Genomic DNA, 72,089 nt, shown 5'->3' with positions numbered 1-72,089 from the left:
TTCATCGCTTTCTGTGTGGAGGCTGGGACCCTTCGTGGTGCATGGACCACTCTCTGTGTGGAGTCGGGGACGCTTCGCGGTGCGTGGACCACTCTCTGTGTGGCAGCAGGCTGCTCTCTGTGGGCTTGTACCGCTCTCTGGCTCTTGGTGTCAGGCCGCAGCATAATCCTGCACTCACGAGTCGGGGTGTCATATATGCTGGGCTGAAGATCCTCAAAATGAAGAACACATCCACGTCTGTGTCGGATTCTTCACTGTAGAACACATCGCATTGCGGTTTGGATTTGGTACTGGGGTCGCCGTCTCCAATGATGAAATCATCGTCTGAGTCGTAGTCTTCTAGGACCATTTCATCACGTTTTGTGTCGGAGCTGGCATTGGGCTCGCGATGTCCAAAAAAGAATTCAAGGTCTGAGTCACAGTGTTCAAGGACTGTATCATCTCTTTGGACGATGCCAACTGCTTGTTGCAGGGTTCTGCAGAGTTACTGTCAGCGACTGGTCGAATTTCAGGCATTGTGTTGTTGTTCCAGGTGAAAGAATCTGGTTTTGAGGCTTTAAATTTTTTTTGTGTTTTGGGACATTTCCCCTTTAAGTGGGCGTGGTCCGGGGCCTCTGACATCGTGCATAGGAAGTGATTGCGCATGTGCAGATCGCTGTTCCGTTACTTGGGGCCTGTTTCATAATGGTACATGCGCGGCTTCTTGCGTATGCGCAAACGGACCGTCCCGTTCTGTGCGCTCTTCGCGCAACTGCGCATGTGTGGCTTTTCTAAGATGGCTGCAAATCAAAACTGCCGTTCGTTGCTGCAGGCCTACCTCGTGGTGAGTGTTGGCGCCTCTTTTACCGTTTTTTCCTGTATTTTCCTTGCAGAATTCTTGGAATTTGTCCAGGACTGCCTGGAAGTCGCTCTTGTTTTGCCCCTTTGAGTATTTGAAGGTCTGGAAGATTTCAGCTGCTTCTGGACCCGCGATGGTAAGTAGAAGCTTTATTTTCTCTGCATTCGCCACGCCATCTAAATCGGACGCTACCAGGTAGTCTCGAATCTCTGCCTGAACCAACGCCAGTTTTCACTGAGATTGCCTTGGTACCTGAGCTGCTGTGGAACCGGAATCCTGAACACCATCTTGCCTGGCTGCTGTTGCTGGTTGTCACTGTTTTGTTGAGTTGCAACTATATGGATTTAACAGTCACTCCTGGGTACCATGTTTTGTTATGCTCTTGACATAGCATAAGCTGCTTCCTTGATGTGCACTCTGACAAAGGAAGGTTCAGACTTGGAGATAGCTTTAGCACGTTTATTAAACTGTTAACAATTCTCCGACTTGGATTTGACTCTACTGTTAATCCTTTTGTAGCTCCTCAGACTGACGATCCAGTCTGCTACAGTCCATGTGGTGGGCGTGATGTGTTTCAAATCAACCCTGTGTACTCACTGAGAGTCTCCATTGGAAAGAGACTGAGCATGTGTGCTGTGTCCTTTTATATGGGTTGGTGCAATGCCCCCCTGTGGTAGTGTCATCTCTGTGTGTGTCAACCATGTCCATATGTTTTGGTCATGCCCGGCACTGGAGGGGTTCTGGAGAGGAGTGGCGGGAGCAATATCTCAGGTGGTGAAAGTCCGGGTCAAGCCAAGCTGGGGGCTAGCAATATTTGGAGTAGTGGACGAGCCGGGAGTGCAGGAGGCGAAAGAGGACGGCATTCTGGCCTTTGCGTCCCTAGTAGCCCGGCGAAGGATCTTGCTAATGTGGAAGGAGGCGAAGCCCCCCCAGCCTGGAGGCCTGGATAAATGATATGGCTGGGTTCATAAAGTTGGAGAGGATTAAGTTCGCCTTGAGAGGGTCTGCGCAGGGGTTCTCCAGGCGGTGGCAACCGTTCCTAGACTATCTCGCGGAGCGTTAGAGGAAGGTCGGTCAGCAGCAGCAGCAACCTTGGGGGGGGGGGGGGGGGGTGGAGGGGACGTCCTGGGAGGGGGGGGGAAAGGGGGGACTGCCTGGGAGGGTGGATGAGCAAGAGATAACATGAAGGGTTGGGGAAACTGGCACGTACGGGTGAGGGCCAGTGTACAAAGCTGTGTAAATATATCATTTTGCCATGTATATATCTTGCTCTGCGCGATTTCTCGTCTTTTTTTGTTACGGGGGGGGGGGGGGGGTTATTGCTTGTAAGGGAGAAAAATTGTGTTAAAAAACTTTAATAAATATATATTTTTTAAAAATCTCTGTGTGTGTCGCGACTGCCCATTGGTCGTGTCCGATCTTACTGGCCTATTGGTTGAACGTCTGTGTGACATGTCTCTGGTGCTCCCTCTAGTGTCTACCTAGGTGTAGTGTATGTACATTAACCCTTTGTGTACTTACAGTGATGTATATCACCACAGCATTTATAATTTTAACATTTAAAAATTTTAAACAACAGAGAGATCCAACACACGCAGAAACCCCACAATAACATACCCAACTCCCCCCGACTCTAAACCCTAACTACCATACATTACTACCCTAACTAACCCTACTACCCAACTACCCTGCATTAGATTCCCTCCCCTTATTTGTCACTTCCATGCCCCCCCCCTCCCCTTGCTGACGGTCAATTCTCCTTGAAGAAGTCGATGAATGGCTGCCACCTCCGAGCGAACCCCGTCATGAACCCCTAAAGGCAAACTTAACCTTCTCTAGCCTAAGACCCAAACCCCCGTCTTTGGAGGCCCCGAGTCCCTCCATCCCAGCAAAATCCGTCTCCGGGCCACCAGAGAGGCAAAGGCCAAAAGATCGGCCTCTCTCCCCCCCCCGGGCTCCCCTGGACACTCCAAATATTGTCACCTCTGGACTCGGAGTCACCCTCCCCTCCAGGACCTCTGACATGACATCTGAAAATCCCAGCCACGATCCCCACAGCCTCGGACACGCCCAAAACATATGCACATGGTTCGCGGGACCTCCCCCACACCGCCCACACCTGTCTCCTCCACCACCTCAAAAACCCTACTCATCCGGGCCACAGTCATATGAGCCCCGTGGACTACCTTGAACTGGATCAGGCTGAGCCTGGCACATGACGAGGATGCATTGACTCTCCTCAGGGCCTTTGCCCAAAGCCCGACTTCCAACTCTCCTCCCAACTCGTCCTCCCACTTCCTCTTCACCTCCCCAATTGGAATCCTTTCCCACTCCATCAGTTCCTTATATATTTCCAAGACCCTCCCCAACCCCTGTTTTTGACATCACCTTTTCCTGTAGCCCCGCCTTAGTGGGAGGTGAAGGAAGCCTGGGGCCTGCCTCCGGACAAAATCCCACACTTGCAAGTACCGGAACCCATTCTCCCTGGCAACTCAAACTCCTCCTCTCGCTCCTCCAACTCGGGAATCTCTCCTCAATGAAGAGATCCCCAAATCTCTCAATCCCGGCCTCCTGCCACCTCCTGAAGCCCCCGTCCAGCCCCCGGGAGCGAATCGGAGATTATCACAAATCGGTTACCACACCGACGCCCCCGCCAGTCCCATGTGCTGCCTCCATTGCCCCCACACTCTCAGGGTTGCCACTACCACTGGGTGCGTGGAGTACCGAGCCGGCGAGAACGGCAACGGTGCCGTTAACAAAGCCTTTAGACTCGTGCCCTTGCTAGATGCTGCCTCCACTCACTCCCACATCGACCCCTCCCCCACTACCCATTTCCTAACCATCGAAACATTAGCCGCCCAGTAATAATTAATAAAGTTCAGAAGAAGGGCAGCACGATGGCACAGTGGTTAGCACAGCGGCCTCACGGCGCTGAGGTCCCAGGTTCGATCCCGGCTCTGGGTCACTGTCCGTGTGGAGTTTGCACATTCTCCCCGCGTCTGCGTGGGTTTCGCCCCCACAACCCAAAAGATGTGCAGGTTAGGTGGATTGGCCACGCTAAATTGCCCCTTAATTGGAAAAAATTAATTGGGTACTCTAAATTTTAAAAACATTTTTTTTTAAATCAATAAAGTAAATTTCAGAAGGGACAAGCCCCCCTCCCCGCACCCCCACTCAAGAAGGACCTTCTTCACCCTCAGGGCTTTCCCGGCCCATATAAAATCTGAGATCGCCACATTCATCTTCCTAAAAAATGCATTCGGAATGTAGATTGGAAGACACTGAAACACAAACAGCAATCTCGGGAGGACCGTCATTTTCACAGTCTGTACCCTCCCCACCAATGACAGCGGGCACATGTCCCACCTACGCAAGTCCCCTCTCATTTGTTCAATCAACCTGCCCAAAGTTAGTTTCTGATGCTGACACCAGTCCCTTGCCACCTGAATCCTCAGGTACCTAAAACTCCCTCCCACCACTTTGAACGGCATCTCCTTCAGCCGCCTCTCCTGCCCCCTAGCCTGGATCGCAAAAACCTCCCTCTTGCCCATGTTCAGTTTCTAACCTGAGAACCGACCAAATTCCTCCAGTATCCCCATAATTCCTGCAATTCCCCTGTGGTAGTCACCACTGATGTATATATTAGGTGCTTTGTGGTAAGGCCCTGTCCTACAGGTACGGGGGTAGTTCCCTGCCTGCTGGCTCCACCCAGTAGGCGGAGTATAAATATGTGTGCTCCCCATACAGCAGCCATTTCGCCAGCTGCTGGAGGAGGCCACACATCTTAGAGTAATAAAGCCTCGATTGCATCCAACTCTCGTATTTGTGTAATTGATCATGCATCAATTTATTACACTAAAGTTTTCAGAAGATGGACCTCCGCATCAAGCCGGATCGCCTGCAGCTGGATCCTCAATCAGGCAACGCCTAAAAGGACTTTGAACATTGGCTAGCCTGTTTCGAAGCTTACATCGGGTCTGCGCCAGACCCAATTCCGGAAGCTCAGAAGATTCAGATCCTCTACACGGGGCTGAGCTCCAACGTCTTTCCACTTATCCAGGACGCGCCGACCTACGAAGATGCCATGGCACTACTGAAGGAAAACTACGCTCAGCGGGCTAACACGCTCTATGCCAGGCACCTCCTCTCCACTCGTATTCAACTTCCTGGTGCGTCAGTGGAAGATTTCTGGTGTGCTCTAATTCCCCTAGTCAGAGACTGTGACTGTCAGACCGTCACAGCCACGGAACACTCGAACTTGCTCATGAGAGACGCTATTGTTAGGGGGATAGGGTCGGATTACATCCACCAGCTCCTCTCAGAAGGGGCCACGCTCGACCTCGCGGCAACCAAAAAGCTAGCGCTCTCGCTAACGGTCGCTTCGTGCAACATCCAGGTCTACGACAACGCTGCCCGGTCCGGAGCGTCCCTTGCAAGGCCTGCAGCAAAAAGTGACACTTCGCTGCGGTGTGCCAGGCCCGCGCAGTCGCCGCTATTGTTCCGACCCCCACCACGTGCGGCCCATGGGCGCCGCCATCTTGTTCGACCCCCACCGAGGAGATAGGAGAGGTGCTAAATGAATATTTTTCGTCAGTACTCACAGAGGAAAAAGACAATGTTGTCGAGGAGAATACTGAGATACAGGCTACTAGACTAGAAGGGCTTGAGGTTCGTAAGGAGGAGGTGTTAGCAATTCTGGAAAGTGTGAAAATAGATAAGTCCACTGGGCCAGATGGGATTTATTCTAGGATTCTCTGGGAAGCTAGGGAGGAGATTGCTGAGCCTTTGGCTTTGATCTTTATGTCTTCATTGTCTACAGGAATAGTGCCAGAAGACTGGAGGATAGCAAATGTTGTCCCCTTGTTCAAGAAGGGGAGTAGAGACATCCCCGGTAACTATAGACCAGTGAGCCTTACTTCTGTTGTGGGCAAAGTCTTTGAAAGATTGATAAGAGATAGGATGTATAATCATCTGGAAATAAATAATTTGATTAGAGATAGTCAACACGGTTTTGTGAAGGGTAGGTCGTGCCTCACAAACCTTATTGAGTTCTTTGAGAAGGTGACCAAACAGGTGGACGAGGGTAAAGCAGTTGATGTGGTGTATATGGATTTCAGTAAAGCGTTTGATAAGGTTCCCCACGGTAGGCTATTGCAGAAAATACAGAGGCATGGGATTCAGGGTGATTTAGCAGTTTGGATCAGAAATTGGCTAGCTGGAAGAAGACAAAGGGTGGTGGTTGATGGGAAGTGTTCAGACTGGAGTCCAGTTACTAGTGGTGTACCACAAGGATCTGTTTTGGGGCCACTGCTGTTTGTCATTTTTATAAATGACCTGGAGGATGGCGTAGAAGGATGGGTGAGTAAATTTGCCGATGACACTAAATTCGGTGGAGTTGTGGACAGTGCGGAAGGATGTAACACGTTACAGAGGGACATAGATGAGCTGCAGCGCTGGGCTGAGAGGTGGCAAATGGAGTTTAATGCAGAAAAATGTGAGGTAATTCATTTTGGAAGGAATAACAGGAAGACAGAGTACTGGGAAAATGGTAAGATTCTTGGCAGTGTGGATGAGGAGAGAGATCTTGGTGTCCATGTAGATAGATCCCTGAAAGTTGCCACCCAGGTTGAGAGGGTTGTTAAGAAGGTGTATGGTGTGTTAGCTTTTATTGATAGAGGGATTGAATTTCGGAGCCATAAGGTCATGTTGCAGCTGTACAAAACTCTGGTGCGGCCGCATTTGGAGTATTGTGTGCAAATCTGGTCGCCGCATTATAGGAAGGATGTGGAAACATTGGAAATGGTGCAGAGGAGATTTACCAGAATGTTGCCTGGGATGGAGGGAAGATCTTATGAGGAAAGGCTGAGGGACTTGAGGCTGTTTTCGTTAGAGAGAAGAAGGTTAAGAGGTGACTTAATTGAGGCATACAAGATGATCAGAGGATTGGATAGGGTGGACAGTGAGAGCCTTTTTCCTCGGATGGTGATGTCGAGCACGAGGGGACATAGCTTTAAATTGAGGGGTGATAGATATAGGACAGATGTCAGAGGTAGGTTCTTTACTCAGAGAGTAGTAAGGGCGTGCAATGCCCTGCCTGCAACAGTAGTGGACTCGCCAACATTAAGGGCATTTAAATGGTCATTGGATGATAAGGGAATAGTGTAGATGGGCTTTAGAGTGGTTTCAAAGGTCGGCGCAACATCGAGGGCCAAACTGCGCTGTAATGTTCTATGTTCTATGTTCCCCATTTGCAAACTTAGCCCCAGATTGCAAACCCGTCGCCATCAGGAGCAGATGGTACAGCGCCCAGGACAGGACCTTCATCAGGTCCGAAGTCCAGCGGCTGCTTCGGGAAGGCATCATCGAGGCCATCAACAGCCCCTGGAGAGCCCAAGTGGTAGTTGTGAAAACTGGGGAGAAACACAGAATGGTCGTGGACTACAGCCAGACCATCAATAGGTACACGCAGCTCGACGTGTACCCCCTCCCACGCATATCTGATATGGTCAATCAGATTGCACAGTACCGGGTCTTCTCAAATGTCGACCTAAAATCCGCCTACCACCAGCTCCCCATCCGTAAGGCGGACCGCCCATACACTGCCTTCGAGGCAGATGGCCGCCTTTACCACTTTCTTAGGGTTGCCTTTGGAGTCACCAACGGGGTCTCGGTTTCCCAACGGGAAATGGACTGAATGGTTGACCAGTACGGGCTGCGGGCCACTTTCCCGTACCTGGTCAATGTCACCATCTGCGGCCACGATCAGCAGGGCCAGCTGCTGTAGGAGGCCACACATCTTAGTGTAATAAAGCCTTGATTGCATCCAACTCTCGTCTTTGTGTAATTGATCGTGCATCATCCCCCCCAATGGGACTGTTATATAAAGGAGCAAATCGTTCGCATAGAGCGAGACCCTGTGTTCCACCCCTCGCTCACTATCTCCTGCCAAATGTTCAGTGCTGCCAGCGCCATTGCCAAAGGCTCCATGGCCAGGGCAAACAGTAGTGGGGAGAGTGGACACCCCTGTCTCGTCCCCCGACACAGACTAAAATATACTGATCGAACCCGGTTTGTCCTTACATTCGCCACCGCTGCCTGTTGTACAACCGGACCTAATCCACAAATCCCTGCCCAAACCCAAACCTTCCCAGGTAAATCCCACAAATACTTCCACTCCACCTGATCAAAGACCTTTTCTGGATCCATGGCCACCACCACCAACGACCTCGCGACCTTTCCGCCAGCATCATCATTACATAACCCGTCTGGTCCTCCCCTATTAACCCCGGAATACAATCCTTGAAACGTGTGGCCAAGAGCATTGCCAACAGCATCCACATTTAGCAGGGAGATTGGCCTATATGACCCACAGCTCTCCAGATCCGTACCCCGCTTCAAAATAAGGGAGATCGATGCCCGCGATGGCGTTGGTGGGAGCACTCCCAGCTCCTTTGACTCATTAAACGCCTTTACCAGGAGCGGCCCCAACAACCTGGAAAACATTTTATCGGACTCAACCGGGTATCCGTCTGGTCCTGGGGCTTTGCCCGATTGCATCGCCCCAACCCGTCTACAACCTCCCCCAGCCCAATTGGGGCTCCCAAATCCGCCACCAACTCCTCATCTATCCTCGGCCTCCCCAGACATCGCTTCATACCCTCCTCCCCGGCTGGGGGTTCCGATTTATACAATTTACTGTCAAACTCCCGAAACACATCGTTCGCCCCCCGCCGGATTCAGAACCACCTTCCCCCCCGTGTCTCTCACTTTCCCAATCTCTCTCGCCACCTCCTGTCTCCTCAGCTGGTGCGCCAGCAGCCTGCTGGCTTTTTCCCCATATTCATAGACCGCCCCCTTTACCCTCCTCAGCTCTCCCACCGCCTTACCTGTGGACAGGAGCCCAAATCCCAGCTGCAGTCTCTGACGCTCCTTCAAAAACCCGTCATCCGGAGACTCCGCGTACCTCCTGTCCACCTGTAAAGTTTCGCCTCCCAATCTGTCCAACGCAGTTCGCTCAACCTTCTCCTTGTGGGCCCGAATTGAGATGAATTCCCCCCCTGAAGAAACGCCTTCAGTGCCTCCCACACCACCCCCGCCGAAACCTCACCCGTATCATTGATCCTTATGTATTAATGAATGGCCCCTCTCACCCGCTCACACGCCTCCTCCTCCGCTAGCAGCCCCACATCCAACCTCCACTGCGGGCACTGGGCCTTTCCTTTGCTGACTTGCAGGTCTACCCAGTGTGGGGCACAGTCTGACACCACAATTGCTGAATATTCAGCATCCACCACCTCAGCCAGCAGCGTCTTATCCATAACAAAATAGTCTATCCGGGAATACACCTTCTGCACTTGGGAGTAGAACGAAAACTTCTTACTCGGTCTCCCAAATCTCCACGGATCGACTCCCCCCATGCGCTCCATGAACCCCCGGAGCTCCTTTGCCGTAGCTGATACCTTCCCAGACCTGGAACTCGACCGGTCCAGCCTTGGATCCAGGACCATATTGAAATTGCTCCCATAATCCCTGAGCACCTAACACACCTGTCCTCACCCCCAAAAAACCGACTCATCCTTGTCCCGGTCATGTGTGCCCTGTGCAGCACCTTAAACTGTATGAGGCTGAGCCTCGCGCACGATGAGGAAGAGTTCACCCTCCCCAGGGCATCTGCCCACGTCCCTTCCTCAATCTCCTCTCCCAGCTCCTCCTCCCACTTACCTTTTACCTCCACCACCGAGGCCTCCTCCTCCTCCTGCATCACCTGGTAAGTTTCCGAGATCTTCCCCACTCCCACCCACCTCCCCGAGAGCACCCTGTCCTGTACTGTGTGTGGCAGTAGCCGTGGGAATTCCACCACCTGCCGCCTGGCAAACGCCCTTACCTGTAAGTACCTGAAGGTGTTCCCCGGGGGGGAGCCCGTACTTCTCCTCCAGCTCACCCAGGCTCGCGAACATCCCGTCCACAAACAGGTCCCCCAACTTTCGTATCCCTGCCCTGTGCCACCCCGCAAACCCTCCACCTGTTCTTCCTGGGGCGAACCGGTAATGGGGTCCCCGCCGAGGCCCCCACTTCCCCCCTATGCCGCCTCCACTGCCCCCAAATTTTGAGGGCAGCCACCACCACCGGGCTCGTGGTATACCTCCTTGGAGGGAGCGGCAGCGGCATCGTTGCCAGCGCCCCCAGACTCGTATCCACACAAGACGCCGTCTCCAGCCTCTTCCATGCAGCCCCCACCCCCTCCATCACCCACTTGCGCACCATCGTCGCATTGGCGGCCCAGTAGTATCCACAGAGGTTGGGCAGCGCCAGTCCCCCACCACCTCTACTCTGCTCCAGGAACACCCTTCTCACCCTCGGATGCCCTCGCGCCCACACAAACCCCATTATACTCCTGTTAACCCGCCTGAAAAAAGCCTTCGGGATAAACACGGGGAGGCACTGGAACAGGAACAAAAACGTTGGGAGCACCGTCATTTTGATTGACTGCACCAAAGAACAAAGAACAAAGAAATGTACAGCACAGGAACAGGCCCTTCGGCCCTCCAAGCCCGTGCCGACCATGCTGCCTGACTAAACTACAATCTTCTACACTTGCTGGGTCCGTATCCCTCTATTCCCATCCTATTCATGTATTTGTCAAGATGCCCCTTAAATGTCACTATCGTCCCTGCTTCCACCACCTCCTCCGGTAGCGGGTTCCAGGCACCCACTACCCTCTGCGTAAAAAACTTGCCTCGTACATCTACTCTAAACCTTGCCCCTCTCACCTTAAACCTATGCCCCCTAGTAATTGACCCCTCTACCCTGGGGAAAAGCCTCTGACTATCCACTCTGTCTGTGCCCCTCATAATTTTGTATACCTCTATCAGTTCTCCCCTCAACCTCCTTCGTTCCAGTGAGAACAAACCGAGTTTATTCAACCGCTCCTCATAGCTAATGCCCTCCATACCAGGCAACATTCTGGTAAATCTCTTCTGCACCCTCTCTAAAGCCTCCACATCCTTCTGGTAGTGTGGCGACCAGAATTGAACAGTATACTCCAAGTGTGGCCTAACTAAGGTTCTATACAGCTGCAACATGACTTGCCAATTCTTATACTCAATGCCCCGGCCAATGAAGGCAAGCATGCCGTATGCCTTCTTGATTACCTTCTCCACCTGTGTTGCCCCTTTCAATGACCTGTGGACCTGTACTCCTAGATCTCTTTGACTTTCAATACTCTTGAGGGTTCTACCATTCACTGTATATTCCCTACCTGCATTAGACCTTCCAAAATGCATTACCTCACATTTGTCTGGATTAAACTCCATCTGCCATCTCTCCGCCCAAGTCTCCAAACAATCTAAATCCTGCTGTATCCTCTGACAGTCCTCATCGCTATCCGCAATTCCACCAACCTTTGTGTCGTCTGCAAACTTACTAATCAGTTACATTTTCTTCCAAATCATTTATATATACTACAAAGAGCAAAGGTCCCAGCACTGATCCCTGTGGAACACCACTGGTCACAGCCCTCCAATTAGAAAAGCATCCTTCCATTGCTACTCTCTGCCTTCTATGATCTAGCCAGTTCTGTATCCACCTTGCCAGCTCCCCCCTGATCCCGTGTGACTTCACCTTTTGTACTAGTCTACCATGAGGGACCTTGTCAAAGGCCTTACTGAAGTCCATATAGACACCATCCACTGCCCTACCTGCATCAATCATCTTAGTGACCTCCTCGAAAAACTCTATCAAGTTAGTGAGACACGACCTCCCCTTCAAAAAACCATGCTGCCTCTCACTAATACGTCCATTTGCTTCCAAATGGGAGTAGATCCTGTCTCGAAGAATTCTCTCCAGTAATTTCCCTACCACTGAAGTAAGGCTCACCGGCCTGTAGTTCCCGGGATTATCCTTGCTACCCTTCTTAAACAGAGGAACAACATTGGCTATTCTCCAGTCCTCCGGGACATCCCCTGAAGACAGTGAGGATCCAAAGATTTCTATCAAGGCCTCAGCAATTTCCACTCCAGCCTCCTTCAGTATTCTGGAGTAGATCCCATCAGGCCCTGGGGACTTATCTACCTTAATATTTTTTAAGACACCCAACACCTCGTCTTTTTGGATCTCAATGTGACCCAGGCTAGCTACACACCCTTCTCCAGACTCAACATCTACCAATTTCTTCTCTTTGGTGAATACTGATGCAAAGTATTCATTTAGTACCTCGCCGATTTCCTCTGGCTCCACACATAGATTCCCTTGCCTATCCTTCAGTGGGCCAACCCTTTCCCTGGCTACCCTCTTGCTTTTTATGTACGTGTAAAAAGCCTTGGGGTTTTCCTTAACCCTATTTGCCAATGACTTTTCGTGACCCCTTCTAGCCCTCCTGACTCCTTGCTTAAGTTCCTTCCTACTTTCCTTATATTCCACGCAGGCTTCATCTGTTCCCAGCCTTTTAGCCCTGACAAATGCCTCCTTTTTCTTTTTGACGAGGCCTACAATATCTCTCGTTATCCAAGGTTCCCGAAAATTGCCGTATTTATCCTTCTTCCTCACAGGAACATGCCGGTCCTGAATTCCTTTCAACTGCCACTTGAAAGCCTCCCGCATGTCAGATGTTGATTTGCCCTCAAACATCCGCCCCCAATCTATGTTCTTCAGTTCCCGCCTAATATTGTTATAATTAGCCTTCCCCCAATTTAGCACATTCATCCTAGGACCACTCTTATCCTTGTCCACCAGTACTTTAAAACTTACTGAATTGTGGTCACTGTTACCGAAATGCTCCCCTACTGAAACATCTACCACCTGGCCGGGCTCATTCCCCAATACCAGGTCCAGTACCGCCCCTTCCCTAGTTGGACTGTCTACATATTGTTTTAAGAAGCCTTCCTGGATGCTCCTTACAAACTCCACCCCGTCTAAGCTCCTGGCACTAAGTGAGTCCCAGTCAATATTGGGGAAGTTGAACTCTCCCATCACCACAACCCTGTTGTTTTTACTCTTTTCCAAAATCTGTCTACCTATCTGCTCCTCTATCTCCCGCTGGCTGTTGGGAGGCCTGTAGTAAACCCCCAACATTGTGACTGCACCCTTCTTATTCCTGATCTCTACCCATCTAGCCTCACTGCCCTCTGAGGTGTCCTCCCGCAGTACAGCTGCGATATTCTCCCGAACCAGTAGCGCAACTCCGCCTCCCCTTTTACATCCCCCTCTATCCCACCTGAAACATCTAAATCCTGGAACGTTTAGCTGCCAATCCTGCCCTTCCCTCAACCAGGTCTCTGTAATGGCAACAACATCATAGTTCCAAGTACTAATCCAAGCTCTAAGTTTATCTGCCTTACCCGTAATACTTCTTGCATTAAAACATATGCACTTCAGGCCACCAGACCCGCTGTGTTCAGCAACTTCTCCCTGTCTGCTCTGCCTCAGAGCCACACTGTCCCTATTCCCTAGTTCTCCCTCAATGCTCTCACCTTCTGACCTATTGCTCCCGTGCCCACCCCCCTGCCATACTAGTTTAAACCCTCCCGTGTGACACTAGCAAACCTCGCGGCCAGGATATTTATGCCTCTCCGGTTTAGATGCAACCCGTCCTTCTTATACAGGTCACACCTGCCCCGGAAGAGCTCCCAGTGGTCCAGATAACGGAAACCCTCCCTCCTACACCAGCTGATTAGCCACGTGTTTAGCTGCTCTATCTTCCTATTTCTAGCCTCACTGGCACGTGGCACAGGGAGTAATCCCGAGATTACAACCCTCGAGGTCCTGTCTTTTAACTTTCTGCCTAGCTCCCTGAACTCCTGCTGCAGGACCTCATGCCCCTTCCTGCCTATGTCATTAGTACCAATATGAAGAATGACCTCTGCCTGTTTGCCCTCCCCCTTCAGGATGCCCTCTACCCGTTCGGAGACATCCTGGACCTTGGCACCAGGGAGGCAACATACCATCCTGGAGTCTCTTTCACGTCCACAGAAGCGCCTATCTGTGCCCCTGACTATAGAGTCCCCTATTACTATTACTCTTCTGCGCTTTGACCCTCCCTTCTGAACATCAGAGCCAGCCGTGGTGCCACTGCTCTGGCTGCTGCTGTTTTCCCCTGATAGGCTATCTCCCCCGACAGTATCCAAAGGGGTATACCTGTTCGAGAGGGGGACAACCACAGGGGATTCCTGCACTGACTGCCTGCCCTTTCTGGTGGTCACCCATTTCTCTGCCTGCACCTTGGGTGTGACCACATTTACATAACTGCGATCTATGACGCTTTCCGCCACCTGCATGCTCCTAAGTGCATCCAATTGCTGCTCCAACCGAACCATGCGGTCTGTGAGGAGCTCCAGTTGGGTGCACTTTCTGCAGATGAAGCCATCCGGGACGCTGGAAGCCTCCCGGACCTGCCACATCTCACAGTCAGAGCACTGCACCCCTCTAACTGACATTGCGTCAATTAATTAAAATTAAAATTTAAAATTTAAAAAAATATATATATATATTTTAAAATGTTTTTCAAAGTTACTGTTAACTATCTGTTTCCTAGCACTAGATTTCTAATAGAAATGCGAAAGCTAAATATAGTACTCTCCGATCTCTGGCTTAGATATCCCTCTAAATTATAATTAAGTAATTATGTTTAATTAGTTACCAATGCTTAATTTTTTAAATTTAGTGTAGATCCCCAACCAGCCACTCAGGCCACAGCTTTTCTGTGATGTCACTTCAGTTTCCCCCCGACACACACAATTTGAAAAAGGTATAAAAGTAAAAATGAGTAAAAATCACTTACTTACCTTCTTACCCTCTGAGTGTCTTAGATGTTCTCAGGTTCTCTCCCTGACAGGGACTGCTCCTCCTCCTCCGAACGGCTCCCGAAACTAGGCCGCGATCTTTTAAAATCTCCGCTCCGACTCGCAGCTCCCGCGCTTTTTAAATCTCCCGCGCTGTTTTCAGAGTCCCGGCTCACTCAGCTCACGCGCTGTTTTCACTGTCCCGGCTCACTCAGCTCCCGCGCTGTTTTCAGAGTCCCGGCTCACTCACCTCCCGCGCTGTTTTCACCCTACCCGCCAAGGACAGCGGCAACGCGTCCCACCTCTTAAACTCCTCCTCCAGTTGCTCCACCAGCCTTGTAAAATTCAGCCTATGCAGGCCCCCCCCCCAACTCCTGGCCACCTGGACTCCCAGATACCTGAAGCTCCTCTCCACCTTTTTTAGTGGGAGCTCGCCAATCCCCCTCTCCTGGTCCCCTGGATGAACTACGAACAGCTCACTCTTCCCCATGTTGAGCTTGTACCCCAAAAAGAAATGGACTTATTAATGATGGACAGCGTGGTTTTGTGAAGGGGAGATCGTGCTTCACTAATTTGATCAAGTTTTTCGAGGAAGTGACAAAGATGATAGATGAGGGAAAGACATAGATGTTGTATACATGGACTTCAGTAAAGCCTTTGACAAGGTACCTCATGGTAGACTGTTAGAAAAGGTGAAGTCACATGGGATCAGAGGAGAGCTGGCAAGTTGGATACAGAACTGGCTAGGTCATAGAAGACAGAGGGTAGCAGTAGAAGGGTGCTTTTCTGAATGGTAGGTTGTGACTAGTGGCGTACCACAGGGATCAGTTCTGGGACTTTTGTTGTTTGTAGTGCATATTGGATTGGAATTTGTCCTCAGCGCCACAGTCCCAGTGCTAACCACTGTGCCACATGCTGCCCTTGTGGGAGGGGTCTTTGATTATGCTGATCACTTTCCCCAGGCAGCGGGAGGTGTAGATGGAGTCAATGGATGGGAGGCAGATTTGTGTGATAGACTGGGCGGTGTTCACGACTCTCTGACGTTTCTTGCGGTCTTGGGCTGAGCAGTTGCCATACCAGGCTGTGATGCAGCCAGATAGGATGCTTTCTATGGTGCATCGATCTTCCTCAAAAGGCAGTGGAAGCAGTGTCTTTGAATGTTTTCAAGATGTGGAGATGCCGGCGTTGGACTGGGGTGAGCACAGTAAGAAGTCTCACAACATCAGGTTAAAGTCCAACAGGTTTGTTTCGAATCACTAGCTTTCGGAGCGCAGCTCCTTCCTCAGGTGAATGTTTTCAAGGCAGAGCTAGATAGATTCTTGATAAACAAGGGGATGAAAGGTTATCGGGGCAGGCGGGATGCTAAGGTCAAATCAGCCCTGATTTTACTGAATAGTGGAGCGGGTTCAATGGGCCAAATGTCCGACTTCTGTTCCTCATTCGTATGTGCATCACCAACTGGTACAGCTGCTCCCAACCTCTAAACTGTAGATTATTTAAATCTCTGCTGCCTGAACCCTCAGTCGCACAAAGTTCTGTTCCTCCATCAACCCCGTGCTTGCTGACCAAAATTAATTGGGCCTCAGATTTAAAATTTGCATCCTCATGTTCGAATCCCTCCAAGTCGATGCCTCCTCCCGATCTCTGTAACCTCCCCCAGTCCCGCAAAACTCCGAGATCTCTGCATTCGGCTAATTCTGGCCTCTCGTGTATGGAATGCACTGGAATTCCCTCCCTGAACCTATCTTACAGGACTGGGTTTTAGTCACCCGGCTTACTATATGCTGTTTGACTTAGTATTGATTTTCCGATTTCAGTTGCAGAGAATAGTCATGTTGGATGTGAAACGTTGGCCGGAATCTCCCGCTGCTGGCGGGAGCGGAACGTTTGGCGAGGCAGCCAAAAGTCCATCGACCTTCGGCGGGACTGGACAATCCCAGCCACTGACTCTGCTTCTCTCTCCACAGATGCAGCCCGGCCTGTTGAGCTTTCCCAACACTTTGTCATCCTTTATTGTCCATTTTTATTCATGTTAATTGTTTTGAATTTTTACCTGAGGGCTCCTCTGTACACTCTTGAGGTTTGACGGTGCGTAAATGTAACTTATTGTGTTTTTGTTTCTTTTACAATAAATTATATCTCGATGTTATTGTAACATGAAGGAAATTGCATCTTAAATGCTTTTTTTTCACCTGAACCAAGCACATGATGAGGGTGAATCACCAGTGAGGATAGAGTGGCCTCTCCTGGCTGGTCTGAACCTGCAGCTTGGCTGGGATTGTTTGGCAGAACTAGGTGGGCGGCCCCGAGATTCTACCCGGGGACATTTCGGCGGCGGACCGACTTCCGCGCCTTGGCTTCCCGAGCAACGCGGAGCCCTTGGTAACGGCGGAAGGTGAAAGGTGAAGGGGCCCGTTGGGGCCTGGGCTGCCGAGCCGAGCCCGAGATGGCCCGGACTTTCCTGGGCTCCGGACGCCGCTTCCTTCTCACCGCCTCCCGCTGCCTGACTTACCGCCAAGGCCAGAGTCCGGAGGCCAGGATCCGGGAATATTTCTACTACATCGATCATCAGGGACAGGTAAACACTGGGGATAGGGGTAAATATCCATATAAACACCGGGTATGGGGATAAATATCCATATAAACACCGGGTATGGGGGTAAATATCCATATAAACACCGGGTATGGGGGTAAATATCCATATAGACACCGGAGATAGGGGTAAATATCTATATAAACACCGGGTATGGGGGTAAATATCCATATAAACACCGGGTATGGGGGTAAATATCCATATAAACACCGGGTATAGGGGTAAATATCCATATAAACACCGGGTATGGGGGTAAATATCCATATAAACACCGGAGATAGGGGTAAATATCTATATAAACACCGGGTATGGGGGTAAATATCCATATAAACACCGGGTATAGGGGTAAATATCCATATAAACACCGGGTATGGGGGTAAATATCCATATAAACACCGGAGATAGGGGTAAATATCTATATAAACACCGGGTATGGGGGTAAATATCCATATAAACACCGGGTATGGGGGTAAATATCCATATAAACACCGGGTATAGGGGTAAATATCCATATAGACACCGGAGATAGGGGTAAATATCCATATAAACACCGGGGATGGGGGTAAATATCCATATAGACACCGGGGATAGGGGTAAATATCCATATAGACACCGGGGATAGGGGTAAATATCCATATAGACGCCGGAGATAGGGGTAAATATCCATATAAACACCGGGGATAGGGTTAAATATCCATATAAACACCGGGTATAGGGGTAAATATCAATATAGACACCGGGGATAGTGGTAAATATCCATATAAACACTGGGGATAGGGGTAAATATCCATATAAACACCGGGGATAGGGGTAAATATCCATATAAACACCGGGGATAGGGGTAACTATCCATATAAAAACCGGGGATAGGGGTAAATATCCATATAGACACCGGAGACGGGGGTAAATATCCATATAAACACCGGGTATGGGGGTAAATATCCATATAGACACCGGGGATAGGGGTAAATATCCATATAAACACCGGGGATAGGGGTAAATATCCATATAAACACCGGGATTTGGGGTAAATATCCATATAAACACCGGGTATGGGGGAAAATATCCATATAGACACCGGAGATAGGGGTAAATATCCATATAAACACCGGGGATAGGGGTAAATATCCATATAAACACCGGGTATAGGGGTAAATATCCATATAGACACCGGAGATAGTGGTAAATATCCATATAGACACGGGAGATAGAGGTAAATATCCATATAAACACCGGGGATAGGGTTAAATATCCATATAAACACCGGGTATAGTAGTAAATATCCATATAAACACTGGGGATAGGGGTAAATATCCATATAAACACCGGGGATAGGGGTAAATATCCATATAAACACCGGGGATAGGGGTAAATATCCATATAAACACCGGGTATGGGGGAAAATATCCATATAGACACCGGAGATAGGGGTAAATATCCATATAAACACCTGGGATAGGGGTAAATATCCATATAAACACCGGGTATAGGGGTAAATATCCATATAGACACCGGAGATAGTGGTAAATATCCATATAAACACTGGGGATAGGGGTAAATATCCATATAAACACCGGGGATAGGGGTAAATATCCATATAAACACCGGGGATAGGGGTAAATAGCCATATAAACACCGGGGATAGGGGTAAATATCCATATAAACACCGGAGATAGGGGTAAATATCCATATAAACACCGGGGATAGGGGTAAATATCCATATAAACACTGGGGATAGGGGTAAATGTCCATATAAACACCGGGGATAGGGGTAAATATCCATATAAACACCGGGGATAGGGGTAAATAGCCATATAAACACCGGGGATAGGGGTAAATATCCATATAAACACCGGAGATAGGGGTAAATATCCATATAAACACCGGGGATAGGGGTAAATATCCATATAAACACCGGGGATAGGGGTAAATATCCATATAAACACCGGGGATAGGGGTAAATATCCATATAAACACCGGGGATAGGGGTAAATATCCATATAAACACCGGGGATAGGGGTAAATATCCATATAAACACCGGAGATAGGGGTAAATATCCATATAAACACCGGGGATAGGGGTAAATATCCATATAAACACCGGGGATAGGGGTAAATAGCCATATAAACACCGGGGATAGGGGTAAATATCCATATAAACACCGGAGATAGGGGTAAATATCCATATAAACACCGGGGATAGGGGTAAATATCCATATAAACACTGGGAATAGGGGTAAATATCCATATAGACACCGAGGATAGGGGTAAATATTCATACAAACACTGGGGATAGGGGTAAATATCCATATAAACACCGGGGATAGGGGTAAATATCCATATAAACACCGGGGATAGGGTGGTTAGTTAACAAAATGAAGGACCCGGAGAGAGCGGGTAGATACCGAGATGAAGACCCGGAGAGAGCGGGTAGATACCGAGATGAAGACCTGGAGAGAGCAGGTAGATACCGAGATGAAGACCCGGAGAGAGTGGGTAGATACCGAGATGAAGACCCAGAGAGAGCGGGTAGATACCGAGATGAAGACCCGGAGAGAGCGGGTAGATACCGAGATGAAGACCCAGAGAGAGCGGGTAGATACCGAGATGAAGACCCGGAGAGAGTGGGTAGATACCGAGATGAAGACCCAGAGAGAGCGGGTAGATACCGAGATGAAGACCCAGAGAGAGCGGGTAGATACCGAGATGAAGACCCGGAGAGAGTGGGTAGATACCGAGATGAAGACCCAGAGAGAGCGGGTAGATACCGAGATGAAGACCCAGAGAGAGCGGGTAGATACCGAGATGAAGACCCGGAGAGAGCGGGTAGATACCGAGATGAAGACCCGGAGAGAGTGGGTAGATACCGAGATGAAGACCCAGAGAGAGCGGGTAGATACCGAGATGAAGACCCGGAGAGAGCGGGTAGATACCGAGATGAAGACCCGGAGAGAGCGGGTAGATACCGAGATGAAGACCCGGAGAGAGTGGGTAGATACCGAGATGAAGACCCGGAGAGAGCGGGTAGATACCGAGATGAAGACCCGGAGAGAGCGGGTAGATACCGAGATGAAGACCCGGAGAGAGTCAGAGAGAGTGGGTAGATACCGAGATGAAGACCTGGAGAGAGCGGGTAGATACCGAGATGAAGACCCGGAGAGAGCGGGTAGATACCGAGATGAAGACCCAGAGAGAGCAGGTAGATACCGAGATGAAGACCCGGAGAGAGCAGGTAGATACCGAGATGAAGACCCAGAGAGAGTGGGTAGATACCGAGATGAAGACCTGGAGAGAGCGGGTAGATACCGAGATGAAGACCCGGAGAGAGCGGGTAGATACCGAGATGAAGACCCGGAGAGAGCAGGTAGATACCGAGATGAAGACCCAGAGAGAGCGGGTAGATACCGAGATGAAGACCCGGAGAGAGCGGGTAGATACCGAGATGAAGACCCAGAGAGAGCGGGTAGATACCGAGATGAAGACCCGGAGAGAGCAGGTAGATACCGAGATGAAGACCCGGAGAGAGTGGGTAGATACCGAGATGAAGACCCAGAGAGAGCGGGTAGATACCGAGATGAAGACCCAGAGAGAGCGGGTAGATACCGAGATGAAGACCTGGAGAGAGCGGGTAGATACCGAGATGAAGACCCGGAGAGAGTGGGTAGATACCGAGATGAAGACCCAGAGAGAGCGGGTAGATACCGAGATGAAGACCCGGAGAGAGCGGGTAGATACCGAGATGAAGACCTGGAGAGAGTGGGTAGATACCGAGATGAAGACCCGGAGAGAGCGGGTAGATACCGAGATGAAGACCCGGAGAGAGCAGGTAGATACCGAGATGAAGACCTGGAGAGAGCGGGTAGATACCGAGATGAAGACCCGGAGAGAGCGGGTAGATACCGAGATGAAGACCCGGAGAGAGCGGTAGATACCGAGATGAAGACCCAGAGAGAGCGGGTAGATACCGAGATGAAGACCTGGAGAGAGCGGGTAGATACCGAGATGAAGACCCGGAGAGAGCGGGTAGATACCGAGATGAAGACCCGGAGAGAGCGGTAGATACCGAGATGAAGACCCAGAGAGAGCGGGTAGATACCGAGATGAAGACCCGGAGAGAGCGGGTAGATACCGAGATGAAGACCTGGAGAGAGCGGTAGATACCGAGATGAAGACCTGGAGAGAGCGGTAGATACCGAGATGAAGACCTGGAGAGAGCGGGTAGATACCGAGATGAAGACCTGGAGAGAGCGGGTAGATACCGAGATGAAGACCCGGAGAGAGCGGTAGATACCGAGATGAAGACCCAGAGAGAGCGGGTAGATACCGAGATGAAGACCTGGAGAGAGCGGGTAGATACCGAGATGAAGACCCAGAGAGAGCGGGTAGATACCGAGATGAAGACCTGGAGAGAGCGGGTAGATACCGAGATGAAGACCCGGAGAGAGCGGGTAGATACCGAGATGAAGACCCGGAGAGAGCGGGTAGATACTGAGATGAAGACCCAGAGAGAGTGGGTAGATACCGAGATGAAGACCCGGAGAGAGCAGGTAGATACCGAGATGAAGACCCGGAGAGAGCGGGTATATACCGAGATGAAGACCCGGAGAGAGCGGGTATATACCGAGATGAAGACCCAGAGAGAGCGGGTAGATACCGAGATGAAGACCCGGAGAGAGCGGGTAGATACCGAGATGAAGACCCGGAGAGAGCGGGTAGATACCGAGATGAAGACCCGGAGAGAGCGGGTAGATACCGAGATGAAGACCCGGAGAGAGCAGGTAGATACCGAGATGAAGACCCGGAGAGAGTGGGTAGATACCGAGATGAAGACCCGGAGAGAGTGGGTAGATACCGAGATGAAGACCCGGAGAGAGCGGGTAGATACCGAGATGAAGACCCGGAGAGAGTGGGTAGATACCGAGATGAAGACCCGGAGAGAGCGGGTAGATACCGAGATGAAGACCCGGAGAGAGCGGGTAGATACCGAGATGAAGACCCGGAGAGAGCGGGTAGATACCGAGATGAAGACCCGGAGAGAGCGGTAGATACCGAGATGAAGACCCGGAGAGAGCGGTAGATACCGAGATGAAGACCCAGAGAGAGCGGGTAGATACCGAGATGAAGACCCGGAGAGAGCGGGTATATACCGAGATGAAGACCCAGAGAGAGCGGGTAGATACCGAGATGAAGACCCGGAGAGAGCGGGTAGATACCGAGATGAAGACCCGGAGAGAGCGGGTAGATACCGAGATGAAGACCCGGAGAGAGCGGGTAAATACCGAGATGAAGACCCGGAGAGAGCGGGTAGATACCGAGATGAAGACCCGGAGAGAGCGGGTAGATACCGAGATGAAGACCCGGAGAGAGCGGGTAGATAACGCGATGAAGACCCGGAGAGAGCAGGTAGATACCGAGATGAAGACCCGGAGAGAGCGGTAGATACCGAGATGAAGACCTGGAGAGAGCGGGTAGATACCGAGATGAAGACCCGGAGAGAGCAGGTAGATACCGAGATGAAGACCCGGAGAGAGCGGTAGATACCGAGATGAAGACCTGGAGAGAGCGGTAGATACCGAGATGAAGACCTGGAGAGAGCAGGTAGATACCGAGATGAAGACCCGGAGAGAGCGGTAGATACCGAGATGAAGACCTGGAGAGAGCGGTAGATACCGAGATGAAGACCTGGAGAGAGCAGGTAGATACCGAGATGAAGACCCGGAGAGAGTGGGTAGATACCGAGATGAAGACCCGGAGAGAGCAGGTAGATACCGAGATGAAGACCCGGAGAGAGCGGGTAGATACCGAGATGAAGACCTGGAGAGAGCAGGTAGATACCGAGATGAAGACCCGGAGAGAGTGGGTAAATACCGAGATGAAGACCCGGAGAGAGCGGGTGGAGAACGTGAAGACCCGGAGTGGAAGGGTAGATAACGGGATGATGACCCAGAGAGAGGGGGGTAGATACCGAGTTGAAGACCCGGAGAGAGCGGGTAGATACCGAGATGAAGACCCGGAGAGAGCGGGTGGAGAACGTGAAGACCCGGAGTGGAAGGGTAGATAACGGGATGATGACCCAGAGAGAGGGGGGTAGATACCGAGATGAAGACCCTGAATATGAGGGTAGATAACGAGGTGAAGACCCTGAGAGAGCGGGTGGATAAAGACCCGGAGAGAGCCTATAGATTACGAGATGAAGATCCGGAGAGAGTGGGTAGATACCGAGATGAAGACCCGGAGAGAGCGGGTAGATACCGAGATGAAGACCCGGAGAGAGCAGGTAGATACCGAGATGAAGACCCGGAGAGAGCGGGTAGATACCGAGATGAAGACCCGGAGAGAGCAGGTAGATACCGAGATGAAGACCCGGAGAGAGCGGGTAGATACCGAGATGAAGGACCCGGAGAGAGCGGGTAGATACCGAGATGAAGACCCGGAGAGAGCAGGTAGATACCGAGATGAAGACCCGGAGAGAGCGGGTAGATACCGAGATGAAGACCCGGAGAGAGCGGGTAGATACTGAGATGAAGACCCAGAGAGAGCGGGTAGATACCGAGATGAAGACCCGGAGAGAGCAGGTAGATACCGAGATGAAGACCCAGAGAGAGCGGGTAGATACCGAGATGAAGACCCGGAGAGAGCGGGTAGATACCGAGATGAAGACCCAGAGAGAGCGGGTAGATACCGAAATGAAGACCCGGAGAGAGTGGGTAGATACCGAGATGAAGACCCGGAGAGAGTGGGTAGATACCGAGATGAAGACCCAGAGAGAGCGGGTAGATACCGAGATGAAGACCCGGAGAGAGCAGGTAGATACCGAGATGAAGACCCGGAGAGAGCGGTAGATACCGAGATGAAGACCCGGAGAGAGCGGTAGATACCGAGATGAAGACCTGGAGAGAGCGGGTACATACCGAGATGAAGACCCAGAGAGAGCGGGTAGATACCGAGATGAAGACCCGGAGAGAGCGGGTAGATACCGAGATGAAGACCCGGAGAGAGCGGGTAGATACCGAGATGAAGACCCGGAGAGAGCGGGTAGATACCGAGATGAAGACCCGGAGAGAGCGGGTAGATAACGCGATGAAGACCCGGAGAGAGCAGGTAGATACCGAGATGAAGACCCGGAGAGAGCGGTAGATACCGAGATGAAGACCTGGAGAGAGCGGGTAGATACCGAGATGAAGACCCGGAGAGAGCAGGTAGATACCGAGATGAAGACCCGGAGAGAGCGGTAGATACCGAGATGAAGACCTGGAGAGAGCGGTAGATACCGAGATGAAGACCTGGAGAGAGCAGGTAGATACCGAGATGAAGACCCGGAGAGAGCGGTAGATACCGAGATGAAGACCTGGAGAGAGCGGTAGATACCGAGATGAAGACCTGGAGAGAGCAGGTAGATACCGAGATGAAGACCCGGAGAGAGTGGGTAGATACCGAGATGAAGACCCGGAGAGAGCAGGTAGATACCGAGATGAAGACCCGGAGAGAGCGGGTAGATACCGAGATGAAGACCTGGAGAGAGCAGGTAGATACCGAGATGAAGACCCGGAGAGAGTGGGTAAATACCGAGATGAAGACCCGGAGAGAGCGGGTGGAGAACGTGAAGACCCGGAGTGGAAGGGTAGATAACGGGATGATGACCCAGAGAGAGGGGGGTAGATACCGAGTTGAAGACCCGGAGAGAGCGGGTAGATACCGAGATGAAGACCCGGAGAGAGCGGGTGGAGAACGTGAAGACCCGGAGTGGAAGGGTAGATAACGGGATGATGACCCAGAGAGAGGGGGGTAGATACCGAGATGAAGACCCTGAATATGAGGGTAGATAACGAGGTGAAGACCCTGAGAGAGCGGGTGGATAAAGACCCGGAGAGAGCCTATAGATTACGAGATGAAGATCCGGAGAGAGTGGGTAGATACCGAGATGAAGACCCGGAGAGAGCGGGTAGATACCGAGATGAAGACCCGGAGAGAGCAGGTAGATACCGAGATGAAGACCCGGAGAGAGCGGGTAGATACCGAGATGAAGACCCGGAGAGAGCAGGTAGATACCGAGATGAAGACCCGGAGAGAGCGGGTAGATACCGAGATGAAGGACCCGGAGAGAGCGGGTAGATACCGAGATGAAGACCCGGAGAGAGCAGGTAGATACCGAGATGAAGACCCGGAGAGAGCGGGTAGATACCGAGATGAAGACCCGGAGAGAGCGGGTAGATACTGAGATGAAGACCCAGAGAGAGCGGGTAGATACCGAGATGAAGACCCGGAGAGAGCAGGTAGATACCGAGATGAAGACCCAGAGAGAGCGGGTAGATACCGAGATGAAGACCCGGAGAGAGCGGGTAGATACCGAGATGAAGACCCAGAGAGAGCGGGTAGATACCGAAATGAAGACCCGGAGAGAGTGGGTAGATACCGAGATGAAGACCCGGAGAGAGTGGGTAGATACCGAGATGAAGACCCAGAGAGAGCGGGTAGATACCGAGATGAAGACCCGGAGAGAGCAGGTAGATACCGAGATGAAGACCCGGAGAGAGCGGTAGATACCGAGATGAAGACCCGGAGAGAGCGGTAGATACCGAGATGAAGACCTGGAGAGAGCGGGTACATACCGAGATGAAGACCCAGAGAGAGCGGGTAGATACCGAGATGAAGACCCGGAGAGAGCGGGTAGATACCGAGATGAAGACCCGGAGAGAGCGGGTAGATACCGAGATGAAGACCCAGAGAGAGCGGGTAGATACCGAGATGAAGACCCGGAGAGAGCGGGTAGATACCGAGATGAAGACCCAGAGAGAGCGGGTAGATACCGAGATGAAGACCCAGAGAGAGCGGGTAGATACCGAGATGAAGACCCAGAGAGAGCGGGTAGATACCGAGATGAAGACCCGGAGAGAGCGGGTAGATACCGAGATGAAGACCCGGAGAGAGCGGGTAGATACCGAGATGAAGACCCGGAGAGAGCGGGTAGATACCGAGATGAAGACCCGGAGAGAGCGGGTAGATACCGAGATGAAGACCCGGAGAGAGCGGGTAGATACCGAGATGAAGACCCGGAGAGAGCGGGTAGATACCGAGATGAAGACCCAGAGAGAGCAGGTAGATACCGAGATGAAGACCCGGAGAGAGCAGGTAGATACCGAGATGAAGACCCGGAGAGAGCGGGTAGATACCGAGATGAAGACCCGGAGAGAGCGGGTAGATACCGAGATGAAGACCCGGAGAGAGCGGGTAGATACTGAGATGAAGACCCAGAGAGAGCGGGTAGATACCGAGATGAAGACCCAGAGAGAGCGGGTAGATACCGAGATGAAGACCCGGAGAGAGCGGGTAGATACCGAGATGAAGACCCGGAGAGAGCAGGTAGATACCGAGATGAAGACCCGGAGAGAGCGGGTAGATACCGAGATGAAGACCCGGAGAGAGCGGGTAGATAACGAGATGAAGACCCGGAGAGAGCGGGTAGATACCGAGATGAAGATCCGGATAGAGCGGGTAGATACCGAGATGAAGACCCGGAGAGAGCGGGTAGATACCGAGATGAAGACCCAGAGAGAGCGGGTAGATACCGAGATGAAGACCCAGAGAGAGTGGGTAGATACTGAGATTAAGACCCGGAGAGAGTGGGTAAATACCGAGATGAAGATCCGGATAGAGCGGGTAGATAACGAGATGAAGACCCGGAGAGAGCGGGTAGATACCGAGATGAAGATCCGGATAGAGCGGGTAGATACCGAGATGAAGACCCAGAGAGAGCGGGTAGATACCGAGATGAAGATCCGGATAGAGCGGGTAGATAACGAGATGAAGACCCGGAGAGAGTGGGTAGATACCGAGATGAAAATCCGGATAGAGCGGGTAGATACCGAGATGAAGATCCGGAGAGAGCGGGTAGATACCGAGATGAAGACCCAGAGAGAGCGGTAGATACCGAGATGAAGACCCGGAGAGAGCGGGTAAATACCGAGATGAAGACCTGGAGAGAGCGGGTAGATAACGCGATGAAGACCCGGATAGAGCGGGTAGATAACGAGATGAAGACCCGGAGAGAGCGGGTAGATACCGAGATGAAGACCCGGAGAGAGCGGGTAGATACCGAGATGAAGATCCGGATAGAGTGGGTAGATACCGAGATGAAGATCCGGATAGAGCGGGTAGATAACGAGATGAAGACCCGGAGAGAGCGGGTAGATACCGAGATGAAGATCCGGATAGAGCGGGTAGATAACGAGATGAAGACCCGGAGAGAGCGGGTAGATACCGAGATGAAGACCCGGAGAGAGCGGGTAGATACCGAGATGAAGATCCGGATAGAGTGGGTAGATACCGAGATGAAGATCCGGATAGAGCGGGTAGATAATGAGATGAGGACCCTGAGTATGAGGGTAGATAACAAGATGAAGACCCGATGAGTGAGGGTAGATAACGCGATGAAGACCCAGAGAGTGAGGGTAGATAACGAGATGAAGACCCTGAGTATGAGGGTAGATAACAAGATGAAGACCCGATGAGTGAGAGTAGGTAACGAGATGAAGACCCGGAGAGTGAGGGTAGATAACGAGAGGAAGATCCTGAGTATGAGGGTAGATAACAAGATGAAGACCCGATGAGTGAGGGTAGATCACGAGATGAAGACCGAGTATGAGGGTAGATAACGAGATGAAGACCCGGAGAGAGCGGGTAGATACCGAGATGAAGACCCGGAGAGAGTGGGTAGATACCGAGATGAAGACCCGGAGAGAGTGGGTAGATACCGAGATGAAGACCCGGAGAAAGCGGGTAGATAATGAGATGAGGACCCTGAGTATGAGGGTAGATAACAAGATGAAGACCCGATGAGTGAGGGTAGATAACGCGATGAAGACCCAGAGAGTGAGGGTAGATAACGAGATGAAGACCCTGAGTATGAGGGTAGATAACAAGATGAAGACCCGATGAGTGAGAGTAGGTAACGAGATGAAGACCCGGAGAGTGAGGGTAGATAACGAGAGGAAGATCCTGAGTATGAGGGTAGATAACAAGATGAAGACCCGATGAGTGAGGGTAGATCACGAGATGAAGACCGAGTATGAGGGTAGATAACGAGATGAAGACCCGGAGAGTGAGGGTAGATAACGAGATGACGACCCGAGAGTGAGGGTAGATCACGAGATGAAGACCCGGAGAGTGAGGGTAGATAACGAGATGACGACCCGAGAGTGAGGGTAGATCACGAGATGAAGATCCGGAGAGTGAGGGGAGATAATAAGATGAAGACCCTGAGTATGAGGGTAGATAATGAGATGAAGACCCTGAGTATGAGGGTAGATAATGAGATGAAGACCCTGAGTATGAGAGGGTAGACCCTGAGTATGACACTGGAATGCCTGGATGAACATCAATATAAATGTCAAATTGTGTTGTAAATACTTGGAACTTGGCAAATATTAACATGAAAAGGTCAAAGACCAAGTAAATATTATTGGTAGAAATATCTCAGAAACCAACTAAATATTGACACAAAATATCCTAAGGCCAGGTAAATGTCAGTATAAATCCCAGGAGCTGAGAAATGTGAATAGAAATTCTTACATTAAGTATTAAAATAAACCCTGGGGCATTGTAAACAAAATAGAACCATTTAGATTTACCTTATCATAGAATCTACAGTGCAGAAGGAGGCCATTCAGCCCATAGAGTCTGCACCGACCCTTGGAAAGAGCACCCCACTTAAGCCCACACCTCCAGTCACCCCCACCTACCCTTTGTTTTGGCCATTAAGGACAATTTAGCAAGGCCAATCCACCTAACCTGCACATCTTTGGACTGTGGGAGGAAACCGGAGCACCCGGAGGAAACCCGCACAGACATGGGGAGGATGTGCAGACTCCACACAGACAACGACCCAAGACGGGAATCGAACCTGGGACCCTGGAGCTGCGAAGCAACAGTGCTAAGCACTGTGCTACCGTGAAGTATTTTGTATAAGTTTCCTCTCAGTTATCTGCCTTCATTAAGAAGTCTTACAACACCAGGCTAAAGTCCAACAGGTTTATTTTGAAGCGCAGCTCCTTCCTCAGGTGATCAAAGATCACCCTTCAGGTTAAAGGAGACCCAGTCTTCGTTATTGTGCCTCCACTGAACTATAATTAAAAGAGTATAAAGAGACTGCGGGGGCCTGGCTGAGTGGGTAGGAAGCAGTCATTTGTGGTGCTGCATTCTGTCAATTAACCTATTATCAACAAAAGTCTTAATGTCTAGTTTCATACTTCACCAACTGGCTTGGGATTTATTGCGGGAAGATTTAAATTTCGAAGTAGAGATGTTACTCTCCAGTTGTACAGGGCATTGGTGAGACCACATCTGGAGTACTGATCTCCTCATTTAAGGAAGGATGTTCCTATGTTGGAAGCAGTTCATTGAAGGTTTAGTAAACTAATACCTGGAATGAGTGGGTTGTCTTATGAAGAAAGGTTGGCCAGGCTAAGCTTGTCTCCACTGGAGTTTAGAAGAAAAGAGGCAACTTGATTGAAACATGTATGATCCTGAGGGGTGTTGACAAGGTGGATGTGGAGCGGATGCTTCCTCTTGTGGGAAAATATAGAACTTGGGGGTCACTGTTTAAAAATTTGCAGTCGAAGATGACGGTCCTTCCGAGACTGCTTTCCTTTTTTCAATGTCTCCCGATTTTTGTCCCAAAGGCTTTTTTCAGAAGTATGAATGCGGCGATATCGAGGTTTATGTGGGCGGGTAAAACACCGAGAGTAAGGAGGGCACTCCTGCAACGGACCAGCGGAGAAGGGTGCTTGGCTCTCCCGAACTTTATTAACTATTACTGGGCTGCCAACATATCGATGGTCAGGAAGTGGGTAGTGGGGGAGGGGGAGGTCTGGGAGCAGATGGAGGCATCATCCTGCAAAGGTACGAGTTTGGAGGCTTTACAAACGGCACCTCTGCCGTTCTCACCGGCTCAGTGCTCTACATGTCCGGTGGTGGTGGCAGCCCTAAGGGTGTGGGGGCAACGGAGGCAGCATATGAGACTGCAGGGGGCGTCAGTGTGGTCACCAATCTGTGACAATCACCAGTTTGTCCCGGGGGGGCTGGATGGAGGCTTTCAGGTATGGCAGTGGGCAGGGATTGAGAGTTTTGTGGATCACGGTAGCATTGTGGATAGCACAATTGCTTCACAGCTCCAGGGTCCCAGGTTTGATTCCAGCTTGGGCCACTGTCTGTGCGGAGTCTGCACATCCTCCCCGTGTGTGCGTGGGTTTTCTCCGGGTGCTCCGGTTTCCTCCCACAGTCCAAAGATATGCAGGTTAGGTGGATTGGCCATGATAAATTGCCCTTAGTGTCCAAAATTGCCCTTAGTGTTGGGTGGGGTTACTGGGTTATGGGGATAGGGTGGAGGTGTTGACCTTGGGTACGGTGCTCTTTCCAAGAGCCGGTGCAGACTCGATGGGCCGAATGGCCTCATTCTGCACTGTAAATTCTGTGATAATCTATTCATCCAGGAGGGCTTTCCGACCTTGGAGATATTAGAGGAGGAGTTTGATTTGCCGGGTGGGAACGGGTTTCGGTACCTTCAAGTGAGGGACTTTGTACGGAGGCAGGTCCCAATCTTTCCTCGCCTCCCCCTGAGGGGACTACAGAATAAAGTGCTGTCAAAAACAGGGGTTGGAGGTGGGAAGGTTTCGGAGATATACAGGGCATTGTTAGAGTGGGAAGGGGCCCCTATCAGAGAGTTGAAGAGGAAGTGGGACGAGGAGCTAGGAGGGGAGCTAGAAACTGAACTGTGGGAAAAAGCCTTGAAAAGGGTAAATGCATCCTCTTCCTGCGCTAGACTCAGCTTGATTCAGTTCAAGGTAGTCCACAGGGCCCACATAATGGTAGCCCGGATGAGTAGGTTCTTCGAGGAGGTGGAGGACAGATGTGGACAGTGTGGCGTAGCCTGGCCAACCATGTTCATATGTTTTGGGCAGTCCGAAACTGAGAGAATTCTGGCAGGGATTTGCGGATGTCATGTCAGAAGTCCTGGAAGGTAGGGTAACTCCGAGTCCAGAATTGGCAATATTTGGGCTGTCGGAGGATCCAGGGGCAAAGGGTGGGAGGGAGGCCGATGTCCTGGCCTTCTCCCTGGTGGCCCGGAGACGGATCTTGCTGAGATGGAGGGACTCGGAGCCTCCGAAGTCAGGAGTGTGGGTCAGCGATATGGTAGGGTTTCTCAGTCTGGAGAAAATCAAGTTCGCTCTGAGAGGATCAATACAGGGATTCGCCCTGAGTTGGCAGCCATTCATCGATTTCTTTAACAAAAATTGAACGTCAGCAGTAAGGGGGGGGAAAGTGGGGGGAGGTAAACAGGAGGCAGGGTAATGTTAAATCAGGACAGGGAGCTTAGTATACGGGTAACTGGGGACAGGGCAGGAGAAGTGGGGGACGTGGTTTATTGTTCTTTTAGGGGGTATTTTGCGCGTCGACCCGCGCGGTTGTTTTAGAAATGTCAACATGTTAAATTGTGAAAATTACAAATGCTTCAATAAAATATTTTCTGAAAAAAATTAGGAGTCGCCCATTTCAGACAGATATGAGGCAAAGTTCTTTGCGGTTTGAGAGTCTCTGGAACTCTCTTAAAAGGCAGTGGAAGCACAGTCTTTGAATATTTTCATGGCAGATAGATTTTTGATGAATAAGGGGGTAAAAGGTGAATAAGGGGGTGAAAGGATATCAGGGCAGCTGGGAGGTTACCATCAGATCAGCAACAATCTTATTGAATTGCGGAACTGGTTTGAAGGGCCGAGTGGCCTATTCCAGCTCCAAGCTAGTATCTTTGTTCGTATGTATAAGCTGCTGCAGCCCTGATCCTGGGGGGGAGGGGTGCTCCCAATGGTACATGCCCACTTCTGACCCTACCAGTGTCTGCGTGGCTGACCCCTCCTGTGGACCCTGCTTCAAACCCATTCAAGGAGACTTGAGCAGGTTGAACTGTCCGTCTACAGGCAATTTCCTCCCCTCTCCCAAATAACACTGGCATTGGGAACTGTTGCTCTCTTTATTTGGTTCTAAATATGGCTGTCAATATGGTCGCCTTCCTTAATTCTAATTACGTTTGCTTTAGAGTCGCCAGGTATCTTTTGATACCGCCACAAGGTTCAAACCCGAATACTGATCAAAGATCCGGTACACCAGTTAGTTAGTTCAAAGTCAATACTATTTTTTTACACACACGGCAATATCTACTCATGTACGAAATACTACAGACTAAACTATCTCTACTGCTAAAACCTATACTTAGCTTCGGGCGCCCACTCAGTCAGAGGAACAATGGCCGTTGTTCGGATCTGAGGCTGCTGGGATCGAAGGGGGGACAGGAGAACAGCTAATGTCGTCCGTCTGGTAGCGAGCGTTGACCTTGGACTTACTTGCTTCTGGTGCAGCTGGTGGACGGGTCTCTCCGCTTTGAGAGCCGAGTCCAAGAGAACGATTCTCTCTTGGGGCCGCCTTCTTATACCCGAAGGGGGCTTCGCGCGCTTTTGGGTGGGCCTTGAACTTGGCCCCAATCAATTGGGCCGTATCTTGATCACTCGTATTGATCTTGACCAATAAAGGGGTGGGTGCCCTGATGGCTGGGCGTGTCCTAGGTGGCCGTTGGCCTGCTTTGTTTGTGCTTTCGGTTTGGGGAACTGGCGCCGGGAGGCCTGGAGCCAGGTCGGTTACTTGAGTATCTCCCTTTGTTCCCGCAGATGGGCCATCACTATGCTCATGGACCTACAGTTTCAGTCTCGTCTGGGAGCTGCAGTTCCAATACATGTACAGGCTCTGTGCCTGCCTGCTTTCTTAGCATTGTCCATAGTTCCCCGCAATCTTTGCAAACATCCATTTTGTATTCTGGAAGTGGCCATCCCAGATGGCTACAGAACTTGCATTCTTTGGAATAAAGCTTCGGAAATAAGGAGATTAAGAAATATTGGAGGTGGGGGTAAAACACCTCCCATATTTATTTTAGCAAAAGTTAAATGATTTGGTCCGAATTTTGCTTGAGGCATGAGAGACAAAGTAATAGAAAGATAGGCCTGTCGAGTTAAATGAAGTAGCATTGGCAGAAGCTTAATGGAGCAGAAACACAGGCACCGAAATTTGGGCTGCGCTGTAAATCCTGTGTATTTCTATAGCTAGCAGCATAATCTGACTGCCTTTCAAAAGTACTTAATTAGCTGTAAAGCACCAATGGTTGTGGTGTGCAATATAAATGCAAGTTTTTTTTCTTTCCTGTACTACCATTATGAGATCGAGTATGTAATTACTATTTAATTTCTATTTCCCATCTGACCTTGAATCTCTTTATCACCCAACACATTTTTCTTTGGCGACTGGTGATTCATCTATCACTGGGAACTTGGCAGAGTCAATGCCTCTTTCCAGCTTCCCTCTTTGGTGAGGGAGCTAATTAATCTAAAAGTTCTTCTTCACACTCACGTACAATAGAGCCTTTATGTTTCAGCATGCTCTGACATGAAAGCTACATGATCGTGTTAACCGACAGGACTTGAGAATTAGCAGGATTGCACTCCCTCGCAGCCAGTTATTAATGGACTTTCTGTACTGTTAAGGCACGGCTAATAGTAAACGGCGAGCTGTTCGAATCCCAGAAGGAGAACTTGAGACAGCTATCTCACGTTTGGGTTTTTTTACAATTTGTATAGTATATGGAGAGGTTTGAAATGATGTTCCCGACCATTTATAGCAAAGTACGTGTTTATTAAGAAATAGGAAAAAATAGAATTGCACTTAAAGACAACAGTCACTTCACACAGGACCAATACTTTAAGACAGTTCCACATTATCTTAATGGAACCACTTTCAGAGCTAACCTTCCCCATATCTGTTCAGCCACACCGTATAAATCTTCGAATCTATAAAATTCCTGTAATCTTTTACCACAAAGTGTCTTTAATTTCTTTAGGGGTACCCTTTGAGGTAATTTCTTTAGGGGTACCCTTTGAGGTTAACAGCAGCTGGCTCTTCAAAACTGGCTTCGTTCACACTGGGAGGTGACTAGTAATTCCTGTTGTCTGCTGAGATGTAAAACCCCATAGGTTTCAGTATCTCCTTAAATGCGTTCTTTCTCTTTGACTTCTCCCAGAATTGATTAACTTTATTTCTTTGCTTTAACTTTTAGAAGATAAAAGAAAATTAAGCTCCCTGCATTTATATTTTACCGATGACACCTTTCCTTTACACCCTGCATATCTTCAGAAAGAAGGCTTTCGACAAGGCCTCACAAAGCAGATTAATATGTAAAGTTAAAGTGCATGGGATTACGGGTAGTGTCTTGAGGTGGATAAAAAGGTGGTTAGCAGACAGGATGTTGGAATAAATGAGTTTTTCTGATTGGCAGGCAGTGACTAGTGGGGTACCGCAGGGATCTGTGCTAGGACCCCAATAGTTCACATTATATATTAATGATTTGGACCAGGGAACTAAATGTATTATCTCCAAATTTGCAAATGATACAAAGTTGGGTGGGAGGGTGAGCTGTGAGGAGGATGCAGGTTCGCTTCAGCAGGATTTGGACAGGCTGAGTGAGTGGGCATATGAATGGCAGATGCAGTATAATGTGGATAAATGTGACGTTATCTGCTTCAGTAGCACAAATAGGAAGGCAGATTATTATTTGAATGGGTGTAAATTGAGAGAGGTGGATACTCAGCGAGACTTGGTGTCTTTGTGCATCAGTCGCTGAAAGTAAGCGCGCAGGTACAGCAGGCAGTAAAAAAGGCAAATGGTATGTTGACCTTCATAGCGAGAGGATTTGAGTATAGGATCAGAAATGTTTTACTGCAATTGTGTAGGGCATTGGCGAGGCCACACCTGGAGTATTGTGGGCAGTTTTGGTGTCCTTATCTGAGGAAGGATGTTCTTGCTATGGAGGGACTGCAGCAAACGTTTACCAGGCTGATTCCTGGGATGGCGCGACTGTCATATGAGGAGAGACTAAGTCGGTTCGGATTATATTCATTGGAGTTTAGAAGAGTGAGAGGGGATCTCATAGAAACTTACAAAATTCTAACAGGATGAGGGTAGATTCAGAAAGAATGTTCCCGATGGTTGGGGAGTCCAGAACTAGCGGTCACAGTTTGAGGATAAGGGATAAACCTTTTAGGACTGAGGTGAGGAGAAATTTCTTCGCCCAGAGAATGGTGAATCTGTGGAATTCACTCCCACAGAAAGTAGTTGAGGCGAAAACGTTGTTATTTCAAGAAGGAATTAGATTTAACTCTTGGGGCTAAAGCGATATGGGGGGAAGGCAGGATCAGGGTATTGAACTTGATGATCAGCCATGATCATAATGAATGGTGGAGCAGGCTTGAAGGGCTGAATGGCCTCCTCCTGCCTCTATTTTCTATGTTTAGAGTCAAGTGTCTTGTATCCTGTGTTGTGACATTGACTGTACTTCAAAAAGTAATTCATTGGTTGTGAAATGACACGGGACATCTTGCTTTTGTGAAAGGGGGGATATAAATGCAAGTCTTTCTTTTGTTTCAACCAGAGTGTCAGATTACATAACAAACCGAGAAAGCTGGAAAAACCCAGCCGGCCTGGCAGCATCCGTACGCAGAGAAAACAGAGTTAATGTTTTGAGTCTTCAAGACCCTTCTTCAGAACTAAAGAGAGGGAAGATTGTGTACTGTAAGATTAGTGGAAGATGGGTGAGATTGCAACAAAGATGGAGCAAAACCCAACAACAAGTGACAGGTGGCCTGGGAGGGTTTTTGCATAGGAACAAAAAATCTTTGGGATATTTAAAAAAAAAGGGTTAAGATGGAGGAGAAAAGTCACAGTGTAAAGTTGTTGAACCCCATGTTGAGCCTTGAGGGCTGTAATTTGTCTCATCGGAAGGTGAGATGCTGCTCCTCCAGCTTGCGTTGTGCTTCATTGGAGCATTGTTGCAGGTCAAGGATAGATATCCTTGGGCAGAGTGCCACAGTGGTCAGCACTGCTGCCTCACAGCACCAGGGACCCAGGTTCAGTTCCAGCCTTGGATCTGTGTGGGGTTTGCACTTTTTCCCCGTGTCGACGTGGGTTTCCTCCGGATGCTCCGGTTTCCTCCCACCGTCCAAAGATGTGCGGGTTAGCTGGATCGCCATGATAAATTGCGCCCGAGTGTCTAAAGGTCAGGTGTGGTTCCTGGGTTACGGGGAAAGGGTGGGGAAGGGGGTTGGTGCAGACTCGATGGGCCGAATGGCATCCTTCTGCACTGTAGTGATTCTATGACATATGGGCATGATGCTGAGTTAAAACGGCAAGTAATAAAGTTGGGGTCATGCTTGCGGTCGATCTAAGGTGCTTTGCAAAGTGGCCACCCAGTCTGCATTTTGTCTCCCCAATGTAGAGGAGACCGCATTGGGAGCAGTGGTTACAGTCGACCAAATTGAAAGGAGTGTTCCTGGCCTTTGACAGTGAGGAGGGAGGAGGTAAAGGGACAGGTGTTGCACCTTCTGTGATTGCAAGGTGCTGTGGGAAGGGGGATGATAAGTTGTGGGTGATAGAGGAGCAGAGCAGGGTGCGGAATACTGACAGGGGGGCTGAGGGGAAGATGTGTTTTGTGGTGGCATCATGCTGGTGTTGACAGATGTGTGCCTGACCAGGTTGACTCTCTTCTGCAGCTCAGCTGCTGCAGAAACCCTGATCCATGCCTTTAAGTGTTCCAATGCCCCCGAGCCTCCCGCCTGCTTTATTCCCCTCAGACATTCCCTGTTCACCACCCAACTCACACCAACTGCTGTTCACTCAATAGCTCAGCGCTCGCTCACCTACATTACCTTGAGTTTAAAATGATCATCTTTGTTTACAAATCCCTCCATGACCTGTCCTTTAACACGCTCCTTCTAATAGACCTCTTTGATCAAGCCCTTGGTTCTCTGCCCTAATACCTCCTTATGGGGCACTCTGTCAAATTTTGTTTGATAATTCTTTTCTGAGGCACTGTGGGATTATTTGTATAGTGACCTCAGAGTCACTGTACAAATACAAATGGTTTTGTTAGTCAACCAGAATTTGTTTTGACCAATTCTTGCACAAAGGATTTAGTCTATGAACATAAGGCCATAGGAAATGGGAGCAAGGAGCAGGGCACTCGGCCTGTCGAGCCTGTTCCACCATTCAATCCGACCATGGCTGATCTTCACTCCATTTTCCCACCTGCTGCTCAAATCCTTCAATTCTCTGAGACTCCAACAATCTCTCAATTCCAGCCGTAAATTTATTCAACGTTGATTCCAAATACACCTGTTGGACTTCAACCTGGTGTTGTAAGACATCTTGCTGTACTCCAGATGTGGTCTCCTAGTTCTTGTACCATGAGTTAATTGGAGCAGATTTTCTTTATCTACCTTACCTAAACCTGTTATAACCATGTACACCTCTATCAAACTTCCTCCCAATCTCCTTTGCTTCAAGGAGAACAGCACTAGCTTCTCCAGCTTAACCTTGCAGCTAAAAGCCTTCATCCATGGAACCATTCTGGTAAATCTCCCCAGCACCCTCTCGGGAATCCCCACATCCTTCCTAAAGCCTGGTGACCAGAGCTGGGAAACCGTATCCCAGTTGTGGCTGGACCAGAGCGTTATAAAAATTCAGTGCAAGTTTGTGGCTTTTGGACTGAATCCTCTATTTATAAAGCCCAAGGTCACATATGCTTTGTTAAACACTCTCTGTGTGTGAGAATATTCTCCAAACATTCTGCGATTATAAAGAAATGCTGAAATTGGGTGATCATCAATTTGACCTCTTCATTTAAGAATTTAAAATTAATTTACGGGATATGGGCGTGTCTGGTTAGGCCAGCATTTAGTGCCATTCCTTGTTGCCTTTCAGGAAGTGGTGGTGAGCTGCCTTCTTGAACTGCTGCAGTCTCTGCAGTATAGGGAGGGAGTTCCAGGATGTTGCCCCAGCGACAATGAAGGAACAGCGATATATTTCTAAGTCAGGAGGGTGAGTGACTTGGAGGGGAACCTCCAGGTGGTGGGGTTCCCAGGTATCTGCTGCTCTTGTCCTTCCAGATGGTCGTGATTGTGGGTTTGGAAGGTGCTGCCTAAGGAACCTCGGTGAGTTCCTGCAGTGCATCTTGTAGATGGTATATCATCAATGCAAAGCTATCCACACTCAGTTGTTGGAACATGGAATGGTTTTCCACAAGAACTGCTTGATTGAAAAAGACTTGCATCTTTTAGGGGAATATTGGACAACTGTTTGAAGCTGAGGAAGATGAAGGGAGAGAACATGAAAGTTCTTGGAAGTGTGGATGAGCAGAGGGATCTAGGTGTCCATGTACATAGATCCCTGAAAGTTGCCACCCAGGTTGATAGGGTTGTGAAGAAGGCCTATGGAGTGTTGGCCTTTATTGGTAGAGGGATTGAGTTCCAGAGTCATGAGGTCATGTTGCAGCTGTACAAAACTCTGGTACGGCCGCATTTGGAGTATTGCGTACAGTTCTGGTCACCGCATTATAGGAAGGACGTGGAAGCTTTGGAGCGGGTGCAGAGGATATTTACCAGGATGATGCTTGGTATGGAGGGAAAATCTTATGAGGAAAGGCTGATGGACTTGAGGTTGTTTTCGTTAGAGAGAAGAAGGTTAAGAGGAGACTTAATAGAGGCATACAAAATGATCAGGGGGTTAGATAGGGTGGACAGTGAGAGCCTTCTCCCGCGGATGGAAATGGCTAGCACGAGGGGACATAGCCTTAAACTGAGGGGTAATAGATATAGGACAGAGGTCAGAGGTAGGTTCTTTACGCAAAGAGTAGTGAGGCCGTGGAATGCCCTACCTGCAACAGTAGTGAACTCGCCAACATTGAGGGCATTTAAAAGTTTATTGGATAAGCTTATGGATGATAATGGCATAGTGTAGGTTAGATGGCTATTGTTTTTTGACTTCCCATGTCGGTGCAACATCGTGGGCCAAAGGGCCTGCACTGCGCTGCATCGTTCTATGTTCTATGTCAGTGGGATTAGTTTTGGATTGTTCTTGCAAAGAGCCAGCAGCGATATTATGGGCAGAATGACATCCTATGCTCTCAATATCCATGGTTCCGAACAGGGAATTGATAATAGTGATATGTAAATACAATTATAACTTTTTTCAGAGGCCAACCTGTGCCTGAATCGTATCTAAGATTAGAAAGAACAAACACATTCAGCATTCCTGCTCCTGATCATCGTCCCACCTGGATATTAGATGAGGTTCAGTTGTGTGTTTATATGATAGTGTTAATGCATGGTTGAAAGTCTCAGGTCAGAATTACATAACGATTTTATATACATTCGATCATAAAATCATCGACTGGCTCCAAAACAAAAGGAAGCCATTTGTCCCACCATGTCTATGCTGGCCCTTTGAATTCACATAGTGCCACTCCCCTGCCTTTTCCAACAGCCCTGAAAATCTTTCCTTTTCAGACAGTGATCCAGTTCTTTTATAAATGCTTCAATTGACCCTCCACCACATTCTCAGGTTGCGTGTTCCAGATCCTAGCCTCGCGCTGTGGTGTTTTACCCCCAGGCCTCCATTGCTTGTTTTTCCAATTATCTTAAATCTGGGTCCTCTTGTTCTCAACACTTCCACCGATGGAAACAGTTTCTCCCTATCAACTCTGTTCAGACCCCTCATGATATTGAAGACCTCTATTAATCTCCTCTTAACCTTTTCTTCTCCAAGGAAAACAGTCCCAACATTCTCCAATCTGAAGTTACTCATTCCTGGAATCATTTTCGTGACTTTTTTTTCTGCACTCTTTCTTACACCTTTCCATCTTATGTGGTGCCCAGAACTGAATGCAATGCTCCAGTGAAGGCTGAAGCAGTGTGTTATACAGATTCAATAAATCTTTACTACTTTTGTACTCTACCCCTATTGATAAAGCCCAGGATGCCATTGACCATTCTCTCAACCTGTCCTGTCACTTTCCATGATGCAGGTCCCTCTGCTTCATAACCCCCTGTTGGAGTTATACTTTATTTTACATTGTGTCTCTGTGTTCCTCCTACCAAAATGAATCACTTCACACTTGTTTGCATTGAACTAGATCTGCTCCATCTGTCTATGTCCTTTTGAAATTCTACACTATCCTTATCGTGGTTCACAATATTCCAAGTTTCATGTCACCAGCAAATTTTGAAATTGTGACCTGTACACCAATGTCTAGACCATTAAGATATCTCAGGAAGTGGGCAGCACGGCGGCGCAGTGGGTTAGCCCTGTAGTCTCACGGCGCTGAGGTCCCAGGTTCGATCCCGGCTCTGGGTCACTGTCCGTGTGGAGTTTGCACATTCTCCCCGTGTTTGTGTGGGTTTCGCCCCCACACCCCAAAGATGTGCCGGCTCGGTGGATTGGCCACACTAAATTGAAAAAAATGAATTGGGTGCACTAAATTAAAAAAAAAAGATATATCAGGAAGAGCAAAGGATCGTCACACAGTGACACAGAGAATCCACTATAAACCTTTCTCCAGCCTGAACATGATCCACTCCGCTCTGTTTCCTGTCATTCACTCAATTTTGTATCCATGTTGCTACTGCCCCTTTTGTTCCATGAGCTCTAACGTATCTCACTGGTCTGTTGTGTGGCACTGTGTCAAATACCTTTTGGAAATCCATGTACGCTACATCAACGGCATTACCCTCATCAACCCCCTCTGTTACCGCGTCAAAGAAAAAATCAAAGCAAGTTAGGGAAACACAATTTTCTCTTGGCAAATCCATGCTGGCTTTCCTGAATTAACTCACATTTGCCCGAGTGACTTATTTTTTTCTTGGGTTATCATTTCAAGAAGCTTCCCCACCACTTGAGGCTGAAACGACTGCCCTGAGGCTGCTGGGCTTATCTTTACATCCTTTTTTGAAAAGGGTGACACCACTCCTAAGTCTGAGGAAGAATGCAAAATTCTGGCTAGTGCCTCTGCAATTTCCGTTCTCTCTTCCCTCAGCAACAAAGAGGGAAAATATTGGACAACCTCGGCAGGTCTGACAGCATCTGTGGAGAGAGAAGGGATCTAACGTTTTGAGTCTGGGTGACGCATTGTCCAAAGGGTCATCCAGACTCTAAACGCTAGCTTTCCCATTTACTTTCTCCATGGCAATGTCTCAGCCAATCAGAGTCTACATGTCAACCAATCAGCAACCTTTTCTTCTTGGGTATAAATTGTGATTGTTTGAAATTTGTCATTCTTCTGTTTGTCATGATGAGTGCGAGATGAAGAGCTTTGGCAACATGTCTCTCTTTTCAGCAATATCGAAGTTCTGTGTCACTGAGTGAATGTCTATATATAGGAACAAAGTATTCGTAAATCTGGCCTCTAATTGTATTGATGTAGGCACAATGAAGTTTTAAAATCCACTTCAGTGGCTGTATTTAAAGAGATGGAAAGGCAGCCTGGTCTCTTATTGACCTGTAGCATCTGCTGTAACTGATTAGCCTCTAACTGATCTGAGCAATGCCCATGAATTACACTGTGTGCTACTAAAGAGACACATCAGTTTGTGCACTGCCACATTTAAAACCAGGCTAATAAATTTTGCACCATGATATCATCTATCTGCCTTGAAAAACCAAGGTGTACTCAGGCTTATTGGGAATAAGACTCTGGGAGAGTTTTCAGTATCAGGTGGTCCACTGTGTCTCGGTGGGTAGCATGCTTGACTCTGAATCAGAAAGTTTAACTCCTACTGCAGCCTCCTGTTCGCAAAAAACCTGGCCTAACACTCCAGGTTAGTGCTGCAATTTAGAGTACCCAATTCTTTTTTTTTCCCCAATTAAGGGACAATTTAGCATGGCTAGTCCACCTACCCTGCACATCTTTGGGTTATGGGGGTGAGACCCACGCAGACACAGGGAGAATGTGCAAACTCCACACGGACAGTGACCCGGGGCCGGGTTCGAACCTGGGCCCTCGGTGCCTTGAGGCAGAAGTGCTGCCCACTGCGCCACCGTGCCGCCCCAAGGCCAGAGTTGACATCATTGGGATGGAGATGTTAAACCAGGGCTTCTTCTCGACCCTCTCTGGTGGACATCAAAAATCCCACATTGCTATTAGAAGAAGAGCAGATCGAGGAGTTCCTTCCCGATCTGTGTTTAGAAACATTTATCTTACGACCAACATCTGAAACAACCATTCTGATTGTTAACTCATTGTTGTGGGAGTTTGCTGTGCACATATGGGCTGCTACAGTGTCCATACTGCAAAACCACTTTGTGATTTCCATTACCTCAGGACATCCTGACTGTGTAAATGTATCTTCCATTCCTCTTTATTGACGGTGTGGATACAGTGTGCTGGTGCAGTGGGAATGTGACGGGACCAGTAATCCAGAGGACCAGACTAATGCTTTGGGAGCATCAAATCCCATCATGGCAGCTGATGGAATTTCAGTTCAATCAATCATAAAATCTGGAATTGAAAGCCAATCTCAGTAATGGTGACCATCGATTTTCATACAATTCCATCTGGTTCACAAATGTCCTTTAGGAAAGGAAATCTCCCGTCCTTACTTGGTCTGTCCTACGTGTGATTCCAGACTCTCAGCAATCATAGAATCATACAGTACAGAAGAGGCCATTTGGCACCGATTTATAAAAAAAAAAACTACTCTAATCCAGATTAATCCCACTTCCCAGCACTGGGCCCACAGCCTTGAATGTTATTACATTTCTAATGCTCATCCACGTACTTTTTAAAGGCTGTGAGGTTTCCTGCCTGACCTCCATCAGTGCACTCCAGACTCCCACCATCCTCTGGATGACATTTCTTTCCTCAAATCCCCTCTAAACCTCCACCTCCCCTCTAAGCCTTTCACTTTAAGATTATACCCCCTTGTTGTTGACCCTTAATACAAGGGGAACAACTGCTTCCTATCCACCCTGCCCATGCCCCACGTAATCTGATACACCTCAATCAGGTCCCCTCTCAGCCTTCCCTGCTCCAAAGAAAACAACACAAACTTATACAGCCTCTCTTCATAACTAAAATGCTCCATCCCAGGCAACATCCTGGTGAATCTCCTCTGCACCCTCTCTAGTACAATCACATCCTTCCTACAGTAAGGTGACCAGAACTGAACACAGTGCCCAACTGTGACCTAACCAAAGTCCTGTACAACTCCAACATAACCTCCCTGCTCTGAGAATCTATGTTATGATTGATAAAGGCAAGTGTCCCCGTATGCCTTAACTACCCTATTAACCTGACCTGTCGCCTTTAGGGATCTATGGACAAGCACCCCAAGATCCCACTCAGCTTCCTAGCGTCCTGCCATTTATTGAATACTCCCTTGTTGTGTTACTCATTTCAAAGTGCATCATCTCACACTTTTCAGGGTTAAATTGCATCTGCCACTGATTTGCCTAGCTGACCAATCCGTCTATATCCTCCTGTAACCTAAGACCTCCTTTACTGTCAATCACATGGCCAATCTTCATGTCATCTGCAAACTCGCTTATCATCCTCCCCACATTTTCTTCTATATCGTTTGTATATCACAAACCCAGCATTGATACCTGTGGTATGCCACTGGACACCGACCTCCAGTCACACAAACAGCCTTCTATCACCACCCTCTATTTCCTATCATTAAGCCAATTTTGGATCTAACTTGCCATGTTACCCTGGATCCCAGTGCTTTTACTTTTTTTAAACCAGTCTCCCATGTTGGACCTTGCCAAAGCCTTTTCAGAAATCCATGTAAACTACATCAACTGCACCACCCTCATCTACACACCTGGTCACCGCCTCAAAAAATGTAATCAAATTCATTAGGCATGACCTTCCTCTGACAAAGCCATGCTGTCCGTCATTGATCAAACCTTGCCTCTCCAAGTGGAGATAGATTCTCTCCTTCAGAATTTTCTCCAATAGTTTCCTACCACTGACATGAGACTCAATGCGCTGTAATTCCCCGGTTTACCTCTACCATCCTTTTTGAAAAGTGGAACCACATTAGCTGTCCTCCCCTGTGGTCAGCCAGGAATTAAAAATTTGAGTCAGAGCCCCTGTAATTTCCTCCCTTGCCTCCCACAGCAGCCTGGGATACAACTCATCTGGACCTGGGGATTTGTCGACTTTTAAGCCTGCCAAAACCTCCAGTACCTCCTCACTCCCTATGCCAAACTGCTCAAGAGCCTCACGATCCCTCTGTCTGAATTTTGTACCCTCGTTCTCCTCTAAAGTGAAGACCGATGTGAAGTACTCGTTTAACACCCTACAAATATCATCCGGCTCAACACACCCTTTGGTCCTTAATGGGCCTTCTTCTTTCGCTGGTTATCCTCTTCCCCTTGATATACTTAAGGAATATCTTGAGATTTCCCCTAACCTTAGCCGCCAGTCCATTTTCATGCCCCGTCTTTGCTCTCCGAATGGCTTTTTCGAGTTTCCTCCTCAACTTTCTATACACCACAAGGGCCTCTTGTTTGGGCCAGGGTTTAGAGAACCCCAAAGTGTATCATGGAGTTCACCTGACCAACAACTTTTAATAGATTGTGGTATGGGGAGCACACGGCCCACTCTACAGGTGTGGTACAGCAGAAATGGAAAAGTATTTTTTAAACCAAAACAATGTTTATTCTATGAACTCAAGTTAACCTTTTTACAACATAGAACATTACAGCGCAGTACAGGCCCTTCGGCCCTCGATGTTGCGCCGACCTGTGAAACCACTCTAAAGCCCATCTACACTATTCCCTTATCGTCCATATGTCTATCCAATGACCATTTGAATGCCCTTAGTGTTGGCGAGTCCACTACTGTTCACATACAGTGAACATCTTAGCAACCATCAATTCAAATACAACCCCCAAAGAAAACAACACTAAATAATTCTTACTTTCCTTTTAACATCCACAAGACTTAAAAACACCTTTTAGCAGAAAGACATCAGGCTTAACTTCACTACTGAGAACAGTTCCCACGTTGAAATCAGCAAATGGACACTCATAAGCTTGCAGAGATTCACACACATCCTGCTGTGATTGCAGCTTCTCCAAAACTAAAATGAAACCAAACCCACCCTGCAGCAAAAAGCCTAAAGCGAAAGTAAAAAGCTGACAGACAGCCCAGCTCCACCCACTCTCTGACATCACTGCAGTAATAAACACCCATTCTTAAAGGTACTCTCACTACAGATATTTATATACACACCCATTTCTTAAAGGTACTCTCACATGACACTGTAGATTTGCTCCCTTTGTCCTTGTGGTTGACTGTTAACTGTCCTCTGAAATAACTGAGCAACCCTCAGTTCAAGGGCAGATAGGGATGAGCAACAAATGCCGACCTTGTCAGCGACACCCACTTCCCATGAAAGGATTAAAAGCACTCGATGTAACTTTTGATCATCCAGACATTTCCAATTTAAAACAAAAATGTTGATGTAACAGTAGCTACATTATGCAAAAGAGGTCTTGTGCCGCAGTGGGTAGCGTCCCCCTGCCTCTAAGCCAGAAGCTCCGGGTTTGATTCCCACCCCAGGTCCTGATGGCCAAGGAAGGAGCGTTCATAACTCGACCAAACAGGTTGAGAATCGACCTGCAAAATCCTTCCAATGTGCCCATGGCAGGCGGTAAGACCAGGAGAGACTTCATCCTTGATGCGGAGAGGTGCCCCTCTGGTGACGGGCATAGTGACCTGTTCCAGCAAAAGCTAGCTTTGGAATCGGGTGGAAGTCTGCCCTGTGCACCATTCGCTGTGACAAGAGAAACAGCAAAAAAAGTGAAAAAGAGCACGGGTAGAGGGAGAAAAAGAAAGGTAAGAGTTGTGGGAGAAGCTGGACACAGCAGTAAAGAGTGATAGGGCAATGAGGCTGATATCATTCCTGTAGGAATGTCACACAGGACCATCAGCCAAAGAAAGGGCGGGCAGAGACAAGCAGCCAGCACTGGGCATAGTCTTAATTTCCAAGTAGCTGAGTTCAGAGAGATGCGGAATGGTCTGGAGCTAATCATTTAACTTCATCCTGTTATAGTGAACGTGTCGTGCCTCAAATGATTATCTTTGATTGCAACGCTTTCTGGCATATGTGTTAGTTCACATCTTTCTTCTTTTGCACTTGTTAAGGGTTTTTTATTCTGTTTCTTCACTACTCAATCTCCTTTTCTTTCCACATCTCTTGTTTATTTGCCATCCCCCGTCTCTTGCCAAAACCGGTCATCCATTTGCCTTTCGTGCCATCTAATTCTGATGTACAGCTGCTGCCTACTTTGATCTAGCTCCACATTTGTTCTTTTGTCTGTCTTATTCTGCACAAGGAGCTCCTAACAGGGTGATGGACACACAAGATGGAGAAAGGAGCCCAGCCTGTTGTGGTGGCAAGGGAAAGGATGGATAAGAATCGTTCTTAAAGGTGTATCTTTACCCAGAGTGGTTAGACTGTGGAATTTGCCACCACAAGGAGCAGTTGAAGGAGTAGCATAGATGTATTTAAGAGGAAGCTGGATAAACCCAAACAGGAGGATAGAAAAGAAGATTAAATTGAGTGAGTCCAAGAGGGTCTTAGAGCAAAAATACCAGCATAGATCAGTTGGGCCAAATGGCCTGTTTCTCTGTTGTACATTCTCTGTAATTCTATGCAGCCCAACTCCCTACAGGAGAAGAAAAGACGAGGTTGGATATTATCCCCGTACATAAATAAAGTATTGAACATTACTCTGGGTAAGTAAATCTCTTCTGAATATAATATCTCAGATGGATTGGCCATGCTAAATTGCCCCTTAATTGGAAAATAAAATTACTCTAATGTAATTTAGAGGGAATTACTCTAAATTTATCAAAAACAGGACCTGGTATTGACACTGGATTGGATTGGATTTTTTGTTGTCACGTGCAGCGAGGTACAGTGAAAAGAGTTGTTCTGCGTATAGTTCAGACAGATCATTCCTTCCATTCAAATCAAAATAAGAGGAGTTTGGTGACAGTGGGGAGAAAGCTGTTTTTGAATTTGTTAGTGCGTGTTCTCAGAATTTTGTATCTTCTAATCATAGATCATAGAATTTACAGTGCTGAAGGAGGCCATTTGGCCCATCGAGTCTGCACTGGCTCTTGGAAAGAGCACCCCACTTAAGACCACACCTCCACCCTATCCCCGTAAACCAGTAACCCCACCTAACCTAAGGGCAATTTAGCATGGCCAATCCACCTAACCTGCACGTCTTTGGACTGGGAGGAAATTGGCGCTCCCGGAGGAAACCCACGCAGACACGGGGAGAACGTGCAGACTCCGCACAGTCAGTGACCCAAGCAGGGAATCGAACCTGGGACCCTGGAGCTGTGAAGCAACTGTGCTAACCACTGTGCTACCATGCTGCAAGAGGTTGGAAGAGAGAATAATCCGGGTGAGAGGGGTTTTTGATTATGCTGCCTGCTTTCCCATGGCAGTGGGAGGTGTAGACCGAGTCAATGAATGGGAGGCGGGTTTGTGTGTTGGACTGGGTGGGGTTCATGACTCTATAGTTTCTTACGGTCTTGGGCTGAGCAGTTGCCATACCAGGCTGTGATGCAGCCAGGCAGTCTGCTTTCTATGGTGCATCTGTAAAAGTTGGTAAGAGTCAATGCGGACATGCCGAATTTCCTTAGTTTCCTGAGAAAGTATAGGCATTTATGTGCTTTCTTAGTCGTAGCGTCAAAGTGTCCTGTGTTTTTGAGTTCTTTGTGGTGTTGACGCTGTCCTGTGTTTTTGTGTGAGACGTGGTGTTGACACTCCTGTGTTTTGTGTGAGACGTGGCGTTGACCCTGTCCTGTGTTTCATGTGAGACGTGGTGTTGACCCTGTCCTGTGTTTTTGTGTGAAACGTGGTGTTGACACTGTCCTGTGTTTTTGCGTGAGATGTGGTGTTGACACTCCTGTGTTTTGTGAGAGACTTGGTGTTGACCCTGTCCTGTGGTTTTGCGTGAGACGTGGTGTTGACACTCCTGTGTTTTGTGTGAGACTTGGTGCTGACCCTATCCTGTGTTTTTGCGTGAGACGTGGTGTTGACCCTGTACTGTGTATTTGTGAGAGTCGTGGTGTTGACCCTGTCCTGTGTTTTTGTGTGAGACGTGGTGTTGACACTCCTGTGTTTTGTGTGAGACTTGGTGCTGACCCTATCCTGTGGTTTTGCGTGAGACGTGGTGTTGACCCTGTCCTGTGTTTTTGTGTGAGACGTGGTGTCGACACTGTCCTGTGTTTTTGTGTGAGACGTGGTGTTGACCCTGTCCTGTGTTTATTTGCAGCTCTTCCTTGATGACACGAAGGTGAAAAATTTCATCACTTGCTTTAAAGGTGAGTGTTGCTCTGGCACAGTTGACTTTTCACTTTAAGGAGTACATCTGACACACAGAAACATAAAATATTACCCGAGAATCAGATATGATATGGACAGTTACACTTCACTTTTTTTGTCTTGCATTCATAAAATATGTGATTTTCAGAAGCCGATCAAAACTCCTGTGATATGAAGCATCTCCTTATGTATACCATGGAAGAGTTCACATGCCTAGGATTGCAATATGAACTGTCCCCAGCAATCTCCTGACATCGAGTCATTACAGAATGGAGAGGTGGTGGTGTAGTGGCAGTGGTGTAGTGGCAGTGGTGTAGTGGCAGTGGTGTAGTGGCAGTGGTGTAGTGGCAGTGGTGTAGTGGCAGTATCATAGACCAGTAATCCAGAGCCACAGCCCCATGGCAGCTGGTGGAATTTAAATTCAATTCATAAATCTGGAATATGGGGCAGCACGGTGGCACAGTGGTTAGCATTGCTGCCTACAGCGCTGAGGACCCGGGTTCGAATCCCGGCCTTGGGTCACTGTCCGTGTGGCGTTTGCACATTCTCCCCGTGTCTGCGTGGGTTTCACCCCCACAACCCAAAGATGTGCAGGATAGGTGGATTGGCCGCGCTAAATTGCCCCGTAATTGGAAAAAATAATTGGGTACTCTAAATTAAAATAAATAGATAAATAAATCTGGAATATAAAGCTAATCTCAGTAAAGGTGACCAGGAAACTATCAGCAATTGTTGTAAAAACCCACCTGGTTCATTAATGCCCTTTAGGGAAGGAAATCTGTCATCCTTACTTGGTCTGGCCTACATGTGACTCCAGACCCACATCAATGTGATTAACTCTCAACTGCCAGTCGAAAATAGCCCAACAAACCACTCGGTTCAAGGGCAATTAGGGATGGGCTATAAATGTCAGCCTTGCAGCAATGAAGGAGGCTATTCAACCCAATGAGTCATTGCTGGCTCTCTCAGAGTAAATCAATCAGTCCCTATTCCACCCCCCCCCCCCCCCCCACTCGATTCCTGTAGCTCTGCAAGTTTAGTTCTCTCAGCTGCCCGTCTAATTCCCTTTTGAAATCAGTCTTCGTTCCATTTCCTACTACTTCTGTAAGTTCCAAGTCATTACCCTGAGTAAAAATATCTCCCATGTGTCTCTTGCCTAAAACCTTGAATCTATGTCTCTTAGTCTTTGTATGATCAGCAAGTGGCGACAGCAGTTCTTTGTCTGCCTTTATCAAAACTGTCAATGTAGCACAGCACAATCAGATCTTCCCTCAATCTGCTTTACTCCACCTGAACCTTTCAGCTAAATTCCCTCATCTGTAGATCTATTCTGGTAAATCTCCTCTGCACCCTCTCAAGGATATTCACATCTTTCCTAAAGTGTGGTGGCTAGAATTGGACACAATGCTCTAGTTGCGGCCTCCCCAGAGCTTTAACAAAGTTCAGCATGACTTCCCTGCCTTTGTATCTATGAACGTATGAATCAGGAGCAGGAATAGGCCACTCGGCCTTTCGGCCCTGCTGTGCCATTCATAGAATCATAGAATTTACAGTGCAGAAGAGGCCATTTGGCCCATCGAGTCTGCACCAGCTCTTGGAAAGGGCGCACTACTTAAGCCCACGTTTTGTTGGCATGTTACCCTTCTTTCTTTGTATTATTTTCCTTTTTGGAGTGTTTTGTAAAATTATTGAAAAACTTTGAATAAATACATTTAAAACAAAACAAAACATGAAGACACCTTGTTTTTAAATTATGGCCCCTCATTCTAGTGTGGCTCAATATCTTCATTTACGAAACCTTAAACCCATATGCTTTGCTAACTGCTCTCTCAATATTTCTTACCATCTTCAAAAATCTATCTACATGAGCCCTCAGGTCCCTAACTGTTGCAGATACTTCTATCCATGACAGTATTGGTAGACATGACCTCTACACAATCTTTGTGGAGGTGAAGTCCCATCTTTACACTGAAGCTACCTTCCATCGTGTTGTGTGGCACTGAGCGAAATGGGTTAGATTCAGAACAAATCTGGCAGTTCATGACTGGGCATCCATGAGGCGGTGTGGGCCATCAGCAGCAGCAGAGTTGTATTCAACCACAATCTGCAACCTCATGGCCCTCTACCATTACCACCAAGCTGGGGATCCACTCTGGTTCAGAGGAGAGCATGCCAGGAGCAACATCAGGCATACCTAAACATGAACATACCTAAACATGAGGTGTCCACCTGGTGAAGCTACAACACAGGGCTACATGTGCCAAACAGCATAAGCAGCAAGTAATAGACAAGAGCTAAGCGATTCCACAATGAATGCATCAGATCTAAGCTCTGCAGTACTGCCACATCCAGCCGTGAATGGTGGTGGACAATTGAACAACTCACTGGAGGAGGTGTCTTCACAAATTTCCCCATCCTCAATGATGGAGGAGCCGCATAAGGTGAGGCTGGAGCATTTGCAACAATCATCAGCCAGAGGTGCCGAGTGGATGATCAATCCCGGCCTTCTCATGAGGTCTCCAGCATCACAAACCCACCACCACTCCCATATAGAAGGACAAGTGCAGCAGGCACGTTATAAAAAATTCATTCATAGGATGTGGGGGTCACTGGCTGGGCCAGCATTTGTTGCCCATCCCTAATTGCCTTTGAGGGGGCTGTTAAGAGTCAATTATTGTGAAGCTGGAGTTGCATGTAGGCCAGACCAGGCAAGAATGGCAGACTTCACTTGTTAAAGGATGTGAGTGAACCAGATGAGTTTTTACCTGGGATCATCACCACCCTGACTTGGAAATATATCGCCGTTCCATCACTGTCGTTGAGTAAAATCCTGGAACTCCCTCCCGATCAGTGTTGTGGGTGTGCCTGCACCACATAGACTGCAGCAGTTCGAAGGCAACGCTACACCAACTTCTCGAGGGCAATTAGGGGTGGACAATATATGCCGATCGAGCCAGCCACACCCACATCCCACGAAGGAACTTTAAAAAAATCAAGTACAGCATTTTGTTAAATGTTACAGAATATAGAGACTTCGAATCCCTGCCCAAGTAACATTTAATTTTAAAATCAAATTTGTGAGCAAGTTGTATTTTGTCCATTCTTCACTCCCGGGAGGTTCTCAAATCCTCTTACTTTACCTGGATGGAATGACTGGTTGCTCTCAAACCACTGCTCTGAGCTGGTCACCAGTGTGCACGCGTGGAACATGCAACCTGATCTCTTCCTCGCTGTCTCCATGGTTATATGGGCTGGTTTAGCTCAGTGTGCTAGCCAGCTGGTTTGTAATGCAGAACAAGGCCAGCAGCGTGGGTTCAATTCCCGTACCGGCCTACCCGAACAGGCGCCGGAATGTGGCGACTAGGGGCTTTTCACAGTAACTTCATTGCAATGTTAATGTAACCCTACTTGTGACAATAAAAGATGATTATTATTAAATTTGTGACTTTTTGGAATTTTTTGTCGATCATGTGACAGAAAATCAGGAATCTCTGTGGGGAGTGCAGGTGTGAATATATATCCTTCAGCACTGAACGTGTTCGAACAAATATTCTGTCACAGCCCTCTGAAAATGTTGGGTGAAAATTGTCCTGAGTCTCACGTGTATAAGCAATTTTAAAAATAAAACCTCTTCCAAATAAAATCTTGCATCCCTTACAGCAAACGCTGTCAATTCTCGGAGTTAACATATATCTGCCTTGAGCAGCTTGGCTCTTCATTCCTCTCTCTAATCTTAAGTGTTGCCATTTAGATAAAGGACTAAACAGACCCTCTTATGGACTGACCTCATTAACACTACACCCTGTATGCTTCATCCGATGCCGGTGCTTATGTAGTTACATTGTATATGTTATGTTGCCCTATTATGTATTTTCTTTTCTTCCCATGTATTTAATGATCTGTTGAGCTGCTCGCAGAAAAATACTTTTCACTGTACCTCGGTACACGTGACAATAAACAAATCCAATCCAATCCAAACTTTGTTAACCCAACCTCACCAATAGCTCCAGCCTTCGAAGAGCTCTAAACTCTCCATTTTCCATGCCATAGAACATAAAACAGTGCAGCACAGTACAGGCCCTTTAGCCCATGATGTTGAGCCGATCATTTATCCTAATCTAAGATCGACCTAACCTACACCCCTTCAATTTACTGCCGTCCATATGCCTGTCTAAGAGTCGCTTAAATGTCCCTAGGGACTCTGACTCCACCACCTCTGCTGGCAGTGCATTCCACACACCAACCATTCTATGTGTAAAAAATCTACCTCTGACATCTCCCCTATACCTTCCTCCAATCACCTTAAAATTATGTCCCCTCGTGACAGTCATTTCCACCCTGGGGAAAAGTCTCTGGCTATCCACTCAATCCATGCCTCTCATCACCTTGTATACCTCTATCAAGTCACCTTTCTGCCTTCTTCGTTCCCTTCAAAACAGACAGTGTTATAATGGTTTGCAGAGTTCGGAGCAAGAGCTGGAGATTGATGTGTGAGAGTCCTCAGTAAAATAAATTCAGTCTTTGATGGGCGGTGTTCTTCACCCAGTTGGCCTGATCCAAAAGGAAGCCTAGTTCTAGAGGTGAGAGCTGAAGTTCTAACGGACTCTACCATCCAGTACCTTTGAGATTATTTTCTATCTTTTGCTGTGAGGTCAACCTTAAAGGAGCCCCTGTTACTGATCCGTGTTCCAACACCGTCACTCTGTGTCCAATCCTACAACCTTGTGTGCTTGTCAATAGTTTGCACACTGCGATGTGTAGCCTTGTTCTGATTCACTAAAGCCACAGTTCTGCTCATGGAAGAATGACTCGAATTTACTGGTTGGACCTGTGTGACACCCTACTACACAAAGAGAGGGGTCTCCTTCATAGTTCCTCAAATGGCCAATCTCCGAATCTGGCCACGCTGCTGTGGGCTGACTCTGGCATGTGCCAAGTGGTTAATTACTTGTGCATGTTGCGAGGCCATCCAGAGTAGAGAGAGTGAGAAGAAAATTGGGTCTAACTGATATGTATATTCCTGCAGTGCAGAAGGAGGCCATTTGGCCCATCGAGTCTGCGCCGACTTTCCAAAAGAGCACCCGACCTAGGCCCACTCCCCCGCCCTATCCCTGTAACCCGGCACATGGCCAGTCCACCTAATCTGCGCACTTTGGGGTTTGGTTTCATCGGCACCAGTCCCCCTTCCTGTACCCATTCTGCAAGGGAGTCTAAATACTGAGCATCAAAATTTATCATATGCTTTGTCCAGGAAACTAAACTCAATTTTAGGATTTCACTGCTCTCTGGGCTGAGATCAAGAAAGTAACACTTGTATTTGTATAGTGCCTTTCAGAACATCCTGCAGTGCAAAGTATTGTGACTGTTGTAAAGTAAGAAACACAGCAACCAATTTCTGTACAGAAAGCTCCCACACTCTAAGGACATAAAGATTGGACAATATGATTTACTAATGTTGGTTGAGGGATGAATATTGCTCAGGTCACCAGAAGGATCTCCCCCGATCACTTTGAAATAGTGCCCCCGCCCCTCCATAGCCCCTGAAGTGGGTGTAAAATCCTCAAACCCCTGAGTCACTGCTGACACCAGATCACGTTCTGTGGGGAATTAAACGTGGGTGGGTTCCACATCATACAGTGAGTTTCCTAACAAAATAAGAAATGGGTGGGGGGCATCTTTTTATATTGTGGGCTGCATGTTTACATTCCATGGAACATTGTGTGGCACATGGCATTGAAAAACACTTTCTCGTGAGTTGACGTTTATTCCAAGCTGCGTATGCTGACGTATCCTGGTGTTGCTAATTCAGGATTGATCCACACAGGAGGCAGCAGTGCCAAATAAGGCCGTCCCATACCGAGACTGTCAGAGCAACAAAATCCACACAGGATAAATCAGCAAATAAATCTTAGCAAAAATAGGATCACGTTTCCTGAACTACAAAATCTGGATTTCAAGTTGAAAGGCACTAGATGACCTCAAGCTGCTGTTTGAATAGCCCTGTGCCATCAAGGGAGCTGCACAGAACTTACAGAATAGAAACAAACCATTCAGCCCAGAAGATCTCCTTAGTTTTTACAGAATCCATGAAATCCTGAGCTCAGTTAGCTAGCCAGCTGGTTCGTGATGCAGAACAAGGCCAGCAGCGTGGGTTCAATTCTTGTACTGGCTGAGGTTATTCATGAAGGACCCGCCTTCTCAATCTTGCTCCTCATCTGAGGTGTGGTGATCTTCAGGTTAAATCACAACCAGTCAGCTCTCCCCCTCAAAAGAGGAAAGCAGCCTATGGTTATCTGGGACTATGGCGAATTTACCTTTACCGCTGCAGGCAGAAGGAGCCATTTGGCCCATCGAGTCTGCAGTGACCTTCTGAAAGAGCACCTTACCTAGGCTCACTCCCCCGCCCTATCCCCCAAACCCTGTAACTCTACCTTACCTGCACACCCGGCGTGGCACAGTGGTTAGCACTGCTGCCTCACAGCGCCAAGGACCTGGGTTCGATTCAGACTTTGGGTGACTGCACTTGGTGTTTGCACTTTCTCCCCGTGTCTGCGTGGATTTCCTCTGGGTGCTCCGGTTTCCTCCCACAGTCCAAAGATGAGCAGGTTAGGTGGATTAGACGTGATAAATTCCCCTTAGGGTGGGGTTGCAGGAATAGGGTAGGGTTTGGGATGGGATTTGGACCTGGGTAGGGTGCTTTTTCAAAGGGTTGGTGCAGACTCAATGGGACGAATGGCCTCCTTCTGCACTGTAGGGATTCTATGATCTTTTGGATCATTAGGGGCAAATTTAGCCTGGCCAATCCACCTAACCTGCAGGAGTTATAGGAATTGTAGGTCATTCAGCGCCTTGAACCTGTGGGATGAAACCGAAGCATCCGGAGGAAACCCACGGAGACACGGGAGAAAGTGCAAACTCCACACAGTCACCCAAGGCCGGAATTGAACTCGGGTCCCTGGTTATATGGGGCAGCAGTGGTAACCACTGTGCCGCCCCTCCTCTATATGAGTCCCCTCCCTCTTCATCTAACCCAATCAGCATATTCCTTTCTCCTTCATGTATTTATCTAACTTCCCCTTAACTACATTTAAAAAAAATAAATTTAGAGTACCCAATTATTTCTTTTCCAATTAAGGGGCAATTTAGCGTGGCCAATCCACCTAACCTGCACATCTTTAGGTTGTGGGGGTGAAACCCATGCAGACACGGGGAGAATGTGCAAACTCCACACTGACAGTGACCCAGGGCCGGATTTGAACCCGGGTCCTCAACGCCGCAGTCCCAGTGCTAACCACTGCGCCACATGCCGCCCCTCCTCGTAACTACATTTTTATTACTTTCTTCAACTGGTTTCACATTCTTCTGAGGTTTCCCCTGAATCCCATATTGGGTTTCTTGGTATCGAGTTGCTCTACAATGTTTTATGACTGATTGCTTGGTGGCGATCACCCTCCATTTAATTAACCTACTCTCTCTGTTGGTTATCACACAGATAAACAGTTCCTCGTTTTCTTCTTCAAGCAACTCCGGAAGAACTCCACTGGCCGTTACCAGGAATTCCCCTACGTGTCGCTGTGTGGACGCGAACGTAACTTTGTTCGCTGTGATGACCTGCCCATTGTGTTCACGCACCTGATTAAAGGAGAGGGGTCGGAGGAGGAGCTGCTGTCCTACTGCGGGGGCGGTGACAAGTTGGCTGTGAGGTTCGAGCCTGAAAGGCTGTTCATGCCGGAGAACGGGCGGGTGTATCACCCAGCCTCGGAGAGGTCGGGCAGCGTAGGGTTGGTCAAGTCTTCCCTGGCGTTTGAACTCAGCCCTCACTTTGAATACCTTGCCAGCAGCCCCGAGAGTGATCCGCCATCGCACTTCCACTGGAATGGCAAGCGTTTCCGATTGACCAATGAACTCTCCTCGTTGATCCAGACTGAAGAGCCCACTTAAAAGTGAGTCAGCCTCTGTGCTGCCAGGAGGGATATGGGAGGATATCCAGTGAGAGTCATATCGTAATGTTGGAAATACAATATATTGTCATTATTAATCTTCCCACCTCTCCCAATGAAGGTACTTCCAAGCGAAAGGAACTGTAACAATTAAATCTGCTGTCTAGTCCAGTTGGGAAATTGTGTGTTTCTGTGACCTGATGTGAATATAAACATTGTTGATGACTCACTCACCTCTCAATGGGCCGCCTTCTCCTGACTGTTACATTGACACCAGAGGACACGATTTGTTTTTCTTGTCAATAATGGGCCAGCAGCACAGCTTCCTCATTATCGGGCAAGTCATTCCTCAGGGGACACTAAAAATGTTACCCCCCCCCCCCACCCCTGTGCCTTCGGTATGGTTTATACTCCGAGATTTTGGCATTCGCCTAGAGTAAGTTCTCGGCATGGAGAGAAATTAAATATCTGATATCATTCTCTAAACTGACCCCCCCCTCTCTCTCTCTCTCTCTCTTTCCCCCCCCCCCCCCCCCCCCCCCCCCCATACCACTGTACTCACTGCAGCTGAATACCACAGCAAAGCACCTGGTGAACACTGCAGACCTGCTGATTCCTATCGCGTGACCATGAAGTTCAGTGATGTGGTGAAACCTGTCCAGGTTGACAGGTTTACACCGTTGTAGGCACATACCAGGGATTGAACCCGGGATCTTCTGCCGCCGACAACATGGTGTGACACTCTAATTCCCAATGCCAAATTATTCCTCGGGACCTCTTACAGAGTTTGACTGACGGTTTAGTGCAGCCCAGATAACACTTGGCATCGCGGACATGAATTTGTTATGAACTAGACCGAGACTGTCAACATTAATTTTGGTTGGAAGCTTCAGATTCATGAATTCTGGAGGGATAATTCCATCTCGCTGTGGATTTCCAGTCAGGTTCTTTGTTCGTCGGCTGTGCTGTCTGTTCAAGCTGAAGTCAGTCACTGAAGAAGAGCATTCATCCATGTAGCAAGAAGAGATAAAAGTATTTTCTCACAACCGTTGCCTGTTCGGACAATGCTGTGTAATGCTTCATTCCATCAGTGCAATAAAGGAAATCATTCTAACGTTGGATGCAGTGTTAATTTATTAGTGATGCACAAGAAGTATATTTTCTGTTTTAAAGAAAATAAGCAAAGTGGCCATAAGCAAATATAAGTGCTCTTATTATTGCTGGAGCTATGGGGCGGGATTCTCCACTCCCGCGCCGAAGTGCCCACGCCGTCGTGAATGCCGTTGAGGTTCACGACGGCGCGAAACGGCCCCTATCCCGACCGATTCAGGGCCCGATAATGGAAGCGGAGCTGCATCATCTACACGCGCCAGGCCTTGTCGCCGCGTAAAGGTGGCGGCGCATACATGACGCGGCCGGCGCCGCATAACTGGCGTCACCCGCGCATGCGAGGTTGCCGTCCTCTCCGAGTCCGCCCTGCAAGAGGATGGCGGACGGATCTTGCGGGGCTGCGGAAGGAAGGAGGTCCTCCTTCAGAGAGGACGGCCCGACGATCGGTGGGCACCAATCGCGGGCCACCCCACATTTGAGGTACCCCCCCGGTGCAGGATCTCTCCCCCCCCCCCCCCCCCGCGCAGGCCCCCCCCCCAGCGTTCCTGCGCTGTTCCCGACGGCAGTGACCAGGTGTGGACGGCGCCGGGGGGGAACCCGCCGTTTTGGGCTGGCCGCTCGGCCCATCCGGGCCTGAGAATAGAAGGGGTGCCGGAGAATCGCCATTTTGGGTGTCTCGGCGATTCTCCGGCCTGCGGCCCGCGGAACCTAACGGGGCCGTTCCCGCCGCTTGGGAGAATCGCGGGAGGGTGTCGGACCGGCGTCGCGGGAAATTTTGGCGGTTCAGGCGATTCTCCCAACCGGCGCGGGAGTGGAGAATCGCACCCATGGTATTTGTGTGTTTGTTCCAACTTTCTCACCTTTGCTGTTGTGGGTTTGGGAGAATCCCAATGGCAGCGGGTTCCTCATTGTTGCAGCTTAGCACATTTTCCTTTTTGAATGTTGCTCCGTTAGATCTCAGAATGCCAGTACCACAGTGATTTCCCAACTCCTGACCCACGTGCTCAATTACAGTACACGAATGTTGAGGATTTTTATTTCATGAATCACTTGGCGAGCGAGCGGTTGATGTCTCTGCTTCTCTGCAGACACTTAAAAAAAAAATAATTTCAAGCACTCAATTCAATTTTTCCAATTAAGGGGCAATTTAGTGTGGCCAATCCACCTACCTTGCACATCTTTGGATTGTGGGGGTGAAACCCACGCAAACACGGGGAGAATGTGCAAACTCCCGGGCTCGAGCCTGGGACCTCGGCGCCGTGAGGCAGCAGTGCTAACCCACTGCTCCACTGTGCTGCCCAATCATCCATGAATTTGAGCACTTTTCATTGAGGTTTGAGTCCAGCAGATTGATGTAATTCAGACACAGCAGTGGTTCCAGCAAAAACCCTGAGGCACGCCACTCAGAACATCCCCCTTCACCACAGCCCCCCAAACCTGTAAGCAGGAATATCTTTTTTCCTGTATTAAGTTAAAGATGAATGTTCCACGGGGGCAGCACGTGGCGCAGTGGTTAGCAGTGGGATTACGGTGCTGAGGACCCGGGTGCGAATCCCGGCCCTGGGTCACTGTCCGTGTGGAGTTTGCACATTCTCCCAGTGTCTGCGTGGGTTTCACCCCCACAACCCAAAAGGATGTGCAGGTTAGGTGGATTGGCCACGCTAAATTGCCCCTTAATTAGAAAAAAAAAATAATTGGGGACTCAATATATTTAAAGAATAGATGAATGTTCCACTAACATTGTAGGACACCGAACATAACGGCTTGCATTTATATAGAGCCTTTAATGCCTTTAAGGTGCCTCACAGAAGGATAAACAAATACAGAAAGAAAAGCTGCATAAAGGTACTGATGACATTGGGCTTCGTAAAGAGAGGCATTGAGTACATCAGCAGGGAAGTGGAGATTTTATTGAGGTGTACAAGGTTGGGAGGGGCCTGGATAGAGAGGATGGGAAGGACCTATTTTCCCCTAGCACACAGGTCAGTGACTAGGGGCATGGATTTAAAGTGATTGGTAGAAAAATTAGAGGGGAGAGGAATATTCTTTTGACCCAGAGGGTGGTGGGAGTCTGGAACTCACTGCCTGAAAGGGCAGTGCAGGCAGAAACGTTCAGAGCGATGTCTGGATATGCATCCAAAGTCCTGCAATCTCCAGAGCTAGAGTACAAGTGCTGGAAAATGGGATTAGGCTGGTGGGGCTTAATTTTGGCTGCTACAGACCTGATGGGCCGAATGGCCTCCTGTGCTGTAACGATTCGATGATTCTAAGTTACGCTGAACCTTTTATAAAGTTCTGATTAGGTCCCAGCTAGAGAATTGTGTCCGGTTCTGGTCACCACACTAGGAAAAATCTGAAGATCCTCAAGAGGGAGGTTTACCGGAAGAGTTCCAGGGATTGCCGAGTGGATTTTAGATACAAGGTTAGGTTGGAGAATCTGCGTTGTTCTCCTTGGAGTAAAGAGATTGAGTGGAGATTTGAGAGAGGTGGACAAGATTATCACTTGGATAAGCTAGATATGCTAAAATACTATTCCCGTTAGCTGATGGTACAAGCCTGGTGACACAGATTTAAGGTTTGTGGTGGAAGGTGCGGTGGTAATAAGAGGAAGAGCTTTTTTACGCAGCAAGTGGTAATGATCTGGAACTCACTGCCCATGAACAAGAACAGAGAATAGTATAGCACGGTACAGACTCCAAGCCTGCGCCGATCATAATGTCTGTCTGAACTAAAACCTTCTGCACTTCTGGGTTCCATATCCCTCTATTTCCATCCGATCATGTATTCGTCAAGATGCCTCTTAAATGTCACTATCGTACCTGCTTCCACCCCCTCCCCTGGCAGCGAGTTCCAGGCACTCACCACCCACCCTCTGTGTGAAAAAACTTACCTCGCACATCTCCTTGAAACTTTGCCCCTCACACCTTAAACCTATGTCCCCTAGTAATTGATTTCCATGCTGGGAATATGCGTCTGACTATCCATCCTGTCCATGCCACTCATAATTTTGTAAACCTATATCAGATCGCCCCTCAGCCATTGTCCAGTGAAAAAAATGAGTTTATCCAACCTCTCATAGCTAATATATTCCAGACCGGGCAACATCCTGATAAATCTCTTCTGTATTCTTTGAATTTTCTACCACAGAAAGCTGTCGGGACCTGTTCGTTTGGGTATATTCAAGAGGGAGCTGGACGTGGCCCTTGCGGCTCAAGGGACAAGGGGTATGGAGGGAAAGCGGGATACTAAATTTGCATGATCAGACATGATCATATTGAATGGTGGTTGCAGGCTCGAAGGGCCGAATGGCCTACACCTGCACCGATTTTTTATGTTTCTGTGTTTACCCTCTCCAAAGCATCCCCATCCTTCTGGTAGTGTGGCGACCAGAATTGTACACAATGTTCCAAGTAATAATAATCTTTATTATTGTCACAAGTAGGCTTACATTAACACTGCAATGAAGTTCCTGTGAAAAGCCCCTAGTTGCCACATTCCGCCGCCTGTTCGGATACACTGAGGGAGAATTCAAATGTCCATATTGGATTGGATTTGTTTGTTGTCACGTGTACCGAGGTACAGTGAAAAGTATCTTTCTGCGAGCAGCCGAACAGATCATTAAGTACAAGAAAAAAAAAGGTAATAAAAGAAAATACATAATAGGGCAACACAAGGTATACAATGTAACTACATAAGCACCGGCATCGGGTGAAGCATACAGGGTGTAGTGTTAATGAGGTCAGTCCATAAGAGGGTCGTTTAGAAGTCTGGTAACAACGGGGAAGAAGCTGTTTTTGAGTCTGGTCGTACGTGTTCTCAGACTTTTGTATCTCCTGCCCGATGGAAGAAGTTGGAAGAGTGAGTAAGCCGGGTGGGAGGGGTCTTTGATTATGCTGCCCGCTTTCCCCAGGCAGCGGGAGGTGTAGATGGCGTCAATGGATGGGAGGCAGGTCCGTGTAATGGACTGGGCAGTGTTCACGACTCTCTGAAGTTTCTTGTGGTCTTGGGCCGAGCAGTTATCATACCAGGCTGTGATGCAGCCAGATAGAAAGCATCCTATGTAAAAGATGATAAGAGTTAATGTGGATATGCTGAATTTCCTTAGTTTCCTGAGGAAGTATAGGCGCTGTTGTGCTATCTTGGTGGTAGTGTTGATGTGGGTGGACCAGGACAGATTTTTGGAGATGTGTACCCCTAGGAATTTGAAACTGCTAACCATCTCCACCTCGGCCCTGTTGATGCTGAACGGGGTGTGTACAGTACTTTGCTTTCTGAAGTCAATGACCAGCTCTTTAGTTTTGCTGGCATTGAGGGAGAAATTGTTGTCGCTGCACCACTCCTCTAGGTTCTCAATCTCCCTCCTGTATTCTGACTCGTCGTTATTCGAGATCCGGCCCACTATGGTTGTATCATCAGCAAACTTGTAGATGGAGTTGGAACCAAATTTTGCCACGCAGTCGTGTGTGTACAGGGAGTATAGTAGCGACTAATCACCTAACAAGCACGTCTTTCAGTACTTGTGGGAGGAAACCGGAGCACTTGGAGGAAACTGACGCAGACGCAGGGAGAATGTGCAGACTCCATACAGACAGTGACCCAAGCAGGATTTGAACCTGGGACCCTGGCGCTACGAAGTAACAGTGCTAACCACTAAGTATGGCCTAACTAAGGTTCTGTACAGCTGCAGCATGACTTGCCAGTTTTTATACTCAGTGCACTGACCGATGAAGGCAAGTGTGCCATATGCCTTCTTGACTGCCTTCTCCACATACATTGCCACTTACAATGATCTGTGGACCTGAACACCCAGATCCCTCTACCTGTCAATACTCTTTAAGGGTTCTGTCATTTTCTGTATAATCTGTGATGGGTCCTTTTCAGTAAAATAATAATAAAATGCTACAGAAACTGCTGGAAAAAGCCTCAGCAGCTCGGGCACCATCGGTGGAGAGGGAGAAACGAGTTAACTTTCCGAGTCTCTTAGATGAAGAAGAACCATACTGGATTCAGACCTGCTGAGTTTTCCCAACATTTTTTGTTTTTATTATAGATCTTTATCAGTCAGCATGTGGTTCTTGTGCGATTTTGCTATGTACAGGATATCACATAATAACAATAGCTACATTTTCAAAATGTGAAGCAGTTTGGGACATTTTTGAAAGATGATAGGATATATAAGGCAGTGTTTTTCAAACTTTTTTTCCCGGGACCCACTTTTTCCAACTGGTGGACCTTCGAGACCCTTGCTGGCCAACGTTCATGAGACATGCCGGCTGACGTCAGCGACCCACGCCGGCCGACCTTCACGACACACCATTAGTGCTTACCTTTAATGCGGCAGGTGGGCCTGCTTGGTCCTCACGATCTCTCTTGCTTCGTCATTCAATGTTACATTTCTGCTGAGGACTTCAGCTGACGATTTACGTTCTTGCTGCATGCTTTGAAACAAAATCTAACAGGTTTTTCCTCAAACTCGTCATGCCTTTGAACATTTGAGGGTTTTAAACTTCATTTGTCAGTACTTCCCTGCAAACAACACACATGGGCTTTGCATCCTGATTCGCATTGGCACAATTAGCGCCATACCTCAAGAATCATCTTTATACTGCTTTGTTCCCGATTTCAATTTCTTATTAATTGTTTGTTCTCCAGAGGCCCTGGAGCTCGGGATACAGCTCACACCAGCACCGCCGTGGACTCTCCTGAGATGCTCTTTCCAGCAGATTTAGTTGTGAGATCCTGGTTTGTTTGTAGCTCTGGCCCTCTCTACCTTATTACAAAATGGCCCATCTTCAGTTCTTCACACAGTCCTGTTGCTTGCTTGCTGGCAGCTACAAGATGGAGGAATCTCACCTCTATGATTTTGCACCCGAAGCATTGATGTGGCCTTCTCTCTGCTGCTGCCTCTGGCAGAAAGACTCATCGTTCATATTTAAAGGTCGGTTGGCATTCTTTTGTTTTACTTTGAAACTTTATTTCTAATACTTAATTTTTACAAATGTATGCCTTTTTACTGCTAAAAATTAAAACAACTTCAGTTGAACATGTGCATCCTTACATTTACACACAATTTGTTTTCATATATTCGCATTTCTTTAGAAATGTAACCAATTATAGTACAAAGGCGAATCTTGTTTTTACTTTACAAACTACGACTTTAGAGGAGATAAAGTAACTTGTCAACCACGCACAATGTCACACTATTTCTTACTGGTTCCACTGCATTGCACTATCCAAACATCCAAGTCACCTGCTCCATTCATTCTCACCAAAAGCACTTACTTCCTGCTTTCCCGAGAGTGTCGACACAAAGTGATGACTAGGTTTCTTCCAGTGTTCACATATGTCAGCCTTATTGACTGGCCTCGGTTAATCAGTATTCCGAGAAACCTGGCTTCCTCTCACTGTACCCCCCCCCCAGTCACAGACTGCTTCCCGACCAGTACTTACCATCGTGGGAGTGCAAACGCCGTTGTGCTGACCGTTGAACGGATTGACCAAGTAGCCGCAGGTTGCACACTGCCGATCGGTGGCGGGGGACGAGCCGAGCAGCGCGCAAAGGACGAGCACCAGAGCGGAGCTCCAAGCTGGGGCCACCACACTGAGCATTGCGCTGAGTGGGGTGGGGGTGGGGGAGGGGGGGGGGTGGCTGACATGGATGCCCGTCAGCACCCCCCCCCCCCCCCCCCCCCACCAACTGCTCTGCGTGCGGTGACCAGCACACTGCCCAGCCTCGCGCCGCCCGCCCCCTCAAACACCGCAACCAGTTGGAGACTGCCAGCATTCTCAAAAGCTGGTTGCGGCAGTTGGGAACGTCTTCCCACAATCGGGAATGCCACAACACGACCCTCCTGACACCCATCCGCTACCCACCTGCGGGTCGCGTCCCTGAGTTTGAAGAACCCTGGGTTAAGGAGTGGGGGAGCTGTGAGGGGGTGCGGTGGGGTGCAGGATGCGCCCCCCCCCCCCTCATTCAAACATCTGATCAAACATCCTGGAATCTGGAAGGGGGTGACACTGAGAGCCCCCCCCCCCACCCTGCGACGAGGGGTGTGCCCCACCTCCCCCGCTTTCCCTTTGTTAAATACCAGCAAATGTTTCAGACATGGTTTGACCCCTCTAATCTGAATTAAATTGCAGAGTTCTGCGCCTGATGACGGGCCATCACCCTGAACCGTGAACCCTGACCTTCTCTCCACAGATGCTGCCTGACCGCTGAGTATTTCTGACTTGTGCTGCCTTTTAATTTTCATCTTTCCTCTTTGCAATTCCTGCCCTGTTGCGCTCAGCGGACAGCATTGAGTGAGAATAAACCATCGTGGTTTGTGTGGCACGGTACCATCCAGGGCGGTTCATTCCGGCCTCCAAGCCATCAAGCAGAGTATGATTGCTATTTGTTTCATTAAGAATGCTCATGCACAGCCCGTTGCTGATGATTCTTGTCCCCAGTAAACAGTGAAACAATTAACAGAGGAGTAATTGCTGGTGTCGCCTGGGAGAACAGCGCTGTGAGCTGAAGTAATTATAACCCGGTGCACATAAAATCATTAACTTCCCTGTGATTCTTCCTTAAGCTGTTCAATTAATCTTTCACAGTAGCACAATCTACCAGTTTCTTCAGGTCCGAGGTAGGGTGTCAGACTCTACTTAACGTTTAGGTACCAGCCTTTGCTCATTGGTAGCAATCTTCATTATAATCTTTATTATTGTCACAAGTAGGTTTACATTAACAAGGCTGAATGGCCTGCTTCTGCTCTTCTGTCTTATGGTCTTATAGTACTGTATTGGAGTGGTCCAATGTCTGAAGTGGGACTTGGAGCCCAGAATTTTAAGGTTCAAGTAGCACAGTGGTTAGCACTGTTGCTTCACAGCACCAGGATCCTAGGTTCGATTCCCGGCTGGGTCACTGTCTGTGTGGAGTCTGCACGTTCTGCGTGGGTTTGCTCCGGGTGCTCCGGTTTCCTCCCACAAGTCCCGAAAGGCGTGCTTGTTAGGTGAATTGGTCATTCTGAATTCTCCCTCTGTGTACCCGAACTGGCGCCGGAATGTGGCGACGAGGGGATTTTCACAGTAACTTCATTGCAGTGCTAATGTAAGCCTACAATAATAAAGATTATTATTATTCTCGTGTCTGCGTGGGCTTCCTCCGAGTGCTCCAGTTTCCTCCCACAGTCCAAAGATGTGTAGATTGGCCATGCTAAATTGCTTCTTCGTGTCCAACAGGTTAGCTGGGATTATGGGGTTACGGGGATAGGGTGGGTCTTTCAGAATGTCGGTACAAACTCGATGGGCCAAATGGCCTCCTGCGCTGTCGGGATTCTATGAAATTCTATTCCATGAAAACTCTTTGTACTAAAAGAGCAACAGGTTTCGGGTGGACCAAAGTGGATCCTCCAGCAACAGTTGCTGGTGTGCGTCCCTGGGAACAGCCCGGAGAGCACAGAATCCTGAGTCACAGAGCTGCTCAGGATGGACCTCGACAAAAAACACTGAATCTCACTGAGGTACCCTCAATAATGACGCTTAGAGATTAAACTGTAAAGAAGGCTTTATTAGACTAATAACTATGCTACAGCTATGGACGAGAGCTGACTGCTATACAGACCATGAGGCAGGCCTTTATGTATGGCTCCCAGATGGGCGGAGCCAGAGGCGGAGTCCCCAGGGTTCCAAGCCCAGTCTTAAAGGGGACATCACCTTACATGATGATAAGGCAGTAACCGTTCATCACATTCACCCCCTGTTTAAAAAAGAGTCCGGCGGGGGTGAAGTGCCATCATAGGTCATCCGTCTCGGTGGCCGGATCGTCCTCCTCGACCTCCTCAATTCGGGCGGTGGTGCGGCGGGCACGGACGTCCCATTTGAGGGCACATCCGGGAGCATAGCGGTCGGAGCTTCGGTCCGGGTCGGGGCAGAGGAACGAGGCAGGGCCGGGGGTAGCGGAGCCGGCGCCGGCGGGGTGTGTAAAGGGGGGGCGCAAGGGGGGGCGCACGGTAGGAGCTCACCAACGGGTGGTAGGGCCGGAAGGGGGTGCGTTGTAGGGGGCGACGGGTCCTGCAGGGGAGCGGCGGGGGAAGGGGCGTCTGTGGTGGAGGATCCAGCGGGCGCCAGATCCCGGAGGGAAACCGTATCTTGCCTGCCGTCGGAGTACTCCACGTAGGCGTAACTGGGGTTGGCGTGGAGCAGTCGGACCTTTTCAACTAGGGGGTCCGTTTTATGGCTCCTCGCGTGCCTCCGGAGAAGAACAGGTCCCGGAGCCACCAGCCAAGGTGGAAGCGAGACCCCGGAGGTAGACTTCCTGGGGAAGAGAAACAATCGGTCGTGAGGGGTCTCATTCGTGGCCGTACAGAGGAGTGACCTAATGGAGTGTAGGGCATCGGGTAGGACCTCCTGCCAGCGGGTGGTTGGGAGATTTCTCGACCGCAGGGCCAGAAGGACAGCCTTCCACACGGTCGCGTTCTCCCTCTCCACCTGCCCGTTTCCCCGTGGGTTATAGCTGGTCGTTCTGCTCGAGGCGATGCCTTTGCTGAGCAGATACTGACGCAGTTCATCGCTCATGAACGATGTACCCCGGTCGCTGTGGATATAAGCAGGGAAACCGAACAGGGTGAAGATGCTGTGCAGTGCCTTAATCACCGTGGCTGAGGTCATGTCGGTGCAGGGAATGGCGAATGGGAAACGGGAGAACTCATCGATCACGGTGAGGAAATAGGCATAACGGTTGGTGGACGGGAGGGGCCCCTTGAAGTCCACGCTCAGTCGCTCAAAGGGGCCTGAGGCCTTCACGAGCCGAACCTTGTCTGGCCGATAGAAGTGCGGTTTGCACTCCGCACAGACCTGGCAGGCCCTGACCATGGCCTTGACCTCCTTGGTTGAGTAAGGTATGTTGCGGGACTTGATGAAATGGACGAGCCGGGTAACCCCCAGGTGGCAGAGGTCATTGTGGATGGCTTGCAGGCGGTCCTCCTGCGCGTTGGCGCATGTGCCGCGGGACAGGGGGACATCTGGGGGCTCGTTGAGCTCCCCTGGACGATACTTGATATCGTACGAGTAGGTGGAGAGCTCGATCCTCCACCTCAAAATTTTATCGTTTTTTATTTTGCCCCGTTGCGTGTTATCGAACATATAGGCGACCGACCGTTGGTCGGTGACGAGGGTAAACCTCCTACCGGTGAGGTAGTGTCTCCAGCACCGCACAGCCTCCACAATGGCTTGTGCCTCCTTTTCGACTGCAGAGTGTCGAATCTCGGAGGCGGTGAGGGTTCGGGAGAAGAACGCTACTGGTCTGCCTCCTTGATTGAGGGTAGCAGCCAGGGCGATGTCTGATGCATCGCTCTCTACCTGGAAAGGGATGGTTTCGTCCACCGCGTGCATGGCGGCCTTGATGATGTTGGCCTTGATGCGGTTGAAGGCCAATTGAGCCTCAGCCGAGAGGGGAAAAGTGGTGGTCTTTAGGAGTGGGCGGGCTTTGTCCGCATACTTGGGGACCCACTGGCCGTAATAGGAGAAAAGCCCCAAGCACCGTTTGAGGGCCTTGAGGCTGCGGGGGAGAGAGAGTTCCTTAAGGGGACGCATGCGGTCGGGGTCGGGACCTAGGACCCCGTCTTCCACGACATAGCCGAGGATGGCCAGCCGGGTGGTGTGGAAAACGCATTTGCCCTCGTTATAGGTCAGGTTAAGGGCTCGGGCGGTCTGGAGGAACTTTTTGAGGTTAGCGTCATGGTCCTGCTGATCATGGCCGCTGATGGTGACATTGTCCAAGTACGGGTATGTAGCCCGCAAACCGTACTGGTCCACCATTTGGTCCATCGCCCTTTGAAAGACGGAGACCCCATTTGTGACACCAAAGGGGACCCTGAGGAAGTGGAAGAGCCGGCCGGCTGCTTCGAAGGCAGTATAGGGGCGGTCTTTTGGTCGGATGGGGAGCTGGTGGTAGGCAGATTTGAGGTTGACCGTGGAAAATACTCTGTATTGGGCGATCCGATTTACCATTTCTGCGATGCGACGAAGGGGGTACACATCAAGCTGCGTGAATCGGTTTATGGTCTGGCTAAAATCCACGACCATCCGTTTCTTCTCCCCGGACCGGACTACCACCACTTGCGCTCTCCAAGGGCTGTTGCTAGCCTCGATGACCCCCTCTCCCAGTAAACGCTGGACCTCTGACTTGATAAAAGCCATATCTTGGGCACTGTAGCGCCGGCTCCTGGTGGCGACGGGCTTACAGTCGGGAGTGAGGTTAGCGAATAGCAAGGGGGGTGCGACTTTCAGTGTCGCAAGGCAGCACACCGTGAGGGGGGGCAAGGGTCCGCCGAACTTCAGTGTCAGGCTTCGGTGGCTGCACTGGAAATCCAGTCCGAGCAGCAGGGGGGCACAGAGGTGAGGGAGGATATAAAATTTGAAAAGGGTGTATTTGGCACCCTGGATCGAGAGATCCGCAATACAGTACCCCGTGATTTGTACCGAGTGGGACCCAGATGCGAGGGCTATGGTTTGGGATGCGGGATGGGTGCGTAGGGAGCAGCGCCTTACCGTTTCAGGGTGGATAAAGCTCTCCGTGCTCCCGGAGTCGAAGAGGCATGCAGTGTCGTGCCCGTTGACCTGGACCTGCATCATGGAGTTCTGCAGGTGTTTTGGCCGAGTTTGATCGAGGGTGATCGCACCCAGTCGCGGGTAGTCGGAGTCGTCAGCCGAGTCGGACTCGTAAAATGGCCGCTGCCGTCGGTCGCACGTGTCGGGTCGAGAAGGTGGCCGCCGACCAGATGGCTGCTCCCATGATTCGCACGAGGCTGATGACGCGTCAGAAGAGGGCGTGTCGGGTCGGTGCGCAGCAACATTGCGAGGCCTGAGAGCCTGAGTTTCGGGCCGGCTGTTCTTTGTTTTTCTGGCCCCTGTGTCTGGCCAGGCAGACCCTCGCAAAGTGCCCTTTCTTCCCGCAGCCGCTGCAGATCGCGGAGTGGGCTGGGCAGCGTGGGCGTGGGTGCTGGCCCTGCCCGCAGAAGTAGCATGGTGTGCCCCCATGGTGAGCGGGTCGCCGCGTGGCGCAGGCCTGTAATACGGGTGAGTCTGAGGAAGTCCGGGGGGGGCTGGCAGAGTCCGCGGGGTATGTACCCAAGTTATGTCGGGCCACCTCCAGCGAGGAGGCGAGCGTTAGCGTCTCCTGGAGGTCTTTTGCCCCGTTTTCGAGCAGCCGCTGCCGGATGTAGGTCGAGCGGATTCCGGACACGAAAGCATCCCTGATGTGCAGGTTCATATGGACTTCCCCTGTCACATCCTGATGGTCACAGTCCCTGGCAAGCGCGGTGAGTTTCTCAACAAACTCGTTGAGCGATTCCCCCGAGCGCTGCCGGCAGGTAGAGAGCAGATGCCGGGCGTGCACCTCATTGACGGGTTTGACAAACCGCTTGCGGAGCAACTCAATCGCTTCCTCATAAATCGTCGCCTTTTCGAGCGTGGCGGAGATTCTGTGACTCACCCGGGCGTGGAGTAGACGCAGCTTGCATGGCCCTAGGATGGGAATCTCTGCGGAGTCCAGGTAGGCCTCGAAGCACCGCAGCCAGTATTTAAAAATTTCCTTTGCCTCCGGCGTTCGTGCTTCCAGATTGAGCTTCTCTGGTTTTAGGCCTGCGTCCATCCTGAATCTAGTTTAGTCTAATAAATTGAGGTACCCTCAATAATGACGCTTAGAGGTTATGCTCCAAGAGACGCACCTAAAGGTGGCGGACCAAGTTAGGCTAAGGAAAGGATGGGTGGGACAGGTGTTCCACTCAGGGCTGGACGCAAAGAACAGAGGGGTGGCCATTTTGGTGGGGAAACGGGTAGCATTTGAAGCAAAGAACATCGTAGCAGATAGTGGAGGTAGATATGTAATGGTGAGTGGTAGGCTGGAGGGAATGGAGGTCGTGTTGGTTAATGTGTATGCCCCAAATTGGGACGATGCGGGGTTCATGAGACGGATGCTGGGGCGTATTCTGGACCTGGAGGCAGGAAATTTGATTTTAGGAGGGGACTTCAATACGGTGCTGGACCCGGGGCTAGATAGATCCAGCTCAAGGACTGGAAGAAGGCCGGCAGCGGCCAAGGTACTTAAGGGGTTTATGGACCAAATGGGGGGAGTGGATCCATGGCGATTTCTTAGACCCAGGGCTAGGGAGTATTCCTTCTTCTCCCACGTCCATAAAGTGTACTCCCAGATAGATTTTTTTGTTCTAGGAAGGTCGTTGATCTCTAGGGTGGAAGAAGCTGAATACTCAGCCATAGCGGTTTCGGATCATGCCCCACATTGGGTGGACCTGGAAGTAGGAGAGGACAGGGAGCAGAGAACACTCTGGCGATTAGATGTGGGACTGATGGTGGATGAGGGAGTGTGTGCAAGAGTGAGGGGGTGTATCGAGAGATACCTGGAGGTCAATGACGACGGCGAGGTCCCTGTGGGAGTGGTCTGGGAAGCACTAAAAGCGGTGGTCAGAGGAGAGCTGATTTCTATTGGGGCCCACAAAAGGAAAACAGAGGCCAAGGAAAGGGATAGATTACTGGGGGAGATTTTAAGGGTGGACAGGGAATTTGCAGAGACCCCGGAGGAGGAGCTGTACAGGGAGAGGAGACGACTCCAGACCGAGTTTGACCTTCTGACCACCAGAAAGGCAGAGGTACTGTGGAGGAAGGCACAGGGGAGGAGGTATGAATATGGGGAAAAGGCTAGTCGCCTGTTGACGCACCAACTGCGAAAGAGGGCAGCAGCGAGGGAGATAGGAGGAATTAGGGATGAAAGGGGAGACACCGTGCGAAGGGCAGGAAAGATAAATGAGGTGTTTAAGACCTTTTATGAAGAACTGTATAGGTCTCAGCCCCCAGAGGGAGAGGAGGGATGCGGCAGTTCCTGGACCAGTTGAGGTTCCCGAAAGTGGAGGAGCAGGCGGTGGCAGGCCTGGGGGCGCCGATTGAGGTGGACGAGGTGATGAAGGGACTGGGAAGCAGGGAAGGCCCCAGGGCCAGACGGGTTACCGGTGGAATTCTACAGAAAATATGTGGACTTGTTGGCCCCGTTGTTGGCGAGGACGTTCAATGAGGCCAGGGAAGGGGGGACACTACCCCCGACAATGTCGGAGGCGATGATATCGCTAATTTTGAAGAGGGACAAAGATCCGATGCAGTGTGGGTCCTATAGACCTATCTCACTATTGAACGTGGACGCCAAACTGCTAGCAAAGGTGCTGGCATCGAGGATAGAGGACTGTGTCCCAGGGGTGGTGCACGAAGACCAGACAGGGTTCGTAAAAGGGTGACAATTGAATGTTAACGTACGACGGCTATTAGGGGTGATAATGATGCCCTCAGTGGAGGGGGAGGCAGAGATAGTGGGCGGCAATGGACGCAGAGAAGGCATTTGATAGGGTGGAGTGGGAGTATTTATGGGAAGTGTTAAGGAGGTTTGGGTTTGGGAACGGATTTATTCGCTGGGTTAGACTACTTTATGGGGCACCGACGGCAAGCGTAGTTACAGGTCGCCATAGATCGGAGTATTTCCGATTATATAGGGGAACAAGACAGGGATGC

At 49.2% G+C, this 72,089-nt stretch overlaps 1 protein-coding gene across 1 annotated transcript; it reads left to right on the top strand.

Moving 5' to 3' along the window:
* The first annotated feature begins 16,953 nt into the window (after positions 1–16,953).
* On the top strand, positions 16,954–57,537 carry c6h8orf82 (chromosome 6 C8orf82 homolog). Its single transcript, XM_072508026.1, has 3 exons — positions 16,954–17,191; positions 48,434–48,482; positions 55,976–57,537. The coding sequence occupies exons 1-3, from the start codon at positions 17,060–17,062 to the stop codon at positions 56,422–56,424; spliced, it is 630 nt and encodes a 209-aa protein (XP_072364127.1). The 5' UTR covers positions 16,954–17,059; the 3' UTR covers positions 56,425–57,537.
* Positions 57,538–72,089: the final 14,552 nt, after the last annotated feature.

Source organism: Scyliorhinus torazame, chromosome 6 (assembly GCF_047496885.1).
Source record: "Scyliorhinus torazame isolate Kashiwa2021f chromosome 6, sScyTor2.1, whole genome shotgun sequence".
NCBI classification, from domain to species: domain Eukaryota; kingdom Metazoa; phylum Chordata; class Chondrichthyes; order Carcharhiniformes; family Scyliorhinidae; genus Scyliorhinus; species Scyliorhinus torazame.
This window is presented reverse-complemented; position numbering and strand designations above follow the sequence as displayed.

Coding starts and splice junctions, on each gene's coding strand:
- c6h8orf82 (XM_072508026.1), top strand. CDS start 17,060: ATGGCCCGGACTTTCCTGGGCTCCGGACGCCGCTTCCTTCTCACCGCC. Junction 17,192..48,433: donor ACATCGATCATCAGGGACAG/GTAAACACTGGG, acceptor GTTTATTTGCAG/CTCTTCCTTGATGACACGAA. Junction 48,483..55,975: donor TTTCATCACTTGCTTTAAAG/GTGAGTGTTGCT, acceptor GTTATCACACAG/ATAAACAGTTCCTCGTTTTC.